Source organism: Glandiceps talaboti, chromosome 4 (genome assembly GCF_964340395.1).
Source record: "Glandiceps talaboti chromosome 4, keGlaTala1.1, whole genome shotgun sequence".
NCBI classification, from domain to species: domain Eukaryota; kingdom Metazoa; phylum Hemichordata; class Enteropneusta; family Spengelidae; genus Glandiceps; species Glandiceps talaboti.
In genome coordinates, this window is record NC_135552.1 from 26,499,681 (window position 1) to 26,557,180 (window position 57,500).

The 57,500-nt window shown below is 35.2% G+C and overlaps 1 protein-coding gene across 1 annotated transcript; it reads right to left on the reverse strand.

The window, feature by feature from the left end:
- Positions 1 to 24,834: 24,834 nt before the first annotated feature.
- On the reverse strand, positions 24,835 to 39,411 carry LOC144434504 (uncharacterized). The gene is made up of 6 exons (XM_078122962.1): positions 39,120 to 39,411; positions 36,553 to 36,676; positions 30,861 to 30,964; positions 29,962 to 29,993; positions 28,495 to 28,559; positions 24,835 to 26,407 (listed from the first exon to the last, which is right to left on the reverse strand). The coding sequence occupies exons 2-6, from the start codon at positions 36,661 to 36,663 to the stop codon at positions 26,321 to 26,323; spliced, it is 399 nt and encodes a 132-aa protein (XP_077979088.1). The 5' UTR covers positions 36,664 to 36,676; positions 39,120 to 39,411; the 3' UTR covers positions 24,835 to 26,320.
- Between the last annotated feature and the right edge of the window lie 18,089 nt (positions 39,412 to 57,500).

A 57,500-nucleotide genomic window follows, 5' to 3' on the forward strand; every position in this document is an offset into this window, starting at 1 on the left:
GTAACTTCCTATGATAACCCATGTCTCCCATATATTTCAATCTATGAAGCGGTAACTTCCTGTGATAACCCATGCCTCCCATATATTTCAATCTATGAAGCGATAACTTCCTGTGATAATCCATGCCTCCCATATATTTCAATCTATGAAGCGATAACTTCCTGTGATAACACATGTCTCCCATATATTTCAATCTATGAAGCGGTAACTTCCTATGATAACACATGTCTCCCATATATTTCAATCTATGAAGCGGTAACTTCCTGTGATAATCCATGTCTCCCATATATTTCAATCTATGAAGCGATAACTTTCTGTGATAATCCATGCCTCCCATATATTTCAATCTATGAAGCGGTAACTTTCTGTGATAACACATGTCTCCCATATATTTCAATCTATGAAGCGGTAACATCCTATGATAACACATGTCTCCCATATATTTCAATCTATGAAGCGGTAACTTCCTGTGATAATCCATGTCTCCCATATGTTTCAATCCATGAAGCGGTAACTTCCTCTGATAACACATGTCTCCCATATATTTCAATCTATGAAGCGATAACTTCCTATGATAACACATGTCTCCCATATATTTCAATCTATGAAGCGATAACTTCCTATGATAACACATGTCTCCCATATATTTCAATCTATGAAGCGATAACTTCCTATGATAACACATGTCTCCCATATATTTCAATCTATGAAGCGGTAACATCCTATGATAACACATGTCTCCCATATATTTCAATCTATGAAGCGATAACTTCCTATGATAACACATGTCTCCCATATATTTCAATCTATGAAGCGATAACTTCCTATGATAACACATGTCTCCCATATATTTCAATCTATGAAGCGATAACTTCCTGTGATAACACATGTCTCTCATATAGAGCTGAATTACGATAGTCTCATTAACAATTGTTTTCATGCCCAGACTGTCAATCCACCATAATGTAGTTCTTTTGACTATGACTGTCGAATTATTTTCAAAATGTATATTTTCTCTTAACCCTACCATTTTCTTATTATATTTCTTAGCAATGATGGCCTACAATATTCGTGATAAAGCATAATTTCAAAAATTATTATTAGATATTATGTTAATTGTTGGTATACCACATCATTTCATACAGCCATCAGTGATTGTCTGAGATGGAATAAATTGACCCATAGTGTCATTACTTTGCATGTAGCAGGCGTTGTTATATCAGTGATTGCTTTGACTATGAAAAGAATGTGTGCCTGAAAATGCGACGTCATTGACGTGTTATAAAACACTTATTACCTTACCTTATTCGGGCACTAGCGGACATATTACCCCTCGTATTTCCCCGGTAAATAATTGAGGCATAACAGCCTTCGAAGTAATAGACGTCTACTAGTACCCTCATAGTCAGGCAATAAGTGTATAATATAACATCTACTAGTACCCTCATAGCTAGGCAATAAGTGTATAATATAACATCTACTAGTACCCTCATAGCTAGGCAATAAGTGTATAACATAACATCTACTAGTACCTTCATAGCCTGGCAAAAAGTGTATAAAATAACATCTACTAGTACCTCATAGCCAGGCAATAAGTGTATAATATAACATCTACTAGTACCCTCATAGGCAGGCAATAAGTGTATAATATAACATCTACTAGTACCCTCATAGGCAGGCAATAAGTGTATAATATAACATCTGCTAGTACCCTCATAGCCAGGCAATAAGTGTATAATAGTTTATATGCCCTGACAATCCATAGAAGAAACATTCGTGTACTTTAAATAATCCTTAAACCCTTAGGACAAAAATGTAAAAAGTTAGGTACATGTCATCCTCTTCATAAATAATACATATTATTCTGATAAATGTAACTATCAATCTTCGTTTTACTACACAGACTTGTTCTTTTATCAACACATAAGTATTTGCATATCATTTATGTATGGTAAAACTACAAGCTTATCTAGAAAACCAATGCATACAATAAGTGATTTACGAGAAACCTGGCAAAACACATTCGATTGTGCATTCAACCAAAGCCCCTCAACGTATTGTTGAAGGTTGGTGATAATTTATACATGATATCCACAGTCAAACTCACTTCAATAAAAGATAGTACACTATAAACGGAAACTTGAATTGACTTGGAATATAACTTATTTGTATAGCAATCAGGCTATAGCTAAACTAAGATAGATATACAAAATAAAATGCATGTGTATCTGGTAAATTATACAAGTGGGTGATAGTAGTGCCTTGGTTATGTTGATTAATAATACATAGTTTTCATACATCCTTCAGTGAATGGCTTAGAACATATCACGTTTAATGGAATAGCGACCAGCGGTGAGTTCAATTTGCATACAGAGCACAATTTACGTTTTCTATTTACCATAGGGCACTATTACAGTAGCACTGGAGTTCTACCAGTGATTTGCTTTGACTCATGAAAGAATACCTACCATGTGATGTGTTAGACTACACTTATTGTATGGCCTTATTCGGGCACGAGGAGACATCATATTACCCCTCATGCTTTTATATAGCTCGTATTTCCTTCGGCTTTCAGCCTCATGAAATATATGCTAAATAACAACCCTTTGAAAATAGACGTGTTTTAGTGCCCTCGTAACAAGGCAATAAGTGTATAACAATCACCATGTGATCAAGATAGTGTAAAAACTGAATGAGGTTGAATGTGCCACCACTTGTGGAAACGTTTCTATGAAAGACGCCACCCTACTGTGAGTGTAATTGCATTATGCCCATTGCTCGTTTTTATATCAACATGTTGCAACTGTAGTTTTAGTTTGAGTGCATATTTTTCTGCTTATATATAATAGCTTAGTTTCCATAGTAATAACAAGTTTCTAATACTTTTAACTTATTCTGTTAAGGTAGCACATTGAAATGAGATACGAAATGACACTCCTTGTCTGTGATATCGATCACAAAAATCTGTTATTGAATGATTATTACTATAAATATCCAATGCAGTTTATTTTCGTGTAGGAAATCCCATTACATGAGTTTCTTATGGAGCATATTCAAATACTATAATATTGACTGCAAACATTGTGTCTAGTGTCTATCCCTCACCATATTAGAGTAGATTATTTAACGGTTCTTATTACATAAGGGTCAGTAGTCTGGTCATTATCATAATATTATATGAATAAAGGATGTAGATCATGTTACAATATTCATTTCCTGTCTTCCTTCGACTACCTACATTTTAATGAATACTGGTATGTTATACACAATATCATGGTTAATTAAGCTGGATGTGTCATAGAAAGGATGTCTTGTTTGCGTGTTCTATTCCTGCAACTTGTGGTTCTTGTAAGTTAAAAGTACCAATGTTGTCCTCCTAAAGTAAGTGACACCAATGTGAGTGATCTCAATGTAGTAGATAATATTTTTTAAAAAAACACCTTTTATATGAGACTTGTTTTAGATGTCTACCTATATATATATATATATATATATATATATATATATATATATATATATATATATATATATATATATATATATATATATATATATATATATATATAGAGAGAGAGAGAGAGAGAGAGAGAGAAAGAGAGAGAGCGATATATATATATATATATATAGCCGTATAGAATGAAAAACCTTAAAAACAGAACTTGCTATTACATACAACGCCTTCAGTATAATTCTGAAATGGTACACCAAGTCTTCTGATACCTGATACCACGTAAAATGTTCCTATATGATTTCTTTTGTATCCCACAAAGCCTAATTAAAATGTTCTATGATCTTGACAGAGAGACCGCTTTGCTTTGGGCAAGCAACAGAAATGACAATAATTTTAACCAAGCATACAATGGATATATCTTAATATATCAGTAAGACGGTGTTTAAGAGCGTTCAGTGTTTAAGCTGGTTGACGGGATGGTGCCAATCGACTAACATTCAAATATTCTTAGAGTATAGTATGCTTCGATTTATTTCATAGTGAAACGAAACAAGCTTCCATGCAGTGTTGCGGTAGCAAGCTAAAGAGCGACAATTTCACTCGACTGGTGCAAAGGTGGGACTAAACAAAAAAAAACAGTATTTTAATGACCAAATACCTACAATTTCGGTATAATTCAAGTTAATACTAAGCAAATGTAGTGGTTAGCTTTGCTCGTTCAACTCAAAACCCGATGTAAGAGCTAGATGATATGTAAAGAATTGATATATAATATTTTTTGGCCGGATGAGGAGGTTGTAGTATATATTTTCATCCCAAGGGGGTACGACTACTTTCAAAAGATTTATATACTGAATGAATAGTTCAGCACACATATTAAGGGCTGATAACAGTGATGATTTGCTTGAGCACATTTGTGAAACGGGAATGTGACATTGAAATTGATCAGAGTGCAAGAGAGCATTATGAATTCTTTGAGAATGAGAAGAGTACAAGTACAACGTTAACACATCGTGGCCTCTTGTCTTGAGAGCTACAAATAAAATGGATTTAAGATATTCCTGGTTAAAAGAACACGAAGACAGTACGCAATCCTATTGACGACATTACACACACTCATGTTTAGATGAGTTTCATCATCCTATGGCAAACGTAAAAGGTTGCTGTGAAACGTTCTTCAATATTGGATGACGCTCAGGGAATGACCATTGTCTTTAATATTTAACCTTCCGACCGTTTTCATTACTCAACACGTCTCTGAGATAACACCTAAAGTACACGAAGGACTTGGTCTTAATGACATGGGTTGATATTACTTTCCAGTTCAGCAGAAGGAGGGACATGACATTTGTCTCAGTATAAAGAATTAATGTTCTCATTGAAGAAGAAGAAGAAGAAGAAGAAGAAGAAGAAGAAGAAGAAGAAGAAGAAGAAGAAGAAGAAGAAGAAGTGTATGAAGTAATTACATATTTGTTGCACAAACAGGGTATATTAGTATGTTACCAATTTATAAATTGTATTTTACATCTGCTATCAAAACTATTAGAGTACTGGTCATCATCATTGCATCATAGTCTACAAAAGAAAAGAATCACACTTATTGCTTACATTTCTTCTGGAGTTTTCATTTGTTATTGCCATGAAAAATTAACAACATTCTGATATAAGCTAGACAGTCATTCCATCAAAGATTTATGATTTCAAGTTTCATTACTTTTGTAAGATTTATTGTTTTAGAAGTAAATAATACATAATCATGTCCCTCTTCAAGATTACACTTTGCAATTTTTAGTAGTTCGAGGAGAAGTATTTGGAGAGCCACACAGTAGGCTTGTTAGTTATATGAGTATTTAGATTGAGATTGTCTTTACATAGCAATAAACTATTAATGAGCAAGCAAGGAGATACTTACAGTGTGTCATGCTTATTATCTGAAGACAGCATTTGGAGATTAAAAACAATAAATACGTGATAACTCAAGTGTCCCTTGGGAAAGCAAAACCCCTGAGTCCGATAATCGTTATTCTCGAAGACCTACGTGTGCCCAATAGAACTGAAAGGCAGGCAGTAAAAGTAGGAAGTAAAAGGAAAGTGACGTATTTACATTGTAGGCCAACGATGAATGTCTAGATAGAAATCCTGTAAAGAGCATGTTGCTGAGAGACATTAGAAATATGACTATTTTACGTCTACACACAATTTGATATTCTTTCATGTTCAATCCGCATTGTATAGAATAGGGTAGTACTTTCATTTGAAAACCTTTTCTTCGATAATCAATGTTTAGCATTCCTCTGTAGCGCAAGTTCAGTACAGTCTTTCTATCGTAGGGCAAAATAACAAGAAAGCAGTGACATTATGACAGAGATTGAGGAGACTCGACTAACAAAGATTACTAGTAACAGAGAGATATAAAGACGACAGAGTATACATACATACTACGACTCTTGTCTTCTGAAATACTGTAAAACAAATGAAATAACGATACCTTCCTACTGTCTTACATCATGTATCGATTGTCATAGTCTGTATAATTGGTAGACAGGGAAAATGTAATTGGCAAGTAATATCTGATGTGTACATCTAAAATAAGAATGTCAGTTTCTCGATTTCAAAAACTGGCTTGTTAAGGCATAAAATAGAGTATCAAAAGGTAAGGATTCGTGAAATTTGAGCACTCATGGGGGAACAGAATGCTATGTTCTTTCAAGATTAAAGAGAATGTAACGAAAATATCTCAAATATACAGACGACGGAAAGTACAACAGAAACCCAAGCTAGGGATTTCACAAGACTGAGACAGACAGATACAGATACAGGTACAAGCCAGGCAAATATTGCAATTGTCAGTGCATGATGGATAGACAAAGTGATGTGATGGAAACATTTATTTTACCGGATGCAAATAACACGTTGTCGTAAAACCATCGTAGCACTTACATATATTGTTTGCAAGGTAATGCGTATCGACGGGATATTGCATATGCCTTTTAGGCATTTACTTAATAACGTATGCACTCAGAGGTATTCGAATAATTTTCAAAGGAATCAAAAATAGGAACGCGGAAATCCTAACGGATTATTATAATGTACGACCTTTTTAAAGGGTTATTTCGAGGTGCTTACCCCACTGTAAAGTACATTTATGGAGACTATTATTGTTTATAGCAGTTATATTGGTTAAGCATTGTCATTACCGTGTGGCCACTCTTGTGTAGTATTAAATACTGAAGTAGATTTTCATATAGTCAAACACACTACAGATCAGTTCAGAAGGGAAAGAGAAACATATTAAAATCGCAGACTTAAACGAAAGGCAAAAATTCAAAAATTAGCAAAGCAGAAGAAAAAGAGTGGATATTCATAGGATAAAATTAATGTTGTATGCAGGTGTTTTACTAGTGACTGTGTTCATTGTCAGTCATGAATTAAGTTTGTTTTCTGACGCAGAAAACCGATATTGTGAATTGTACGTTCATCAATGTCATAAACACATTTCATCTCATCCAAGCAAAGATAGTAATTTGAAAACGATTAACCCCATCCTCCACGCTTGCGCACTCGCACACACGCACACACACACACACACACACACACACACACACACTAAACCTTTATAACATGAGTATGCCATCTTTTTAATTGATAAACTGAATGTCTCTGATAATTGGTCAGACGTAGACTGGATTGAGTCCCTCAGGCAAATTATGTTATGATGAATAATTGAACTCAAATTTAGCTCAAATTGCTGGTGCAATTATCTGCCTATTTTTAGGGATGCTCCAAAGGACTGACACTGGTTGTTATCTCGCAAAAGACACACATTATACTAAGTTCATAAGACGCAAAAGTAAAGAAATCATACTCTTTCGTTAACAAATTAAATATTAATCACAAATTGAGTCAGGATTCATTTTGCAATTTGTGCGAATTTCCCAACCCGTACGACATTCATTTGAGAAACGTATGAAAAGGGCCATCGTGGATTCGAATAACAATGTATTCTAATTGTAAAATATAAAACAAATACACAAGAAAAACGTATTTCCAGTATGACAGTAGCTTGAGTTCAGTATTCACAGTAGAAATATGATCAAGAAATAAATTATTTTGATTTGATTGTATACTTTGACAATAAAACAAAACAGTAATGATAAAATTAGCATATCATTCCTTATAGCAAATAATAGTTGCTGGGGTCAGTAATGAATAGATCTTACAATGTCGACATTCATAAAAGCGAAATTATTAAAGCCTTGATAGTTATTGGCATAGGTTAAAAGAAGAAGACGATAAGTTCAATTGGAAAATCAAAACAAGACACTCTCAGGAAACCCTTGTAAGATGTTCAGTCCCGTTAAGAAACGACTACACGACGACTTCCTGATGTTGACCGGTGCTTTTTAAACACTACTTGATGTGTGACATTTGATATTATCTTTTTGACACTTCTCTTAAAGCATTGTCCATCATTGTCTACGATTAATTGAAGTCAGGATGACGAACACAACAGCCTCGAGCACTGTACCCCAAAATGCAAAATGACAAGATAATAATATACTTTCAGTTACTCTCATTTGTTTAAGGTAATTTGAATGCGTAATAGATACATTATTCAATGCGTGCCATAGGCTGTATTCTTCTAGATTTCTATATTAACCGAATCACAATCCGCTACTGTCACTGAAAATCAAGCTGGGAGATAACTGCAAAGGAATAACAACACACCTCAAGGTTTGTACGTCTAATGCCTCAAGAATATTTCTTTTTAATGTAAATGTCACCCATCAAGTATATGTGCGATATCACCAAGTAATTAGCCATGAAATTGGAAGGACTGTTATCAGCTGATTGATCAAAGGACTATTTGAGTAACTTCCGCTACCGAGTACACCTATACATATCGATGATCTTGTTTATCCAAACAAAACAAAACAAGGTAAGTAAAACAAAATGTTGTGAGATTGGATGAATCATAACTTTAAACATAGACTTCTGTTTCATTATATACCTTTTCGATATTTCCTCCTTCCTGGCGTTATGTTCTCCCGCATTCTGCAAACAATCCTGTTGATTATGTAGAACGTGTGGGCGATTGGTTGAATTTTAGAAATAATTAACAGCAAAAAATTAATCTGCAATGTACTTCCGGATATTATAGTTTTGGAAATTAATATTAGAATTACTGAATACTATCGTAAGATTAAGTTACATGATATCCTAGTTAATTGTGAATTACTGGAAATCAAATACCTAAATTTTGACTACAGGCTGGAGGAATGGTTTTATCTAACAGACAATTCCCAGTCAAATTTTGTGTCTTCTTCAAACACTCATCATTTTTTATCGTAATTTTGGAACTAACAGTTGTGGCAGTTTTAATGTACAAATGTATAGAGGATTTGTCATATTAACAATGCTCATATTAATATTTCAATGATATGAGATTGAACATGAGGATTTCAATAAATTATAACGATCTTGAACTATCGATATGAGTTAACTGTCATATTAAAGTAACTTCAGCAGGTTTGTAGTTCACTGACTATTGAAGTATCCTCCTGTCCATGAATTGTTCTTAAAAGTTTGTGTTTTTATCCAATACATTGTGAATATTTATGTTCATATATGCCTACATGTATACATGCTTACAAACAAACAAACAAACAAACAAACAAACAAAAAAACAAACACACACACATAAACCAACCAACCAACCAACCAACCTACCAACCAACAAACAAACAAACAAACAGACAAACAAACAGACAGACAGACAGACAGACAGACAGACAGACAGACAGACAGACAGACAGACAGACAGACAGACAGACAGACAGACAAACAAACAAACAAACAAATGGACGAGCGGGTCGGTGGGTATGCTGGCAGGCAGACAGCAGGCAAGCATGCACGTGCAAAAGCACACACACACATACACATACACATACACATACACATACACATACACACACATACACATACATACATACATACATACATACATACATACATACACACATACACATACATACATACATACATACATACATACATACATACATACATACATACATACATACATACATACATACTACGACTCTTGTCTTCTGAAATACTGTGCAACCAATGAAATAACGATACCTTCCTACTGTCTTACACCATGTATCGATTGTCAAAGTCTGTATAATTGGTAGACAGGGAAAATGTAATTGGCAAGTAATATCTGATGTGTACATCTAAAATAAGAATGTCAGTTTCTAGATTTCAAAAACTGGCTTGTTAAGGCATAAAATAGAGTATCAAAAGGTAAGGATTCGTGAAATTTGAGGACTCATTGGGGAACAGAAGGCTATGTTCATTCAAGATTGAAGAGAATGTAACGAAAATACCTCAAAAGTAAAGTAAAACATTGATGTTATTCCATTTAATCAATTCTTTTCCCCTTCGTTACTGTAACATAGAGTTATCAGATATCGTTTACGGTCGTACACTATCAACGTTGTCTGATACTGTTTTTTTAAATATGCCTTTACAGAAAAAGTCAAGCGGGGAGGCCTCCAAAAAACACGAGGTTCTTTTCATTACAACGATTGAACTTTATAATTATATTCCTAAGCCAGGCATTTACTGTTATCGGGAAAACTTACTTCAAAGTCATCTTAATCCATTGATAATTAATGCTATGAATACAGAAAGGTGTGGATGAGACGAACGCATAATTACATCGACAACATCAAATGAATGCATATGTTTGACTTTTCTGAAAACAAATTACATGTGTTTAAACATTAATAGGCGGTCTCTAGATCCTATTTATTTACACGGTGGAATGATTCAAACTAGGCACAATGATGAAATTCCGTGTAGGACATATGCATATCACTTGTCAGATTTAACTGAATAGCGGTCAAGTTTGCCATACAAATCCGCTATTTATATACAATATCGTTGATATATAGTTGATACATGCAAGATTTTATTCTAACTTTCTCCACCGGTTCCATATTGCCTAGGTTTAAATTGAAAATACGCAACTTGCAACTTGGCATTAGAGGCAAAACGTCAACATCGTGCAACCTCAAAAACTTTGTTAAAGGTAAGGACAACCTTTTTTGTCGTAGAATACAAACTATGTAAAATAACACAGAAACTACATACTTGTGAATTTTGTTCAAGTGTCTAAATCTATTTTATCTCCGTTGAAACTTTTATGAGAGTAGGAAACCTAACCTTGAACTTTAAGGGCATTTGTCAATATCAGGAAGCGAGATGTACGTTGTCATGTATGTACATGTATTTTATCAACTCACGAGTTTTACTCATAGTGGCTAGTTTTGGTGAAAATGGTTATGATGTGTACCTTCTTTTCATATCATACTACCTATCTCACCGCGAAAATCACAAACCCTGAGACAAAACGTAGTCTGGTTCGAAAAATATCTTACCAACATTTCTGCATTTTATCATCTATCCGGACAAACATCTCAAAGACATTGCTAAATGTCATCGTTTGGCTCAAGTGCAGTTGTTACATTTTAGTCACTTGACTGTCTCAAAAATATCAGAATGAATTAACAAACATTAGTTTTACCTTTAGTGTTGCATTCGTACATTCAACCGATAATGGTTCAGTGTCGGTGAAATTAAAGTTGGGTTGAGATGATTTTTGTTGCGCCAGACGATAAAATATAGCAATGTTAGTAAGAATTTTGTCCAAACAGACAAACTTTTGTTTCATGTTTCATGATTTTCGTTGAATTTGCTGACATAATGCAAACTAATCTACTAAAAGGGAACTCCTTTCTATTGCAAAATGAGAGTACACAATATGTCAATAGGAGTACATTTAATAACAATATTCATGTTATATCAAAAGGAAAAGGGAATACTGGTTTACACAAAGTCAATTAGCTTTCTGTGTTTTTGCTGGAGGCCATTGGTTTTAATTCATCTAAAATAACTATTTGCCTATATCCTCTCAGATTTGTTTCTATCGATATATGGAGTATTCGTCCTTCTCCTACTCAGCTATAATGATACATATAATGTGTTTGTATATCTACCTATAATGTAGATGGCTTTGAGGTGAATTCATCTCAGCAAACACTGTTCGTTTGTTCTTCCTGTATAAGAAAAACAAATATATTGACCGGAATTATAACATCCGTTCTTATTACCAACGAAAGGCATTCATATAGCTGTCCTACTAAATAATAGCTATGTTTACTGTAAATACTGCACGACAATGACGTCACAACTTTAAATGTTAAATCGTTTCTTCTCATATTAAGCAACTAAATAACGTATAAGACTAGGTGCAATTTAAGTATGTAGATGCGTTAATTGTTACTTTAAAGTTACAACTTCTTAACCACCAGTTGCAGATGATACAGAACATATGAAGATGGTATAGAACAGATGACCACATAATATATCTTATGAGAGAGACAGCGAGCGAGAGAGAGAGAGAGAGAGAGAGAGAGAGAGAGAGAGAGAGAGAGAGAGAGAGAGAGAGAGAGAGAGAGAGAGAGAGAGAGAGAGAGAGAGAGAGAGAGAAGGGGAGGGGGAGAGAGAGAGAGATAGAGGGAGGGATATATATATATATATATATATATATATATATATATATATATATATATATATATATATATATATATATATATATATATATATATATATATATATTGTTGGAAGCCCGCTATGTGCAGACGTCTGTAAAATATGAAATTGTGACAGTTAATGGGAGTAAAGAAATACAACTTTCAAGGAAAAGGTTGTTTAATTATGTATTGAATAACAATAGAAAAGCTCTCCTCTTCTTCATGGATGGCCTAGATGAAAATACAAACAATATTATATATGAAATTATGAAACGTGTGGAATTTGAGGCTATTTCTCTTAGTACTATCACATCAGCAGCATGAGAATATATTTAGAATGTTAACACAATAAAGGGCTTACGTTGGAAGATGGAATAGAATGTACGAAATTGCGAGATGCCCACTTCCCCAAAAGCGTAGTGTCTTTACATCATTTTATCCATATTAGCTATGACTATGAAGCAATAACCAAATCTTTAATGGTTCTAAAGTCTCTCTACCGTGATCATTTAGATTAATTTACGCTTATAATGCATTATCGAGTTCATTACCATTTCCCATATGTTGTATCTCTCGACATGGTCGACTTAATGATCGTTATAATATACAATATGTTAATATTGTATCCTTTGCATGAAAATGAACTGGACAGTAAATATTATGCCCATTCAACTGGAAATTTCAATAATTACTTATTTGAAATGTTTTTGGATCTACTCAAACAACCTCCTCAACATGTTCATGAGTTAATGGACTTCCAAGACATACCTAGCAATGCCTTTAAGTTAGTTACTAATAATCTTGGAAAGTGCTTGGAAACTAATCTTCCTTTGTGTAAAATTGATCTGAATTGTGATATTTATGAATTAGAAAGAGAGTTGGTTTGTCCTCATACTGAGTTATTGAAACTTGCTACAGCTGTAATGGATAATAATGAAATGAAAGAAATACATGTTTTCTACAAGTTTGACATAAATGATCTTCTTGGTGATCTAAGAAATAATGGTATTGCGTATTTGGAGTGCGAGATAACACTGTTCAACATCCATAAACTCTGTTCATCCCTTAACGAAAATAAGTCGATACACAAGAGAAAGATTTTATGGTACTCGACAGAACAGAATCCGAAGACAAAACTCATTCTTCGTAGCAAATAAACAGATTAGTAGAGAGGAACAAATGCAAGACAATCTCTGTTCAATGAATGACATGCTGCTTCATTTTACTTTTACTTTGCCCAAACTCAAATTTCCGATAACTTTCTCTTAAGAAAGAGTAAATAGACATCCCTATTTTGTGCCGCTGAAATAACTTACTGTATCACTCTTGTCATACCCAACAGTTTAACTAATTCTATGTGTACGTGACTCGACTGATCATGTGCTTTGTACGATGACAGAAGGTTAATTGTGGGAAGTTGTTCCGACGATCGAATCCTAAATTAAGGACACCATATTGAAAGTCATACACCGTGTTGCAATTACTATCTGACTCATTGCACTCATGTTGTTCATGTCGTTGTAGGGTAAGACTGTTCATTTCCGATCATCGTTTACACATCAACCGATCATGTCTAAAGAAAATCCATTTTAAAATGGTTGTGAAAATGTCAGGAAGAGATAAAAATAAAGATGCAAACCTCGTTTTTTGTTTAGCGATAGCGTCAATTGTAACCTATATTCCTTGCAGGAATATCGCGATATTGATTGAAAGATTTCGATCGGTGCAATGCTATTTCCTTTGTATACGAAAGGCTTTTCTTGCTGCTTTACAGTGTTTGCACACCTACGGGATACAGGTCACAAGAGAGTGGATTTTACGAGCTAGTATTTTAAAATGATCGAAAGGGCAGTGATGACGACTTTTATATATAATACAAGTATATAGTTTTAAGGTGTTAGATATGTTATTGCAATTATGTTATCGCAAACCATTCATTTCTCAGTCATTGGTGTGTTGAATTCAGGACTTTCATAATGTTTATTAAGCCCGACATGTTTCATTTCCTGTCTTGAATGTAAGTCCACTAAAACTACCAGCATTCTATTCCAAATGTGACGCGTAAACGTACTACAGTTGTACGCTCAGACAACCGCACTTTGACTATAGTGATCTGATGAATGTGTAAAGAATATTTGGTCCGTTGGCATGCCCAGTTAGGATATTTGAAGTAGCTTCTTACTTTTAGACTAGCAAATTAAGCGAATTTAGTATAATTTTGATGTTAATGCATGCCTTCTAAGACTTTTGTAATTGTCTTCTGGCATTGTAGTTGAATGCATAGTAGGGAGTTCCACGACATATTTAAACGTTTAACAAATGACGTCATCAGATCGCTCATAAGTTATATGTACCCTGTTTGAGTAAAATCAATTGCAAGTAATGGTTATAGGTATGCTTCAGTAAGTGGAATACTGTGAGTACCTTCAGTAAGTAGAATACTGCGAGTACCTTCAGTAAGTAGAATACTGCGAGTACCTTCAGTAAGTGGAATACCGCGAGTACCTTCAGTAAGTAGAATACTGCGAGTACCTTCAGTAAGTAGAATTCTGCGAGTACCTTCAGTAAGTACAATACTGCGAGTACCTTCACTAAGTAGAATTCTGCGAGTACCTTCAGTAAGTAGAATTCTGCGAGTACCTTCAGTAAGTAGAATTCTGCGAGTACTTTCAGTAAGTAGTGAGTAAGTGAGTGTTTGCAGTTTAATCCCAGCTTACTATCTCTGCACTTGAGTGAAGTTGGGTGACTACCCCGAAATATTCCCACCATACTACTTTTACATTTTTTCCAACATAATGATATTGCAGTGGAGTTGACTGTAATTTAATGGCGTGACAAATGTTATGTGATTGCATGAGAATATTTGTCAATTTCGCGTAACTAACATTGGTAATACTAAAATAAGTATACGTATAAACCCAGTCTCTTGATAATGTCAGACGAGTTCTTGCAAGCTGTGTGGAAAACGTCGATATCCAACCTTACTGCTTTTGCAGTCAATGGGATATGGTCGTCATATGCTACGTGAAACATTTTTTGTAAAGAGTAGTCAGAAGATAAATATAATTATAGATTAATTTTATCTTATTAGATATTATAATTTATTGATCTATTGTCTCATTTGCTGCTCTTAACAATTCTTTCAGTTGATTGTATATGTTACCTCGGCTCTACTTTCTTACCATATTGTGTAGTTTATAGCAACGGTCGACCAGAAAGCTTACCAATCAAAAACAATAAGATATTATAGCAATTTTCACAACCGTTTTCCCAAGTTTGAATTAGTGGGTTAGTGGCTTGTCGGTGGCCGAGTGGTTAAACCACTTTCCTCTTACCACTGCGGTTAGGGTTCGAACCCCATTCAAGGTTTGATTAAATTTACCACGCTGTAAGTAAGAAGACTGTCGTCCAGTTTGATTCTACCGAACAACGCAGGTTTTTCCCGGGTAATCCGGTTTCCTCCTGCATTAACACTGAACCCATGAGGGATGGCCCTCACTGGACTTCTTGGGAGACAAGTGTTTATATGCTTAAAGAACTATCCAGTATAAATAAAGATTATTATTATTATTATTATTATTATTATTATTATTATTATTATTATTATTATTTATAGCTAATTGCCACAACCCTTAATGATAACAAATGGGAAATACGTGTCTTACAAGAAGTTTTGTGCATTGGTCTCTTTTAATACAACAATAAAACAATTAAAATAATAGCACATGCCAGTGAGAGCAATATCACAATTTAGTGCCTGCTCAAGGGTTGGCACTCTTTACCAAAATTAGTGCCGGGCATTAGACTCAGCACGCGCGTGCAATATCACCGCGCAGGCAAAGGTCTATTTAAAGAAGGTCATGTGATTCGATTCAGACCAATGACAGCTTGTGTAAGAACGTCGATGTGTAATGAAGTTAAATGCTGTTCTTCCGGAATCAATCTATTAGTAATCTATTAATATTTTTTTAAACGTAGATTAGTCAAAACATTGACAAAAAACTAAAAAAACAAATTACATAACATGATTAAGTTTCATATTAAGACAATTTCCATTCAGTTCATAAAGACGAGCGTCCCGAGAAGTAAAGTATGTAAATTGAAAGAAACTTAAATTCGAAACGCATCGGCGTAATAGTGATAGAGCCTTTCCTCTCAATATCATATTACGTTCGTGCGATAACGAACAGCTTTGGTTTAGAATTTCTGTCACACTCGTTCTGTTTACATACCGCAATGTGCAATAAAATGGAAGGAAACGGAACATATAAGTGTATACGTACATATTTCTTTATCTTATAGATGTTTTTGTTCGTAAGAGCAGCCACGGTGTGTGTGAGTGTGTGTTTAAAATACACAGTAGCAGTAACAATTATCATATACGCCTACATTTCTCAAACACTAATTACATCACTTTACTCCATTGAATTACTAAAAGTTACGTCGATTGTTGGTCATTGAACTGTACAAGGAAAGGAAATGTAATTTCAAGCTAATGGGAAAATTTGTATGATATTTCTCATTATTAGTTTTTTTCCTGGCAATTAGCTATCATTATTTACTTTGAAAGTTAACATTACTACATTGTACATAATAACGTTTTGGTTTGTTATCCTAATATATGTATATATAAGGAAAACACGTCGTCCTTTTAAAGTACATTCGGTACATTGGTCGGTTTTACAACCCTTGCAGCAATTCTCTAGAGATGCCTCTGATCAGAAAGTTGTTTTACCGGTGGTAGACAATTAAAACTGGCTTTGAAGGTGCCGAAAAGTCTTCTCCTTATCACTTGATGAAACTGGCATACTAGAACATTGATGCAAAACAACAGTGGGTCCCTCTGATGTAGGTTCTTATCAGTTTGATAATATCTGTGGCAGTAAGTTATATCATTGAATACCATATGACTAACTTTCACAAACATAAACAAAGTTATAAAAGCATCGCGTGAATCTATATCAGAGCTATTGTTCTTTATCAATATTTGTTAGTTTGAAAGTGTGATAAGGAGAAGACTTTTAGGAACATTCAAAGCCACTTTGAATTGTTTAACTACTACGTGGGTTGTAAATCTAAAATCTATAACAAAACTGAATATTGTACCTCTCTGTTTCAGACGTAGGCGGTTCAATGCTTTCATGTATTACTGTATGTGACGCACTCTTTGCGCAAACAAGCCTACTTGGCATGTAACATATATGAAGTACAGCCATACTTATTATGCTACTTCACGCTAGTTATGGCGGCTCTCGCCGCTAACGTTTCAAGACAATCTAAATTTAAAGATGCAAGGAATTCAACACCTCTAGCAAATTAAATTTCTGTGATTGCTTTCTGTATTTCGTGTAAATAAAAAATAACAATTTCCTTCTGAGTATGGTCATGTCAAGATATACAAACAGAATAGTAATGTCTGCTTTTGTTGAACTCTATGTAGCTACTTTAGCATGGGACGGTATCTTCGTCTTAAAGACCCTATATACCCGTAGGTGTCAAAATTCCCTCCCAAACTGTCTGTTCTTGATGTCGGTGACCAAAGTTCGTGTCTAGAACACGGAAATACATTTTCACAAACCCGATAGCAACCTCTTATTCAAAGTGATGTTCATTTCCGACGTCTCATGCGGTCTAAAATCAAAGTATGTGAAACTATGAAACTGAAGACTGACTAACGCAACACTATCAATCCTTGGTTAGTAAACAACGACATTTTCTCAAAATCGCCATTTTAGTCTTCGTTTATGCTTGCATTGTATCATAAATCGTCACACCCAAGTAAATTGTTGCGTTGCTGTTTAATTATATGAATGCATTATTTTGCTTGCTTTCTCGGTTGTTTTGATTGGTTGCTGGTGTGCTGTTTTTGTAACTTATTAGTTATTGAGTGTTTATGGCTTAGCAACTGATATAAAACGTAATAATTATTGACAAAATCGTTATCAGTACAGCTTGCACTATTTTCAATCCTAACAACGTACAAAAAACACGATTTACGCTAGCAAGTAATAGAAATGGCCGATGGAAGTATGACGTACGCATGTTTGTTTAAAACAGCTACCATTGTGGAGTCTTTCAATTTCCTGGTCTTTCTTTCCAACAGTTCTGATATTATAAACTCTTGACACGGAGTGACTGTTATCGTCCTCAGTGGTTGAAGGTGCGAGCACTTAAAGCAGAATCTCTACAAGTTTTCAAGACTAAATTCCTGACTCTGGAGTAGAAATCAGACAGAATTGACGGCTGGCTAGCGTTTGAAAAGATCAATTGGGTGAATATAAACGATTAAAAAAATTGAAGGTAGGTGATTTTTTTTGGTCTACATTAGGTTGCAATATTTCATTGCGGTTTCAGCTATGATTGTGATCACAGCATCTTGTTTACAATGGAATATTGGTTAAACAAGTTGAGACCTCAGCGTGGATGTTTAAGTGCCCGCAATTTATAAAAGTTACAATGAATAGAAACCGATTTCTGCACAATTTTAAAGGATACATACTATCCGTTTGTTTCTGATCTGGCACTTAATGACAGGCTGTTCTGATAGCATTGTAGGATGCCGACACGACTACTCTTCATTGTTGACAACGGCGTTTAAACTGTCCCCTGGTATTAAGCATATATGAAGCTTTTGTCAAAGCTAGGCTTTTTTAAGTGATTCGAGACAATTTATTTTCCCGTTGTTTTCCTGATGTTAGACACCAGTCCTGCAGGTAACTGTTCATTATAATGCATTACGATCGCAAGTAGTCTTGTAAATTAGGAATGCGGAGTGAGGACCTTCGAATTCTAAAATTCGTGAGGACCTTATAAACGACAGACTCTCGTTGCGACCTTTCTTATGTAATGGTTTATTTAAAGTCAAAGCACGAACAAATGATAGACTTCGTGCAGAGAATATTACTGGGCGGGAAGAGTATAAAACATTCCGGTCATCCAAATGTTACATGTTATAGATGAAAAACTAATTTGACATTTACATCACAACATTCCCACAAGACTGACACATAAAGTGGTATTCTCACGTGACCAATGACATTATAACGTTTATTTCAACAAGACATGTGGTAAATCAAGGATGAAATAATGATCATGGAAATTGTTCGGTCCGTTCATTGAATCGAAACACGTGTTTGCTCAGCCACGTCGCTTGCAAACAACAACGATTTCGATAAATCTACTTTCACGTATATATTTATCAAATTTTAGACTCATGTCAGGTTTTAAATTATTTATGTGTGTGTGTGTGTTTGTTTGTTTGTTTGTTTGTGTGTGTGTGTGTGTGTGTGTCTGTCTGTCTGTGTCTATGTTTGTGTCTGTGTCTGTGTGTCTGTGTGTGTGTTTATGTTTATGAATACTAGTAGTTTGAAGGCAATCGCTCACTAAATTATGCACCGAATCCCGGTACTGCAAATGGCACACAATTTACGAGACGTCCCACCGATAATGTTTCTAAAAGATCAATTAAATACGATGTCTGTCGTTATTTGAGAGGTTTTAAATTATTAAAAGTGTAGTAACGGTGGCCCTTGCTACAACTTAACGACTTGCAGCATCATCAATATTTATGATTAGAAAGAAAGTCAGCTAAAATATAACTGTGGATTATGTAAAAAAGATAACTGATTTGATCATATCATAAATAATTGATAAATGGCGGTCTATTTCAAAACACATATCTGATGTGTTTTTTCGATTACCAATAATGATGTTACCTGAAAGATGTATCAGTTTATCAAATATTCATTTACGAGGTAATGTTTGTTTCCTGTGTCGACATTTCCTTCAAAAGCCTGTTATCTCATAATTAAGAATTTATATATTTGAGCATAAAGTTGACAAGAAATGAATATATATTTTTTACAAGTATCCCCGTACTCGTCATTATGATAATAAAAAAAATAATGGTTATCACTGTTTAATATGCATAACAAATAATTAAGTCGACTTTAATAGTTTCATGACAGTTATAACGGGCTGTGTCTTTATTTCCCACTCATACATTATTTTCTTTATACTAATTAATTTTCTTAACTGTGTTTTGATTCTGACCCTGGCCTCTTCTGTTACAAAACCAATTTTAGTTAGATTCACGGCTACGTTGTTGTTTAAGAACTAGCAATATCATGACTATGTCGTGAATAATTTGGAAACATTCTGCTCGTGACCATGGCATTTAATAATATTTTTTTTCCAATCTCCTTTTAAAGGTCAGAAGACATTGCCATGGCAAGAGTATATTTCATAGAGTGCTTCCTTATAGTGTCTTTTTGTATTGTCATGGTAACAACAGACTGCCAACGTCGTTTGGCCAGATACACTGTATCTCACGAAGGCTGCATACCCAGAATCCTCCCCGCCTACGGATGTCGCGGCTCCTGTACATCATATACTCGGATTTCACCTAAAAACATGTTTGAATTGGAACATGCCTGCCAGTGCTGTGAAGCTTTTGAAGAAAGAACGGTCACTATCGGGTTGCGATGCCCTCGCCTACGTAATAAGATATTAAAGTTTGAAGCGAAGTCCGCCAAGGAGTGTATGTGCCGACCATGTAGTCACTCTGTTACTTCTTTGGCTGGAGAAGACGTAAATAAGAAATATCCGTAAAGAAGATACAAGATTTTATGACAAATATCCCAGCTTTGCTATATTGTAAGGAATTATCTAGCAAATTAACACACAATATCAATCAAGTGTTTCTTTAGCTTTTGGCTAGTTAACCCCACCCTTCCCAACCCAATGGGTTCCGTTCGTCCGTAAAATACGCCATTTTCTGACATGTAATATCTATTTTCATTCAAACCTGGCCTAAAGGTGACATGATGATGCATATACTGTAGGGGCCATTGTTTCACGACATTATCAATCTTGACGGAATGACTGCCGTGTTCGAGCAAAAGTGAATTTTACGGTCGAAAGCTCCATTCAAGTGGTTACCCCATATTATCAAGTGCAATTTCTTTTCAAGACTTAACCTTGACCTTGATCTTCAGGGTCAATTATCAAAATCAAGTCATTTCCAAGGCATTTTATCGCAGACGCTTTGTGGTATATTGATTAGGTCAATTCTTTTAATATGTGTGCACTGATAATACAGAATAGGGGAGATACACACATGCATTATGTTTGGTGCTCTTATCACATTTCACCGAATGGCAGCCATATTTGGTGTAAAGATCAACTTTTTGTACAATAGCTCAGGAACCATAAGAGATAGAGACTTAAATCAAGTGTCTACCCTTATGTTATCATACTTGGCCTTGACCTTCAAAAATTACTTCATGGCATATTTGTTGTAACGTGAAAAGCATTAGTACATAGAAACTCCATTTAAGCATCTACTACTGTATCAAAAGGAACTAAAGTTCTATTAAAACCTTGACCTTTTTCAAACATTGACCAGCGGGATTAGTTAACACAATCGAGCCATTTCTAGACTCTGTAGGTGATACAGAAAAACGGACATGACTTTTACCTTTGGATTAGAATTTCAAACAACATTACTTTCATCTATTTGGTACACAGAAATAAGATATGGAACTGTGTCTTATATGTGGTTGCTGTTTATTTTTATGAATTTATTTTCAAAAGAAGAAGAATTTCACGCTATTACATGTAGCTCATTTTTAAAAGAGATAACGGTGTAAATTGTAATTTATCTTAAAAAGTTTTTTCTCAGTATAAGTAAGTTCATAGATTTATCTGGGAAAACGTTCACGGACATTACAAACATCGGGGCGTTTGTGGGATGGCGATCGGTCTTACTGTTAATATACCATAATCAGTTGCTTAAACTTTAGTGTAACTTTTACATAATTATTGTCTTATCTTTTCTTTTCCAAACCACTACTAGTCTATTGAAAACATGCAGTTTACCTGCTGCATAAATTTTTTTAAACGAAATCAATGTCGGCACACCCAAATGGAACATGGCATCTAACATATATAAGCGACAATTATTGTCATAAATTTAATGTGTTAACAATAAAGTTGGTGTGTATAGCTTCGATCAGCCAATACAAATCACTGGTTATATGTGTAACTATCTGCCGTATACGTACATGTTATATCTTTATGCATGTCAAATATTGATTGGCAAACCTACAAATCGTGAACTGTGTAAATCTTGATGTTTTTCATGCATTATTTGATAACAATGACAAATTTAAAGAGCAGTGTGTCATGACAACAACTCAAAAATAGTCGACCATTGTGGTTTCAATTAGATGTACTCCTTATCTTCACTGAATGACTCAACGAGATGCATTATGGTTGCATTTAGGCAAATAGCTAGTGCATAGATGAGTAGTAACAATTGCTCTCAGCAAAGGGTTCATTTGTACATGTATTGCTGTATTCATATATAGTAGAACTTATACGTCTTGATCTCCACACACACACACACACACACACACACACACACACACACACACACACACAGACATACACACACACACACACACACACAGAGACAGACATACACACACACACACACACACAGGGACAGAGCAAACAAACAAACAAACAAACAAACAAAAAAACACAACAAAACGGGTCAAAATATGTATATATTGTATTCTGATGTAGTTCTAAACCCCAACTATCCACAGACTGTGAGATGACGTCATAACTGATGTAAATCATAACGTGATTGATCGTTATGTTGTCATGGTATTCTATATATATATTTGTAGTCAATGATGCTAATGCCAGCACCACGGTGATGGATGATCAGGACACTAATGTGGAAGACTTTGAGTTTTACTTTTATTCGTGATATGAAGAGACAAATCTACTATCTTTTAAGTGAATAATCTGCTGTGTTTGTCAATTTATCTAATTCATATACTAACGTTATTGTTTTAATGTGCATCGTCGGATGAATATGTATTTTAAAATAATACGAAAGACTTTTATCGTAAATACACAATTAATATATGTCGGAGGTATTAACAGGATAATGACTTTCAGTTATCTCTCGAGATGTATCAAAGTTTGATACGTTATTGAGTAAAACCCAGCTTTATATCAATGTACAAGAATTTCAAATTTGCAAATGATATCAAAATTTAAATAAGGGATCGATTACTTGGAGGCTAATGCCTTTGGTATTGGCAAGATGTGTATGTTAACATTTATTGATTGCAATCACTAGATTGAAAATGTAGAACGATAGACTTCATTACCATTGTTATTACTAGTTCAAGGCTAAATCCGTATCGTTCCAGGTGTTTTCAATTACAAGGATAACTAATATGGGGACTCAGATGGGCCAACATCAGTCATTCTTTTAAGGCTAGGTGTTTGATAGACATTTTGCAGTTGTGAGCTATTGCTAAGCCTCCAATACACAGCTACAGACAATCTGTAAATGGTTTGTTTTGTTTGTTTCACTTTATGTTGAGAAAATAAAGCATAAATTCTTCGAAAAATCGATTCATTTTTTCTCGTTTTATTTGTGTATATAGCAATCAGTAATACTTGAGTATTGTTGATGATATAGGCATTGTATATGAGGTCTTACTTGAATCAATACAAAAAACAACATTAAACTCACAGCACGTGTGTGCCTTCGCTGTTGTTGGGTTATGTGCTCCAATCTCGTTGGTTTCTAGTAACGGAAATTGACAATAAATTGACACGAGATCCATACAAGTCAGTACAGCGTTTGACGTCACTTGTCTTCCGGGACCAAAGTACTCAAAGTTTCTGCTTTCTTAGCGGATTTTAAAATGTTGCAATTTTGACCCAATTTTCCCTATCCACATACAATTGTCGAATGTAATTATAGTGGTACTAATAGAAGCAAACACAACCCTCTCCCACCCGTTGCTTGATAGTGCCTTATTATACTCGCATATTCATTTAATAAAATATCAGTATTTCACACCTATAACGTATGGCAGTTTTTACGACAATGGCAGTTGAACTATCGGCAAGAAAACACAGACACAGACACAGACACAGACACAGACACAGACACAGACACAGACACAGACACAGACACGGACACAGACACAGACACAGACACAGACACAGACACAGACACAGATAAGACTAAGATTATTGTTATTTATATAAGCTATCACTGGATGTATAGTAGCTCTCACTACACTTTACATCAGTAGGACGGGATCTCTGATAGTGAGATTTCTCAAGTGGCTGCACGTTCAATGTCATTCAAATCTTACACTATCTTGACTACAGGGTGATTATATCCATATAACAATTGTGCTATACATCAACAATGAAAGTTAAACACTATAAAGTCTGACTGAGTTCTTGTTGAAAATGTACTTAATTCTAGAATGAATAGATTTAGGAGCACTTTCAATACACAGTATCAATAAGCATCATTAACACAAGTAACATTTCTAGTTAACGAGTTGGCATATCTTATGGTCAATACTAGATACTCGTGCCAACTGTCTCTGAGGAGATGTCTTCAAGTGTGTGCAACACAATGTATCAAGCAAGGTAACTACGGCAATGGGTTAAGATGAAAGTTTAAGCTGACAAGCTTGGACATATTTAGTTCCACAAGTTTCCGTTTCTGATGCGAAATATACGACATAAAGTGCCAGTGTCTCTTTTAACCAGATATTTTGTTGCAATGATTCCCCAACTCTGAATGTAAAAAGAACTTCATCTTCCATACAATGCAACGACACGTATGTATAGGCCTGAAAGATTAACCATTTTTATTGCTTAATTTTGATAAAAGTTGAAAATTACTACAGTGCAAAATCTATATATGGTTGAAAATTATTGAATGATTACAAAACATGACGCACAATTTGGATTGCCGTATTAAAGTTGAACATACAGCTGGGTAAATTTGTGAGGATTAATTACAGTATAAGTTTATGGCGGTATCTTGGCACGTTCATTCGTAGTATAACAGTTCACGTTGTCTTGTCACACGATCACTCATCTATAGCGATACTTACTAACACGTCATCAACAACACCGTACCTAGCAGTGCATCCGGCTGTGAACAATATATCTCCGATTACAGATCCCTTTCTCGTCATCGAATATATACCTCTCTCAATTTAAATATAAACATCGCAGTTTTATTTCTGGAATCCTTGCGATTCATGATAGAAAGAACGAGTGAAGGTTATCTTATTTAGAAATGTATTCGTGTACATACGTAAAGATTCGATGATCAATGCAAGTTGTGCGTTGTGTTCTTTCCGTTATAAACACATACATCAACCGAAATCAATTTTCGACAACCACAAGGATTTTATATTTGGTGTAAAATTACATTCTTGCTAAGTAAGGTGTTTACACTTACAATGCAATTGCTTGTTATATCAAGAATGATGAGGGGTACTCAATTTTCAGCACTTTTAAAACTGTTCGTACCTTGCACTATTTCGTGTCACAGTTATGAGCAATATTGCGAAAGCTGTCTCAAATACCGTGACATACACAGTAAAAGAAGCTCCACAGGTGCTGTATTCTTGAAATTGTACACGTTGAATAAAGTGAAAATGCTCACACCAATCACAGCCAAGTGTATGTGCACAAATCATTGATATCTATGTGCTAGTCCGAAATTCAACAATTCCACTTCCCTCTTGATTGTACTCGCTGTATAACTGGAATGTAAAGACGTTCATACTACAGCTATCGTCATGAATGTTAGAAAATTGAATATGTTCTACGAAGATATAGCAAAATGTCAACAAAACTCGAGAGAGAACAGAATCAAGATCACGAGTAGCTGTAAATTTCACTTGATCTTTTTTTTTATCAAGGTGTGCTTTCACCTGATTTCATCGTGGAATCTGAAAATTTCATGAAATACGTGCATTATTTCTATTAGTGATCCCCACGTTTGTTGAGATACCTTTTTATAACTGGTACATCATTTTGTGAATTTGGTAAGGGAATCTGTGAACTGCAGCAGAACAGGTAAATGTTAGGAAAATATGACATAACTGTGTAGGTGGTTTAACCAACTGCTTATCCTTAAAATGTACTCGTTAATTTGCTAATTGTGAAAAGTTATAATCTCCGCAAATTGCTTTTGATTTATGAAATTGTAAGCTTACATTATGAGAGAAAGAGTACAGAATAATTAATAAGCCTGTACAAGAAATTATGACGTCAACTTGTTACAAATCGATACTTTTTATTTTGCTGCGAATAATACCATCAATTACGTATAATATCAACTTTAAAGAATGAATTAAGAAAACATCGGAACGCTTGTTTTTATTACACCACGCATTTCCTTCAGACAAGAAGCCTACATTTCAAGCATGTCCAGAATATCATTCGCTGTCGGTCTTTTCGTCGGATCCGGCTCGGTACACACTTCCACTACTTTCCGCAACTATTGGAGGAAACAGAACATAATGACAGATTTGAAGCCACTTACTTATATGACGTCATTGGCACAACAGGAAAAACCTAAACCTTTTAATTTTCTAAATTTTCAAGCTCTATAAAAACTACACCGGAATAGGTCTGACCTGTATTTCAAAAACGATCAATCAAGTTCCACATGCAGTATTGTATAAGAAAAGAAAAGAGTGAACGAAATGAAATAAACCTAACGAAAACATAGCGATTACTTAACTTTAATACGTGTTTCCCTGGATAAAATAAATAGTTGTAGGCGTTATGTGTTGTGCTTTGTTGATTTCGGCTAACAATGTTCCTGATGACTGATACTACTATGTCCTATCCATCAAGCATTGAGAACACTTTAAATTCAGTCAACATGCAAGAAGGCGTCTGATTGAGACTGCAGTTTTCATAAGGTATACTGTCAGACATTGATAACACACCTTTCGTGTGAAGTGATAATTGTGTTTTCAGCTTTGGGTGTCGTTAATATTACTATTCCTAACTATGTGTTTACGTTTTACGTCAAAATCCGTTTCCTTGCAGAATGACAAGTACTATGTACACAGTTTTATTACTTCATTGTCTACAAAAAGTGTTAGACGAACAGTCTACTTAGTAATTAGAAACGGATACTTTCTACAAGCATTGTTGTCTCGATCACGGCAACCCACTTTTCGACTGTGGGCGTGTATACAAAGCGACGAATTCAAAATGAATGTTAGCACCCACTTTGCTCCTAACTATCATGTTTTATAATGAGCTGCATTGCTCTATTGCTAAAATAGAATGGCCCTGTTTACCATTGCTTTGGTTCGTGGAAACAAATTAGTAATACTAGTACTTGGCAACACGCTGATCATGTTGTTTTCAGATAACGTATACCGCGTATAGATTATCCAAAATCCATACAAAGATGTGCAGAATAGCAACACAATCTCGTAAATGATCGAGTAAAGTCACTTCTTCAACATGATTGCAAATAACACTATTGATTTTTGCTGTCAGTCCCTGTATGTTTACCACAGGGGAAATCATGTCAAGAGGTTGTCAATACCTCGCATTGGTTTCACATACTAATAACATATGACTGACTAAACTCGTATCGCCATTCTGTTCAGTTGTTGACAGACACATGCAACAAGTGTATTACAATGTACATAAATCACCCTCTGCAAGAAACAGACACAAGCAGCAATTGAATCCATTCTGACTTTTGTTCCTGCACAGTTTGCTTTCTAATGCTGTATTGTGACAAGGTTGGGGCTAACGTGATACAAAATAGTTAACGTAGCTTTGCTGGCTTCGTAAATGAATACACCTGTATAGTAAACCTCGGTTATCAACATGCTCTCTGTCTACTATTGCGTCTTTTATAAATACTGTTTTGATTCGCACTATACCGTCGGAAAATCAATACGGACATCTTTAATCGTTGATACACTGGAGTAGAGATTGTTATTTTCACCAACTAACAAAGTCATTGCACTCATATAACCTAACCTAGTACATCACTGTTATATATTCCCAACCCAACTGTTTGCATATTTGACCAAAAAACACATGTCAAAATTCCACCAGTAAGCTAACTGTGCGTGTAGCGTATGAACAAGAAAGTGGCTATGTCATTGGGTATAAATGTGACAATATATATAGCACAATACAAAGTTCTATTCCAACAAAATACCTGAAACCTTTTTGTTAGTAGTAAGTTCTACTGATAATCAGGGGGGGGGGCGTATTCATATCACAATATTTTTTTAATCATAAGTTTAAAGTTAATCGAGCCACTGTGATAAAAAAAATAGATCGTTGGAAGACTCAACCACGTATTATTAATATTATACTTGTGGGGATTGGAGTAGATATCTCTATGTTGCTTCTATTACTTAGATATATAACACGTTATAAAATATTGAACATATACCCCTAACACTTTTATATTACACCTCACACATTGAAAAAGAAATTAACGTAGCCCTAGGTTGATGACTGATTTAGATTGGGTAGGAGGTGAGACTACTCTTTGAATAATCAAAACTCCGTCAATAACGACATGTTTTGACTTCTCACCTTCTCAAGCATTATCTTTTCATCTTCAGTGAGGGTCAATTGCCTTTCTGTAACATCATAGCCATCTGAAACAAAGCGAGGAAAGGACACGTTATGGTTTGAATGAAATGTGCACGTTACTGACAATGTGTCTTCACTCTAATTAATATATACAATTTATGTTATTAATATAAGTAATTAAATTGTCACGCTTCAATATTTATGAAAATGTGAACCACTGGTCTTATTGATTGTGTCACTTAAAAGTCAGTAGTTTTATCCTCAAACTTTACTGCTCGTTGTTGTCAATATTCGATCGCACTAAATCCAACCATCATCTCATTTTATCGCTTCAGGCTTTCCTTACCAAGGTTACCCCAACCTAGGTTATTCCCCCCCCCTCAAAAAAATAAAGAAAAAACAACAACAAATGTAACGATACCAATTGTATCGGTAAATGTTAAGGGTATTTTAAGATTTGAATAGTAATGCTTTGTAACGTGTCTAAATGTAGTTGACTTTAATATACAGGTTACAAGCAGTTCAAAGGTGTAAGTCATATGATCTACCAAAATGTGATGAATAATTTTGGTTAAATATTAGTCATCAAATTTGAAATGGTTTTACTTGCCACATTTCTGTGATTATTATAGTTACTGTGCTGTAACTAAAATACGCTAAAAATTGTCAAATTTACCCAAAGTCCAATTCGTTATATATCCAATTGTGTGTGTTTTCCTACTGGCGGTATACAGGATGCAGTCCAGTGCTTATTTTATGCTGACAGTCTTACTGATAAGATAAATGCTATCACGACTGATTGACGTTGATCTTAATAGAGCCGATAGCTATAAGATTACATGTAATTGGGTACACTTCTTTTTAAGTGCTTACAAATTAGATTGTCAAATTTCTAATTATTGATTTTGCCCAAATCTTTCATTTGAGCCTACGGAGGAGCATGAACATGACCTGATGACAGTTTGAAGTCTCATGAATGTCATGAATGTAGTGATCAATATATTCGTGTGGGTGTGTGTGTGTGTGTGTGTGTGCGTTCGTGCGTGTGCGTGTTTATGTGTGTACATGCGTATGTATGTATGTATGTATGTATGTATGTATGTATGTATGTATGTATGTATGTATTTACGTACGTACGTATGTATGTGTGTGTGTGCACGTGTGAATTCTGTGCAAGCTTTAATATTATATAGGAATGTATCTGTCTATGTCTTGTAAAACTCATTAATCAGATGGGTACGTACACATGCACAGACAGACAGACAGGCACACACACACACACACACACACACACACACACACACACACACACACACGCATGCATGCATGCATGCATGCAAAAACTATACATCTAATTAAATTATTCATAACAATTCTAGTTGATTAGTAGTTAGATGATTGATTATTCTTTTGCATTCTCTATTAATTCTATTATGAAGCAAATATTTCCGTCAAACGTGCCATTACCTTTGTCAATATCACATTTCTCACCTATTTCCCTGTAAAACAAATGGTACACATTATTATATACACAGCACAGCTAGGATGTGGATAAGTAACAACTTGTAGTCAGGGCCAACTAAAATGAATACACGTGTTGTGTTAATAAAGCAGCCTAGATTCATAGAGTGGATATTCACAAATAACATTACCTATCCTTTATTTTATATACTTCGTATCGTATATGCTGTTCAGTAAACTGGTGAAAAAGCAATCGATTTCACAATCCCACCATAGAAGAATGGTTGATTGGATTGCATTGTGGGGCGAAACGTACAGGATACGTTATTTCTAAGAGTAATAGAAAGTGTGGGGGCAAAACGATGAAGAAGAACAGACAGGGTTGAAAGCGTTTAGAAAATATTCATTGGAGTAAAGAAATACCACTCTTGGTTGTTCCTTTTGTGATGACGTCATAACAGCATAACGGTGGTAGAACTAGAAGTAGTTCGATAAATATCAAAGCTGTACTAACTACAAGTGAAACGTGTTTTTTTTAAAAGTCTTTTAGATTTTGTTAGATATAATGCCGTACGCGTACACTGTGAACAGTATTGGATTATATGTGGCTAAATGCATTTATTTAGGATATATAGGATATGTTACAATGAATCTAATCAATTTGATTTTGGGCTCTTCTCCCACCAATCAATGCCCTTGATTTGATCACGTGTTCAACCTGTTGCTTTAGATCTACCCATTATAACATGTAAAATGCCTAATTACTGGTATTTTAAGTGAGTGTATTGTTGGTTGGTTGGTTGGTTGGTTGGTTGGTTGGTTGGCTGGCTGATGAAAAAATAATGTTCCAGTTACAGCTGGTGCAGCTTTAATTTGAGTCGAGAAAAAGTGTTTTAAGTTGTTACCTCTTTAATGATGCCATAACAGCATTTTGGAATTGCAGCATTCCCTCGGTCTCTTTCTCCATATCTTTCAAACGTGCTTGTTTTTCATCATCCAAATCAACGTCCTATCAACAAAAACGTAAAAGATTGGGAGATTAATTACTGTAGAAACTATGCTATGTTGAAAATTATATAATTAATAAGTCATTACAAAACCTGGTAAGAATTAAGAACACTGATGCCTTCATACAAGGCACTCCTGATGTGTGTCCTACATTCCATTTTGTAATCCAGACAAGATGAAGGCGACAACAAGCAACATGAGAGCACAGACCACTGAGAGAATGTTGGAGTTAGATGGGGAAAAAACCTTCCAAATTATATAGTGATAGGGCTTTTAGTGTATATGGACCAAAACTGTGCAATCACCTTCCATCTAATCTTCGGTTGATAGAGAAATTCGAATTATTCGCGGGAATTCTTAAAACGTTCATATTTCACCAATGGTATTGTTGAAGTGGTTGTGTCTTAATTTTTATGGGTTTCTAATGTCTCCTGTATTATTATTTTTTTTAATCAAACTGTTATGATTTTATGATGTGATGTGTTTATCAGTTTTTTGTGTATTTTTTCTCTCTCTGAATCATGTTTTTAAAATTTGTTATGTGCAGACCGTTGAGACACGTGTTGTGTAATGGTTTAAACAATAATTTTTTTTATTATTATTATCATCATTATTCACTCAAAGGTTTATGATTGACTAATGAATCTTTATAGGCTATGCTGAAAAACCCCAAACATTAACCTTTAACCATGAATGAAACTGTCAGTATTTCTTGTTAACCATTTCTATGAAACTGTCCCCATTGTCAACTGTTACCTGTAAAGACATGTGCTTCCATGCCTAAGGCCGTATACATATGTGATTGTAACTTTGTTACATGTTAATGGATTTCAAACTGAATCTTTGGGGAAATTATTTGACCGAGATGTGTGGGATGGGATTAATTTCTATTTTGAATTTTGTTATTGACATGACGATGGGTAAGAATACTGGGTTAGTAACAAGGCTGTAGATTACAAAGTTGATTTTCTGGGGAAAAACCTAAAAGCTGGTCGAATTCGAAGTATAACGTCGTTATAGTAAAGGTTCTCGTCGATTTACTGTGTTAGCAGAACACTTTTGGGTAACCAATCAATTAGTTTGTCTAAGGCGCAAAGGCCGGTTTGCCCAAAAGTGTCCTATTCAAAACAGTAAATGACCTCTCACCCATACTATAACTATCGGTTATCATATGTTGGTATATTGTTTTCAGGTGTCACAAACGTTGTTAATTAAGTATCTGCACATGTAGTTGCTGCTGGTGTAATCAAGTTGTAAGACTACACATCAGAACGTCGCTGAATAAGGCTAAAGGAAGATGGCATTGCCTAGCCGCGACTACTATGCAAACCCCTTCTATGGGATACATCTTACATCAATGCCATTTGCAAAGGTTTTGTGGCAAGGAGCGAAAATAGTGTATATTGAAGTCTGATCTTACTTCATGTATACAAGATATATCTAACAGTTGAGAAATAAAAAGGACAGAACAAACATTATTTGGACAGTACAGTACTGAGGCCAACAAAATCAGAAGACTTCATCGAGAAGCACGTAATACTAGGCTTTGAAATTTAGAAAGGGTGTCATAGGTGCTTCATTAATATTCTGACACCTTTCCTGTGTAGAACAAGAGTCGTTAATATCGACAGTTATAGTTTATTGGACGGATTCTTAATATCAAAGCAGTACAGCATGAATTACTTCCATCGAAATTCGATACGGTGTCTTCCTATAATCCTAAAGGTCACCCTTTCTGAAATATTTAATAGAAATGTACTTGCAATGCAATTAAGTTTGGGTTAATTTCCTTACTTATATATAGTTATTACTTGAATAAGGAACATTATAAAGTAAGAATTAATTTCTATAAAAAATATTTAACATCTTTGAAGCGGCACTTGTTGCAAGTGGAACTTTAAAAAAAAATGATTTGTTAGATATACTGACTTACTCATAATATCGTACAGGCAGAACAGTTTGGAATCACCTATGTGTATATGTATTTGTACAGCTGCACACATAATATGGTACAGTAACAAGAAATAATCAAATTGATTTTTGTGGGTTCGCATCCACAAATCAGCACCCCTAGTGCGATCATGATCTACTTCTAGATACAATCGACCTCTAACAATGTCTAATTATTCGTATTTTTATATTTTTGTCAGAATAGATTACTGATTGTCTGATCTAATTACAGCTAGTGAAGCTCTGAGGACCTAGACCCTGCTTCTAGATTTTATTACTCACGGCTTTTTAAAAATCATGCCGTATATTCAATATTGAACGTTTTCATACACAGTACACGTCTACTATTGCATGCTGGATTTCTCGTGAGTACTTTATTTTGTCATATAATTTCACAACAATCTTTTGAAATGTCTTCTGAATGCATATTTAATAAGTTAATATTATAGAAAAGTCTTCAAAATGGAACCAGGTATTAACATAGTCATATTGATAAGAGATTAGACATTTCTGAAGAAGGCTTTTCGAGAACTGGTTGTGCCTTCAGGCTCCCCTTCTGCACGTACTGCTTTATAGAATTTCAGATCACATTCAGGTGATAGGTGTTATTCTATGTATACTCTCTACTTTATAGGTCTCTCTCTCTCTCTCTCTCTCTCTCTCTTTCTCTCTCTCTCTCTCTCACACACACACACACACACACACACACACACACACACACACACACACATATATATATATATATATATATATATATATATATATATATATATATATATATATATATATATATATATATATATATATATATATATATATATATATATATATATAATGAGTGAATTTGAAAATAAAATGGACCAGGTCTATTTTTTGATAGCGAAAATGCTATGATTCTATATTACGGAGTAAAACATGAAGTCAAAATACAGTAACTATATAAAAGGTTGCTGTCTCCATTTGATTTCTCCTGACCCAGTAACATTTAGAAAGAGTAATTTGTTTCAAACGTCTGTTTCTAAATATTCCTACAAGGACGCTCTTTACGAGTTATCACTTCATCGTTTGACAATACTTATTATCCGTTTCCAAGGCCGTATATTTCTCGATTTAGGCCTAAAAAATTGTTTGGTACGGTTACCTGACCTAGGTTATCACTGCCGACTCTAAACCTTTTTTACGTATCAGAGAAAAACAAATAAAATCGCGAAAATTGTCAAATCTCGCGAAAAAAAGTGGATGCGGAACTGACATAAATTAAAAAGATAATATAAAATTCTTCCTCCAATCTACAATGGCTGTACATCTGATGGGAAGAAACCAATAACACAGAGACCATATGGAAAACATAATTGCCTGAATTAGACACTCACACATGAAATTTTTTTCTAAATCTACCTACCCCACCTACTCTAAAATTGAGTGTAATTGGAACCACACAGTTTTTTGTAGGCCTTATTCGTGTTTCGCAAACAGCGTCAAAGCCACAATACCCACATGAAATCTATATTCTCCAGATAAATCTACTGTTTTTTTTTCTATTTGTAGGTACTCTTAGTAGAGCTGAACTTGAGTCAACACAGCACTCGGTATGTTTTAGTGCAAGCGAAATATTCATGGTTGGGTCACCTAGTATATAATTGTTTCTCACCTAGTTACCTAACCCAAATAGCACGACACGTCAATTGGCTATTCTACTTTGTGCTGAGACAGTATTTAGATACATTTGGCATTGCCAATTTGAAAAATCCGATGACATGATATCTATACTATCAATTAAAAGTTGAATATATTTTTTCAATGATGGAACACTCTGTTATACATTATTTCTATACTTAATATCCCCAAGGACACCAACAATGATAAATTCATTGTTCTTTTAGTTTATCACACATATTGAACTTTGTAAAGGTTCACCACCTCTGCTCATTAAAGTCTGAAGTAAACAGGATATGTAAATTATAGCTAATTCCCCCAATTAATCTTTCGTAGCCCTTCAATCCTTGGGTACTGGAATCCCCTAAGTCAATTGACGTAACCAATGCGACATAAGGTACTTGTGTCCTTAGTCAATTAAGAAAGGTCGATATGTAACATTGAAAGTAATGAGAATTTGATCAAATGTGATTTTTTTGCAAAACACATTTATTATACTCATAGAAATTGGAAAGAAAATATGGGGTCGCCACGCTTGTTTTTTTCGGGGGTTTGTTTTTTAGAAATGCTGAAAGCACAACATGCACTCGTGAAATTATTTAATGCAAATTATGAAAATTAAAATGTTTTCTTTATATTTCAATACAAATATAATTTGAATGTGTATTTTCCACATTAATAGTTTTGCACTTCGTCCAATCTCTTTCCTATGTAGGAAAAGTGGTATTTCAACTTAAAACTAAGTTTTAAAGATGTCTAGGGTATTTACCATAAGCCTGATCAAATGATCTAATTCCAAAAATGTTACTGAAATATCTCTAGTCTTGTAGTGTTAGTTTTTTGACTATGTGGCAAGATGTAGACATTATCATGTACTTCTTGAAAACAGAACAGAAATTTGTTGGATGCCACATTTGTTTTTGCGCTTATCAATGAATTGTGTATCAGCTCTGTCATCATATGTGGACTATTTTGTACTCTCTCAATCTCACCATGTGGAGCGCCATACCACTGTAAATCAATGTTACAGTAAAGTTAGTAATAACTCATGCACTTTTATCTATGGCTATTGTGGCAAATATTATGTCACACTCACTGTATTCGGGAGTCTGCATAAAAGAATGGTCCAGTTGAACACATTCACTAGCTTGGTTGGAGGTTGCCTATTGCTTTATCTTTAAACTTTTAACTTTTCCTGTCTCACACTCTCTTGCTTTGTTTTAAAAAGAATACTATTTTACGAGCAGACGACATTTCGAAGAATGTAGTACAAAATCTCTATGGCAGTGTAAGTCGATGTACAGCATACAACATTCACCGCGACTATTGGGCTCCACATGACTGGCACTTGCTTTTTAATTCACTTAATATTTTAATAATCTTCTAGCCAAACTTCACCAAGGTTGTCTTAAAATTAACAGGTATATATCATTAAGGGTGTCAGCTTTCAAAACATCGATTAACGAATATTTCAATCAATTTGAGCCTCCGCCTTACAAGACTTAGTATCGCTATTGGTCATGCATATTGGCATTGTTCAAATTAACAACAACAACAACAACAACAACAACAACCCCACCCCCCACCCCCCGCCGGGATCTTACTACCTGTTAGTAGCCCATGGAATTATGATCAAGATGTCACACTTTCAACAGAGTGAATACAGAAACTACTACACTGTTATTCACTCTTTTTCGATATTTCATTCAATCATATTTTTATTTGATTTTCAACCGAAAATATCAAGATTGGCAGTTATTTTTGTGAAGGTAGTCGAGTTAGATTAAATTTACCTACACGGCTATTTTACCGAGTTTCCCAACCAACATTAGAGTAATCAGTATAAATATTGGATACTATGCAAGCTTTACCTTATTTTCCCGTGTTACCATGGTTACCAAACTTTAGCAACAACAGTTGGAGAATGAAACTATACATGGAGAATTAAGCTATAGATGAAGTCAATATTTTCCCCCTACATACCTGTGCATACACATTGTAGGTTGGGTTATAAGTCTGCTTCTTCAGCTCCAAAGACTCACTACTTTCATCTTCAACAGCTAAATAAACGTTGTCAACTCTTGCATCAACCATATTCGTAGTATTACTGAAAAGGAAATTGTAATTTAGATATATAAAGCGCCTGACAGAGCCACGGTGCTGCTCTATTTCCAGCCAGCACAATTTGTTATAAAATGTAGACACAAACAAACAAATAAACAATGCGGTTGTCCGATTTTCTAAACCTAATGCGATTTTTTTGAAGTGAATATGCAAATAATATCATTAATATTCATTGAAAGACTACCTAGTGCATTATTCATATATGAAATTGTATTATGTATGCAATTTTTAGTACGCTTTGTTGCCTTTAGTCACATGCCTATAGCAATATACAGTAATACATATGAAATAATCAGCCACAGAACACAGAGGAAAGATATATGCAATATCTAGGCTATTAATTTTTCAAATTGTCAGGTGAAATTCTTGATTATAGACTGCCTAACCATTAATAATGCAAATTACTCATACATCATGCTAGTTCCTGAGTAATCTGATTAAAATCCGATGTAGATGTTGGCTAGTCATTCATTGCTATTTTACCTTCGTTATTTTGCCTGAATTGACCTTCGTGGTATAGTTGAAACATTTAGAACATTGTCAGCTACATGTGCTTATGCACACGGAGAACGTGATTTTGTAGTGTCCGTGTCCGTTTGTAGTTTCATTCGATCCTAATGTAAGGTCGCTTTTGATTGGCTACCGGCACGGGCTAGCTAGAACGGCGTGGGCATGGGCGCCAGTTCAGATGTAGAGGAGGCGATCAGGATAAAAACGTAAACATGTATCAATTCAGGCAAAATAACAAAGATAAAATAGCAATGAACGATTAGCCGACATCTACATCGGATTTTAATCAGATTGGTTCCTGGGTGACAATCGGTAAATTTCATTGATTATGCAAATTATAAATGTAAGCAACACCACTCATATCAATGCCACATTTTGAGAAAGTATCACATACATATCTTAGCTACATATCATATCACGATATATCCCTTCATTTGTAAATATCTTTAATTATGCAAAGTAGGGAGATATATGCAAGTCGTATTTAGTATATCCTTGGGCATATGTGCATATGACATCACCAAGATATCCTCCATGTGAGATAGAATCCTAAACTACCATATTTGGCAGAGTACGGTATATCTCTAAATTGATTTAAGCAATTGACTCAATGGAATTACAAGTTACATCAACAAGGTTTATAGGATACATGTATTTTTAACTAAAGTGTGTAACAAATCACGTTAAACTTGAAGCGTAAACTTGAAGCATATACATTCTTAAGATATTACCTAATTATCTAAAATTATTATTTATGCAAATATCTCATCACTATCTATGTAATTTTTACCAAAGCTTAATCAGTTTTTACGAATTTCATATAGGTGTGTAAACTGTGTATTAAGTTTCATTAGAATTGACGCAGTCGTTTCAGAGATATGGTGTCCACACAGATAGACAGACAAACAGACAGACAGACAGACAGACAGACAGACAGACAGACAGACAGACAGACAGACACACACACACACACACACACACACACACACACACACACACACACACACACACACAAACGTACAACATTATCCTTCCTTACACACTGTGGGAACTATTGAACATATTGCTACTTTAAAAAATCCGACATGGTATTTACAAATGAGGTTTTGTGCGACAGGACAATTTTCATAGGCATATCCATTCGACGGCCATCTGAAAACATATAATATCGATGCACGTCTTTTCAAAACCACAAACGATAAGACATTCATGCGCATATATATATATATTCATTTTGTAATATTATAATATTATTGTAACCGTTCTGAAGTATACAAATAGAAAGAGTAGGCGCTCATTTGAAGGTCTCGTGTAAACAAGGAAATGTATGCTAATTAGGTTAAAGTAATACTAGTTGCCTAGCAACGCTGGTGCTGTATTGTTTCAATCTGACAACATCACTGAGCATTCGAAGGTACATTTGTTATTTTGAGGAAATTTAGAATACAGATTTCCTCCTTCGCATCAACCTGTATTCGGGAAATAGCCGATAAAATGCTGCTATTTTTTCTCAAAAAGGAGTGTTCTTTTTATTTATTGATGATGTAAAGAAATGTACATGGTGACATCGAAGCAATCGCATTTATTCCGAGTGTTATTTGGATGTTTTCTCCATGTCAAGATATCTGCGGTGGACATGACATCCAGCGAAAAACAAACCCTTCATAACACCAAGTAATCCAATCCAATAATCGTAATCGACAAGCTGGTATTCAATGCGATATCCAATGAACGCATTGTTAAGGTGATTCATAGCAACGATGTGCGGTGTACGGTGATCAGGTTTCGCTTCTGTCATCAGATAAATAGACACGAGGACTGTTCGTTGTAATATGACGCGTTTCTTGCATTTCCAACTTGATAATCACGTAATAATTCTAAACTAAGGCTTCCCAGTGTACAATTAATTACCTTACCTTGTTCACGGTTTACTTCAGATGTAGTCTCTTTCTTATCTCGGTAGATACTCAGAGGCTGAAGGAACCTGTTCCAAAATGGCCGACTAAGCTTACTGTAGGTGACGTCAAGTCGCTTATCAAAATGCAAGCGTGTTGATGCCAACGTCGGTTGATGACTGTAGTTATATCTTTTTACTGAATTGCATTATTGAATTATTGATTCAGAGATACGAAACAAGCCTGCAGTGTGATGTATCGAAAGATGAAATCTAGACAAATACGGCGTATTCACTGTTTAATACTGTAACAATAGAACGCTGTCATAATACTCCGTAACAATGCCTTTATGGAGTTGACCGGCTATATACATATATGATTAACATAATCAAACATCGTGAGCTTAAAGCTTCATTGAATAATGAAAAACGTGCAGATTGTTAAAATTTAATGAAATTATTAACACACTGGCACAATATTATGGTGTTCGTAAAATTACGCGATAAGGGTCATCATCAGTCAGACAAACATATTTAAACAATAACGCCTCTTCTGGGAGTGGTTATTGTCATAAATATGTCAGGTTGAAATATTTTAGCGAGAAGGACTGTACATTATAAATATAGTGGCTGATATGCTGGTTTTTGTGTATTTCTTACGAAACAGATTATGTATGTATGTATGTATGTATGTATGTATGTATGTATGTATGTATGTATGTATGTATGTATGTATGTATGTATGTATGTATGTATGTATGTATGTATGTATGTAACTCGGTGAGTATCAATCTGCTAAGAAAGTGTTCTATACCGCAGTGGCAGAGCGGAATAGTTTTGGTAGTACTGGAACTCTTTCTTGGTTGTAACTCGTAGTTCCACGCATAGTGCGATCATCAGACAACTGGTTTCTACTCTCTGGGTGTGCTGTTTATATAGAGTGCAGACAATAGAAATATCATCACTATTGTCTGTGTTGGTGGGTTGGTGCTGTGTGTGTGGAGTTGTTTGTTGTTATTGTGTGAGTTATTGGGTGCGGACCAGTAGGTCTATGTATGGATGTATGTATGTATGTATGTATGTATGTATGTATGTATGTATGTATGTATGTGTGTGTGTATGTATGTATGTATGTATGTATGTATGTATGAATGTATGTATGTATAGGTGTATGTATGTATGTATGTATGTATGTATGTATGTATGTATGTATGTATGTATGTATGTATGTATGTATGTATGTATAGGTGTATGTATGTATAGGTGTATGTATGTATGTATGTATGTATGGATGTATGTATGTATGTATGTATGTATGTATGTATGTATGTATGTATGTATGTATGTATGTATGTATAACAGTGATATATAACAAATCAGTTACATATCACTGTTACATACACACATACATACATACATACATACATACATACATACATACATACATACATACATACATACATACATACATACATACATAGGTGTATGTATGTATGTATGTATGTATGTATGTATGTATGTATGTATGTATGTATGTATGTATGTGTTTGTGTGTTTGTGAATGTATGTGTGTGTGTGTGTGTGTGTGTGTGTGTGTGTCCAAAATGGAAACAGATTAGTTAATTATGAAAGTAACGATAATCCATAATTCCAAGGCACTACATGTTATTATGACGTTCAATATAAACAGGTGTACCGACAGCCTTACAGCATTATAAACCTGATGTCATTATTCGATATGATGTTAATCGATTGTCACCTATAAATCAATGTACATTGTTTTCTAAATATAGATATTGGTATGAAAACATTCTCCTATAGATTACGAGGAGTAGATTAAAGAACAGAGGAGGAGCATGATCGTGACTTTTATATTTCCAATATAAAGACAGCACGAAAGTGCTAATTATACAAGTGAGTTATTATGTAGAGTAATATATATGCAACGGTTTAGAATTTAGATCATCAACTGACATACTAACAAAAGCCGACGACCTTTGATGAGAGAATTGTCTTACTGACTAATAATTCATGGCATCATTAGTATTTCCACAACATTTGGCGAAATCCATGGTCATGTGGTACATGTTGCATGATATTCTGAGCTAACAATGGAACGTATATTCTCCAATGGTAAATGTGGTTAATTGTGCACGTCTAATATCTAACAAAAGGGGGATATACATAAATGACATTGATCAAATTAGGTGTATTCTGAGCAACAGTTGATAAGGTCTAACCGTATTGGTCGATCACATTTATTATGCAAATTATTGATGACATATGCGAGCTACACCAATCGGCATAATGAGTTATGGTATCCAACATGTTATGAAATTCTTAGCTTTCAACGATGATTAATCCTGTAATTAGTACATGGCTATAATTATGCAAATTAGTCAGATCACAAGTTATGCAAATTAATCAGATCCCATATCTATCTGTAGGACATATCTGCCAAGATGTCATCACTATATCCACCATGTTAGCTAAAAGTTTGAATTACCATACATGATTATATCCCATAATTATAACATATCATTAATTATGCGAATGTATCAAAAAATCTAGCTATTTACCTAATTGATGATTTTAAGAACGTACTTACAAAATTATATGAAAAGAAAGAAAGAAAGAAAGAAAGAAAGGGCATGCACACACACACATACATACATACATACATACACACACACATACATACATACATACATACATACATACATACGCACGCACGCGCGCACACACACACACACACACATACATACATACATACATACATACATACATACATACATACATACATACATACATACATATATGCATGCATGCATTCCCCCAAATTAGTTGTTTTTGGTTTTTGAAGTATATTCATAAGTGACCCGTGTGAAAACTCACCATGGAAATTTGATTTGCAAAACAGAACGACAGTTGTCATTATTATCCACTTAAAAGACCAGATGGTCAAATAAATTAAATAAAATTATCTATCATTGGCCTCGCCGAGTTTTATAGTGACAATTTTGAGTATCTACTTTGTTTTTGAATTATATTGACGTGGTTGGGTGTCTACATCTACATCACCGTATACATATCACTGTTAGAGTAATTTTGACCCTAACAGATTGTGTGATGTACATGGTATAAACGAACTACCTTGATTTGTGTACGTAGTATTCGAAATATATATCAAGTACAATATATGTACATCACGTTTGTACATCAGCTGTCATATGCTGCATACGTACAATCAACAGACATTGCTGCATTTTATCATCTGACTCAACAACAATTTCCTTCATGTACTACTGTATATAATTTTTAAACACGTACCTCATAAGATATCTTTATATTAAAATCGAGAAAATGAACACATACGCTGGGAAAGATAATTTTATTGGTAACACTCGAAAAGCACGGTCCATGACAGAAAACCAAAAAAGAGTATTTATCGAACTTAGAAGTGTTAATAAAGTTATCCTTTTTATCTGTGTCAAGCTTTCTTCAGGGAATTGGACTATAACTAGATCTACCATAACATATCGAGAAGACTGCATTTGACCAAGAAGGTTTGGCACATCCTGTCCAGTTAGAGTGTTGATTGACATGCTCTAGGTGAGCACGCACAGTCTCTGATCCTCGCAATTTGCTTTTCCACCGGACCACTACGACACTTCAGTTCAATTGATACCATTTCGTAAGAAACTGCGGTTGCACACGTGCACATTTGATTTCCACTTCGGGTGTAGTCGTCGTCGTCGGTACTAATAGGGTTGTGATAGGAGTTGCATGTACACAGACAACCTATGGTAGGTACCCTTACGGGTTTACAACCACGGCGCCGAATTGCAAGAAACGTCGGACGAAGAGTACATGAGTTCACATTCTTGTACGTACCTGATGCATTGTATCGACGTGTAAAAATATCTGGTGCTTTTCCATTATTACTTCGTTTCCGTGTATCGATGCCGTTCCACGAGCTATCGTGTAATGCTGGGTGGCCATCCCAGGCTCCTTTCCTCCCCCGAGTGTCCCCGTTATTGACTTGGTTTCCCACACGTCCATCGTATTCGCTTTCTTTAAACCAAATATCTTCCTCGCCGACAAGTTGACCATCATTGTCTTCCATTGCTTGTATATCGCCATTGGGTTCATGTGGAGTAACTTCCAAATTTGCCAAACTGTTGAACACATACAAAGATGGCGAAATCGGTAATGCCCCGTCATCACTGCCTGGATCCTGAGGTCCCTTTCGATTGCTTTCCACTATATTATATGCACCACTGCTTGTTCCCATCACACACACTAAGACCCATATCACAATCCAAACGTTCTTGTCCATTTTCTGCAACAGTTCCTAAAAAATAATAACAGTATGGATTGTTAGACAACGAAATGAAAACTATATTCATTATATACATAATATATTGTGACAGTGGAATTGGTTATATAACTAGACGGTGGAATATAACATATATGTAATATATACCTGACGCTTATAATGTGGAAAATGTGCATGTAGGCCTACCGCACCAAAACTTGTATTCTAGACCACGTCTCCTGCGATCGCAATCAGAACATGTTAACTTCTTCCGGTAAGGAAAAGGGAATATAGGATTGGTTAAGCCGACTATTGAATCAACCCACCACTGCACTGTCGGCGATGGAAGGTACCATTTAAATGACAGATTATTGAAGCTCCTGTTTTGCTTAGTTGTAGTTCGCTGTACTTTCCTTACGAACATGAGAGACGCAAACAGACAGACAAACAGACAGACAGACAGACAGACAGACAGACAGACAGACAGACAGACAGACAGACAGACAGACAGACTAAGATTATGTAGACACGTATGGTGAAATCGACTAGTAGCGTACAACAGAAACTATTATTTTCAAACTATTTAATCTTAGATTGAAAACTATTGACTACAACTTTCTACTATATTGACAAAGTATATATATATATGATAGACTACTATGATAATATATTCTTTTCATATTCTTTTCGCTATGAATGGAAAGATTTATCAATCGATAACAAAATATACAGAAAAGGGATACTATCGCGAGGAAATTTTGACCACGAAAGTATCTCAATCACCAGTTTATATCGCGTTCATCGAAGTAAGCTTCATAATAAGACGCATGCCCTTAATAATGTTACTTTCATTTGAAAACCCCATCACCGGTGATGCATTCTAATTTATATAAGCCCTAGGCCAATTTATCCTGACTTTACTTCGCTTTCCTCATCATTCTTTATAAATGATTTAAACGTAATGCTCAGTTGGTTTCTTTTATACTTCATGTATTAATTTGGTATCAATTGTTCAGAACAAACTTCGCGAATACTTAGTTCCGTATTCTTTGATCACTCATATGTGTACTGCTGTCTCCAATAACTCCAAAATATCAAATATGAACAGCTTGTATATTGGTTATAATGTTAACTAAACTACCGTGAGAGTAATTACTGATATATTTTGAAAGATAGCCCAGCGTCCATTATAATGTTGATCACATTTGTAATGTGATATCGAGGAAACATTCTCGTTTTGCTTCTGTTGGGGTTCAGATTATTTCTGTAACACTAAACTTGTTGAATGAATTATGCATGTATGTGTAACCTGAGCTCCGAATCATTACATTCGTTAAACTAATGAAGCATAGAAAATTAGACATGAGAGGAAATACGTTTACTCCACCGAGCTTAAAATTAAGAGAAACACTAACAATAAATAATTCTTTTTATGTTCTCTCTGTCGACGGTTGTAAATGTAAATACGTGCATATTGAACATTGTTGAATCAGTAAAACACGTGTATATTGAATCCCCCAATTCATGGGCAATTATCGAGACGTACATGAAGGTTTTCTCACAAAGTTGCAATGAAAGATAATCAAAGAATGTAATTCCCGGAATTATAGTCACTCTTGTATTATCCATTTGACATATGCAGCGGTAATTAAACAAGATGCGTGTATTAAGTTCGTGTACTCAAGTCACACAATATACTGTAATGATATACATTGTAAATTCTATGGACGGTGACGGTGAGTACTTGACTTGGCAACGGGTACAGGTGTTCCAAGCAAGCACAAACACAAAAATTCAAAAAGTACGGGTCAAAACATGTCTACATTCAACCAGAAAATGGCGGTCAAAATTCTCGGAAAAAATTGAAAACTGGCAACTTCGAACGTACGTTACCCCCCCCCCCCCAAAAAAAAAAATGTTGGAAATTTGGCAACTTGGAAAGTACGTTGTCCAAAATATAGGATCAAAAGTCGTATGTGCATTCAAAGAGGAGTCAAACCTCTACATGAGTCGAACAGGGGGACTCAAACCGCTATACATATGTTGCGTTTCTTTATTATAAATGTATATTCACATGTCTATCTACCCTCACTATGTGAGTACCCCCACGGGGAGGGTACCGTCTTTGCAACTAGTGTTGGTTTCGGTCTTCTCTTGCATATGCTTTCGTTTCCATACATTTGTATAACCATGTTACTGTAACCGAATCACAGATGTTTACACAAACGTGCATCGAGGCATTTATGCATACAATTGGTTTCGGGCAATGGAAACAAATGAAGTACAGTCCGTGTTATCTTTCCGAACAGAATACATTTGTGAAAACCTTTCAATGTTCATCCATCGATGCATACAGCAATATATACACACAGGCAATGATTTAGGCATGAATCCTTGAATCTGCGTAGTAGCACACCTGCATACAAAGCGATCGGCAATTTGTTGATGAGTATAGAAAGACGGGGCAATTTGGTCACAATAAATCTGTATTTCGCAGACTTAAAAGTATTCAAGATCATTTAAGCCTTTGCGGGATGGGATTGCAATTCTGATCAAAGATATCCCTTGCAGGTCTGTAAAATGAATCGATGGTGGTCTCACACTCTATTAAAACTGAAAGAATATTTCTGCTTTGGTTGGTTCAAAACTAGCAAACGATAATAAAGCCTGTGAGGTTTGGTAATACCAAGGAAGTGTACTTCATAGGGGGCGGAATGGTCACAAGAAAACGCCTACAATGTCCCTTTATTAATAATCACAAATAATGTACTATTCGCTCACAGGCTAACGATACATATGTTGTCTATAGGAAGTGGAAATGTTGCAATTGGTTTTTGAGTCTTTGTTTGGTGTTAGCCAATTGAAGAGTCTTTAAAGGTATGTGGGGTTTTTTTAGAAAAGACGAATAAGATAGTCCATTATATAGAAAGAGGGGATTTGGATAGTTGACAAAATAACCTCTAGCGTAGACGTTGAAGATTTCACACTTTGAATCTTCTACCTTCAATAACATTTCTGTGAACAACGACTGCTGAAACTGTATATATCAACTGTTTGGTGGTCGCCATTGTTGTGATGCTCCTCCTACCTACACCTGTAAAAGTCTTCCCTCCTTACAGAATAGAACTTGAACACAGACAACACGGTGTAGTAAGCCGGTTTTATTCAAAGAGTGGGTATTTTTCTGAATTCTTACCGAATTGATGGTATTTCTAATGAATTCACACCCGTACTTAAAAGTGATCAGAAGAATTTTCAGACTAGTTTAACTTTAAATACGCAATACAAACGATGTAAGGTTAAACCTATAAGGCCTGGAGTACGTTGTCATTTACTCCCAAATGTAAGCAGTAATTGAAATAGCGTACATGTAACTGTAGGGGATACATATATCCGAAGCAGTGAAATGTTCAAAACAAATAGTAGTCTGACGACCCATTTAGTAAAATAACTATATGTTCCACAGTGACTAACCTACTAGCAAGCAGAAATACCTATATATGCATGGACGATGACATCTTGGCAAAATAACAAATTGTGTGACAATAGTCGAACACGGGTGACGACGATGCAACCGAGATATCTTTGTTTGTTGTGAACAAACAGTTAAATAGTTTTCTTAAAATACAAGTATCAAAGTAAATCAAAAAGAAAGAAAAAGGTGAACTTTTTACCTTAAATGTTCAATGTCTGTCTTCAGCTCAGCCTAGCATTCTCCGATGACAAGTATTATAGATCGCAGGTGTTTACTTAATACGCTGTTACTTACATAAAGTTCTCAACGAACTACGTTTTATTGGCCTGTATGCTCAATATATGAATTGTTAATGATTGGCAGGCACACGACGTATGTACACTTTCACGAAAACATCACTGATTCATAGAGGCTGGGACCTCTACACAAAGGTTTACCTTTGGGCGTTGTTGATATGTAGGTGAAAATAATCTACATTTACCTTAGGTACGAGTGCCTTTGCCAACATAATATCAAGAAGTGACTTCACGTATACGGCTTCCGATTTCATACACTCAGTCAATGAAAATGGCACAATTATGTGTGCACGGATAAAGTACACTGTACCATACTTTACAACTGATATCTAATTTATACACGCCTTTATATATTTTTTCAGTTTTAAAATTCCTACTGAAATACTGAATCTTGACTATAGAATTGCGACGTAATTACTGTCTGACAGTAGCTGTATGTGTATATAGCCAACGTTGTAAAAGGTACACTTAGGGTAGTGAATGTGTGATTGTATATTCAGGTATAGGCGGGTACAGGAGCCACACAGACGTGATAATAGACGTGATTGACAATGCAGCCACCAATAATCAACCATTAAACACGCACTGATTAAGGTACGTGAAAACCCTGAAGTCGCACAACTAAAATGCATTTTTGATTTGCAAAGGCAAGATATATCAACAGTTTATTAATGAAAATCAATGAAGAACTCTCCGACACGTATTTCTGAAAAAAGTTCACAATAATATCGTCTATTTTTCATTCACCTCTACTTACATTTTTAGTGCAGTAACTCATACATACATACATACATACATACATACATACATACATACATACATACATACATACATACATACATACATACATACATACATACATGCTATTCTCGTGGCATAATAATGGTAAAATAACTAGAGTGCTATTTACACTGAGTATGAGAGCGTCGACTACTTTGAAGGCAAACCATGGGTATTAATTGTATTTTAGTTCACGCAAACCCTGATAACCCTAAGGGAATCAACTAAAACTACTATCATAGTTGCATTAAGAGGAAATTGAAAGGAACTGAGAAAGCAGACTTGCTATTAATCAACCATCTATGTAACTACACGGCTGAAAGTAATATCCATCGACATCAGCACTTGATCACATCAAGCCAACAGGAAGAATCTGACATCAATCAACGTATCGACTTCAATTTCATCGCTATCATAATACTGCATACATGTTTCGAAGGAAGAGAATATGATGTTCCAGTCTATAAGATATATATATATATATATATATATATATATATATATATATATATATATATATATATATATATATATATATATATATATATATATATATATATATATATATATATATATATATATATATATAGTTTTGATAGTTCTGGAACTCTTTCTTGGTTGTAACTCGGAGTTTCACGCATAGTGCGATCATCAGAAAATTATCGCACTATGCGTGAAACTCCGAGTTACAACCAAGAAAGAGTTCCAGAACTATCAAAACTATTGCGCTCTGCCACTGCGGTATAGAGCACTGTCTTAGCAGATTGATACTCACCGAGTTACATCATCAACAAAACTAAGCTACTTGAATACATTGTTCTATTTAAAACAAAGGCAGGGTTAACGAAAGAGATACTATAGAAAAATGCTCGTTCAAGAAATGTGTATATGATATACTTGCTATAAATACAGTTGTCTTTGAAAGTCAATCAGGACACACTTGCACATATTACAGGGTAATTGGGAATTAGCTTGGCGTTTCTCACTTGTGGGACATGACATTTCGTACACAATCAGATAACTTCAACTGCAAAAATAAACAATTCTAGAGGTGTCATGCACAGTCGGGGATGTAGATGCAGATAAGTAATCATGCTGCTTATCAGTAGGAAAGTAAACAGTTGAAACCATAAAAATAATCAAGTCCATGTGTAATCATTTCCACAATGGCCTGTTTCTACTGTACTCTAATAGAAAACATTGCTTATCACTTTTTAATGTGATTAGGCAAGGGATCATGGTGTGGGGGTAGCGTCTCTGTTAATTGTTAGTCTGGAATGAAGATGTGTCTATCTTTATGCAAAAAAAACGTCATGTGTCGTGAGTGAAACACCAAGGTAATCCAGACTGCACAGTAACTCGCTGTTAACATGATTATATGGTTGAATAAGTGGTTTGCGCTATCAGAGACTTTGTGAATCGTGTAGACAAGTGGTTGAGATAGATTCTAATATTTCATTTAGCCTAAATATCTACTAAGAATGCGATTGGGGACCAATTTCACTGAAATCAAAAGATGAAAGTTTGTTTCTGGTCCTTGTGATGAAAGTTTATTCCTGGTCCTTGTGATGAAAGTTTATTCCTGGTCCTTGTGATGAAAGTTTATTCCTGGTCCTTGTGATGAAAGTTTATTCCTGGTCCTTGTGATGAAAGTTTATTCCTGGTCCTTGTGATGAAAGTGTATTCCTGGTCCTTGTGATGAAAGTTTATTCCTGGTCCTTGTGATGAAAGTTTATTACTGGTCCTTGTGATGAAAGTTTATTCCTGGTCCTTGTGATGAAAGTTTATTCCTGGTCCTTGTGATGAAAGTTTATTCCTGGTCCTTGTGATGAAAGTTTATTCCTGGTCCTTGTGATGAAAGTTTGTTTCTGGTCCTTGTGATGAAAGTTTATTCCTGGTCCTTGTGATGAAAGTTTATTCCTGGTCCTTGTGATGAAAGTTTATTCCTGGTCCTTGTGATGAAAGTGTATTCCTGGTCCTTGTGATGAAAGTTTATTCCTGGTCCTTGTGATGAAAGTTTATTCCTGGTCCTTGTGATGAAAGTTTATTCCTGGTCCTTGTGATGAAAGTTTATTCCTGGTCCTTGTGATGAAAGTTTGTTTCTGGTCCTTGTGATGAAAGCTTATTCCTGGGCCTTTTATAAAAAATGGGGGTTTCACCGTCTTGTTTTCACACAAGGGAATCGACATTCTATTAAATGTCATATTGGATTCTAAAATGACATGTTGGTGTCATTTTGACCTCCATCTAAAATTATATTCTGTCGCTCCTGTTTTTTTCTGTATTGTCTGAGATAGTTTTCATGAACAGATTTAAAGTACAACAAAAGTTGAGTTGTTGTTGTTTTCAATTCCGAAGCACATACTACATCAAACGTTGATATTGCGACTGTCAACTGTTATGTGTGATTTATGTAATTTGATCAGCATTAATTTTTTGCTTTTTGGAAATTGAAAATCAATTACAATAGTTCTATGCATACAAAATATCAGGATCATATGTCTAGTTTGCAAACTCGATTTTTATTTCGGTTCGAACTGTTCGTAAAATATGTTGAATTCATTCCAGTATAACGCAACAGGGTGGACATCCTCATGTAACAGATACGAATCTAAATGGGATGTAAGCATTGTCGGTATATACACTTGTTTTTCCCTGACAATCAAAATTGATTTTTATAGTTAGTATGGCAAGAATGCCTGGAGAGATTATGTCAAGAAATGACGTCGATAACGAAAATATAGCATACATTCGACAATAATACTACATACACATCTCCTGGTAACTTCACCGGGCATGATAATTACATCGTAGGGTCTACGATTACATATATCTCGGCCGGTAAAGAGTTACCAATGAGACTCCCTAACATTAACAATGAGTGGGAAGGCAAATTTAAAGTTTCGGGTTCTAATTCTACCTATCGCTGCCTCGACTCCAATATTGAACCTATTTACGCTGCAAGCTATAACAGAATTCAAAAATAGCTTTCGATTACCAGCCTTCGAAAGAGGAAGTGGTTATCATATATTCTATTTTGTGAAGGTGAGCGAGGAGGGACAATCTATTGTACCGATTTATCCCTAGTGAGATTCTTTCCTGTTTTCCACCAGGCATACATAATGTTACACTAAAGCCATAAGAACCCATATACATGCACGAATGGACGTCAATATGAGTGTGTTATTCGGATGCAGCTCAGTTGAGTTATACGGCTTTGGTTCTATGAAACTTTTGGTCGTCCATTACAACAGCCTTTTCCTGTAAGACTACGAGACTCAAATGATGGCTCCTTATGCTGACCAGTTCTCTTACACGCTTATTTCTCAAGAAGTCCAGTGCGGATCGGACCGTCCATCATGGGTTAAGGTTTTCATGCAGGATCTTGTTACTGTAGCAAACCAGAGTACCCGGATAAAACCTATCTTGTTCGGTTGAGTCCAACTGAACGACGCTCTTCTAGCTTACATCGAGGCAAATTAAATGAAAACAGGTTCTCGAACCTTGACCAAAGTGGTAAAAGGCAGGTGGTTTAACCACTCGACCACCGACAATCACAAAATTAACTGCAGCTTGACGAGTTGCTGATAATTACATCTCTTTTCCCAGAAATGAGTCAATGCTATTAAATGAACTATCAAAATCAGTGAACCTGATCACAAGGTTTCATGTTGAGATAGACACCAGAGAGATTGGTAGAATGTATGGTAGAATGTATATTCCCATATTACATATGTACCTATAAATGCAGTCAATACACTGAAACAGGTATCCTGTATGTATTCCATAGGGACTCTGTATGTTAGTATGTGTTTAAACCTTAACAGATTATACCACCTACCACTGGATGCTGAGTGGATTTTGTTTGAACTTCAACCGATTACACTTTGTGTAGTAGTGTGCATGCTGTTACTGTTAACTAAATAAAGAGCCTAAACAGTGTACAGTGATGTTTGTGTGTTATCCTTATGGTGTCTATCTCAACATGAAACCTTGTGATAAGGCTCACTGATCTTGATATTTCATTTAATAGCTTTGACTCCCTTCTGGGAAAAGAATTGTATACTCGCAGTGTACAGAATGCTACGAAGGATCAGGAGGCAATGAAAAAGTTAATTGCTTACAATATCGTACTTAGATATCATAAACGTTAGTTGTGTTTACAACAACACTCAGTCCACACATCAAAAAGAAAGGCCTCTAAGAAGCACTGGCAATATACTATAGCAGACGTGAAGGGGAAAACTATACAATCAAGGGAATATCTTTGACATTATGTACTATTAGTCTATACTATAGTACTGACACAATAAACAAAAGTTCGGAAGACAGATGAGTAAAACTCAAATTAGACAGAGCACACATTAAAAAACAAACACTAGCACAACCCGCTCCAAACATCGAAATGTATGCTTACTTATTACATAATTTGAAGGAACGATGGAACAAAATTCTAAAGGAAAGATTCTACACAATAGCCTACGGCATGCATTTGTGGCGAACAAAAATAAAGGCAAACAACATAGTATCGGAAACGATACAAGAAAACTAATTAGCTAAAACAAATCATTGACCAAACAGCACAGTACAGCACGATATTACGCAACAACAAAACACAGCACAGCATAGCACAACATAACATAACACAACAGAGCACGGTACAGTACAGCACAACACAACACAACACAACACAACACAACACAACACAACACAACACAACACACAACACAACACAACACAACACAACACAACACAACACAACACAACACAACACAACACAACATCGATCAATAACACGTATACAACACTTAAGATAGAGAAATGTATCTAACAAAAGATTCGAAAAAACAAACATGAAATCGCACACATCAAGGTCAAGACTGATATCACCAATAATAGCTTTATTCCCGAATAAATACATTACATAATCCAACTCAAAAATATAAACACAATCTATACTAAAATCAGGGCCATAAGATTGTGTTGAACATCTTTCCCCTTTTAACTTCAGCTACATATATTTGACAATTCTGGGGAATACCTTACATGTGTCGTTTTTACAGAGATTCTGCTGTATGTTAATGTTCAGGTACGGTAATGGGTATTTATTTTGGATTGTGTTAATTTACAAAGCAACACGGTGCACGGCTATGTTTTCAAATTTATAAGCACTGTAAAAAAGTATACACCAAATCTGCGCTTGTAACTTGATAATAAAGCAAAACCCATCCATCCCAACTCCCAACCCCAGAAAATCCCTTAAAATGTATTAAAGTTGATAAAGCACTTCCTGTACGTACAATGACAAACTGTTAACACATTTTGTTTTGCAATTGGTCAATAATTGAATTGCTTATGTTGTTTCCCAAAGTTGTTGTTGTTGTTGTTGTTGTTGTTGTTGTTGTTGTTCATTGACAAGACATCAGTTAAAATCCAATCACCATCCATATAGGTGGCCACTTTAATGCGAACAGTTCAGTTTTAACACATGGACTCCATTTCCATGATATTGAACGCTATTACGAAGAATACTCCACAGTGGAACATATGTTATATAGCCACGGGGACTTGTAGATATTAAATGTCATTTGTAGGGATAAAGCATGAGTCTATATGTCAACATTTGATTCCTAAACCCCATGCAAGCTATCCATATAATCTTACAATGCTGAGTTCATTCACTTTCTTATCATTTATTATCGCCTTGCAAACAAAAACCACACAATCCTTGGAGCTATATACGTTATAATCATGTTAACGGCCACTGACTTGCCCTCCGACTATAGTTTTCTGTGGCCCTTGGTTTTATATCAGTTAGTTTCTCGCTTTCCGTCCAACTTTCCAGTTTGGTTCATCATAAACCTACTTGCGAAATTGATGTTTGATGTTAAATCACTGAAGGGGTTGATTTCTTTTATACAAAAGGGTATATTTGAAATCGAGGTTTAGAAGCTTACAGAGTATGTACTTTTATCTATGTGTTATGAGATCTAAATAAATCAACGAATGTCGCCATTGAGAACAGTCAAGCTTTTGAAATCGACGAAATAGCTTGAGGTTAGTAAAATTTGAACAAAGGGAACAGATTTCTATCGAAAGTGTAAACGTAATAAGCATACATTGTACGTGTGTCACGACCCAGAATTCTGAACTTAATTTTTTATAGAGATTATATGCCCTAGAGAGAGGTTCCATAAAGTGAATTTTGAAAACTTCAGGCTGAAAGTGTGAAGTGTTAGCAAATATGACACATTCAATTAAATCTATTATACAGTACACACTTGTCATAATGTCCTAATCATCTCTCACATACACGTAGAATTGTGTTACTTGAAGTCAAATTGTATTGATTAAAATATCACGTGACTCACAAAAGGCTGTATAATAATGGAATGACGTCATATGACGTCACATTCCTTTCTTATGGTCATATATGTGTATGGAATGTGTTTGGCAATTAAAATATTCGTTATATCAAGTTTCATTTAATAGCTTTGAAGTTGTTTAGGGGGCGGGGCTAAAAATGAATTTTACAATGACGCGTCATCAAGATCGAGTCTACAATATCACCTATGTGGAGAAGTCTTAGCATGTTCTCAATGGACTGACCGTCTGAAGTAAGACACTTGTCTGTGATTTGGGTGTCACCAGCTGACTACATATTGGATATACGTATGGACTGATTAAATGATTGACTACAGGCTGAAAAGTACGCATATCTATCCACTTGGACGCTGACTTTAATACAAATATTCTCTCTCCATCGCGCTCTCTCTCTCTCTCTCTCTCTCTCTCTCTCTCTCTCTCTCTCTCTCTCTCTCTCTCTCTCTCTCTCTCTCTCTCTCTCTCTGTCTATCTATCTCTCTCTCTCTCTCTCTCTCTCTCTCTGTCTATCTATCTCTCTCTCTCTCTCTCTCATCGATCATTGAATAGCATAACGACATGCTATCAGGTGCAGCACGTCACTTGAACTTTGAAATTACGTCGTTCTTGAATACTTTGAACTTTGCTATATTTTGTGTTTACTTAACTCTTCTGTTTATCAGAGAATAAATAAAGGAACAATACGAAAAACTCATTCATTAATCTATTCATTCATTCATTCATTCATTCACTCACTACTCACTCACTCACTCACTCACTCACTCACTCATGGATAGATATATACATATACCAGTAGAAGACAGAATATGCTGTGTGTGTGACTCCAATGAAGTGGAGTCTGAAATTCATTTTTTGATAAGTTGCTCAAGGTACAGTCAACAAAGGCAGAGTTTCTTTCAAACGATATCCACTATTTACTCTGATTGTATGGATAAGGATGACGAGACTAAGTTCATCGTAATTATGTCAAGTATAGATAAAACTATTGTAGTGACGACTGCAAAATTCATTATAGATTGTTTTAGGATCAGGGACAGTATTTGATCTCCTTTTTGTTTGCATTGTAGTCTTTTATATAAATCATATTTATTTCTCAGCTGTTTTGTGATTTTGGCTCACGTGACCTCCTTTATTCGTTCTTATGTATTTATGTAACCCTCCTCCGGGGATAAACGGAGGTATGTTCCGTTATTGGAATAAAGAAAGACTATACTATACTATACTATACTATACTATACTATACTATACTATACTATACTATACTATACTATACTATACTATACTATACTATACTATACTATACTATACTACTCATTCACTCACTCACTCACTCACTCACTCACTCACTCACTCACTCAATTATTATTTTATTATTTATGTGCAGACTTGTGTTGTGACGTGAACTCACTGGTTGAGGGGAAAACGTGCGTGTTGTTCATGTAGTAAGAATTGCGATGCTCGTTTAATACATGAATACAAGCGAGGTCGTCTTCATTTGCCAAATCAACTGGACCCTAAGCCAATGACGAACTGCAGGGTATATTCTGACATAAGCCAGACTTATCGTGAAATATTTACAACAGCATACACTGTGTTAAAAACTGTCGACGTATTCAATGTTAACTTACACATTTGCGCTGAACCGCGGCGAGCAGGAATATTTTTCTTACACTCTTAAAAAGCGTAATACATAAACTTCAGATCTACAGGGCTGATAATTACGTCTGAACTATCACAGTGTCCATTAAAATGTATGTTTATTAATCACTGCTTCCTAAAAACCAAAATGCAATGAAACGCGCTAAACACATTGTCTTCAGTTACACAAATCATAGTTCCTCGCACTTTTAAATAAACTTTCCCGGCGTCCTGTGATTTTTCTCGTTCTACATGCAAAGTTATGGGTCATGACCTTCCTCTTTTTTAGGTCATTCAAAATACACGTTAATCTCATCGATCACATGACATAGGTTAAAGAATTGATGTTTCCCTATCACTTATTTTGATTTTTATCCTGCAAAATATGTTGTTTTTGTTTATGCTTAAATCTCCATATCACTATGGCCAGGTATTGACCTTGGTGTATCACCAAGAAGTATGTCAGTCTTGCATGTTTGCTGTATGGATTTACCTGTTATTTTAAAAGCGTGATAAGCTCTAAGTAGACCTTGTCCAAATTTGAAATTGATTGACCACCCTCTGCATGATCTTAAAGTCTTCAGCTGACACAACGAGGGCAAGTTTGTGCTAGTGATAAATCGGCTAAAATAAACTTGTTGAGAAATCGTTTGACGCTACATCAGCCTTAACTCACCCCACTCCCACCCCCACCCCCACCAGCCGCCACCGTCGCCGCAAGTCATTCCAATACGAGTTTCAGTTACAACTTCTGTCCATGTACTATCCAATTCATAATCATTTAGACTTTCTACAATATCGAAATGACACATGGGTCTCGTAGGTAGTTCTTTAACATAGTTATTGACCAATTACTTGAAAATTATCATTGACGCATTTTTTCGAGATGGCTACAACCCTCGAAATGACACCTAGTCTAGTTCCTTTACAGCATCGTTACCATTTATACCTTCACTCACATAGTCTAGTTCCTATACAGTATCGTTACCATTTACACCACCACTCACTGTCTAGTTCCTTTACAGCATCGTTACCATTTATACCTTCACTCACATAGTCTAGTTCCTATACAGTATCGTTACCATTTACACCACCACTCACTGTCTAGTTCCTTTACAGCATCGTTACCATTTATACCTTCACTCACAGTCTAGTTCCTATACAGTATCGTTACCATTTATACCTTCACTCACAGTCTAGTTCCTATACAGTATCGTTACCATTTACACCACCACTCACTGTTTAGTTCCTATACAGTATCGTTACCATTTACACCACCACTCACTGTCTAGTTCCTATACAGTATTGTTACCATTTATACCTCCACTCACTGTCTAGTTCCTATACAGTATCGTTACCATTTACACCACCACTCACTGTCTAGTTCCTATACAGTATTGTTACCATTTACACCACCACTCACTGTCTAGTTCCTATACAGTATCGTTACCATTTATATCTTCACTCACAGTCTAGTTCCCATACAGTATCATTACGATTTATACCTTCACT

Coding starts and splice junctions, on each gene's coding strand:
- LOC144434504 (XM_078122962.1), bottom strand. CDS start 36,663: ATGGTTGATGCAAGAGTTGACAACGTTTATTTAGCTGTTGAAGATGAA. Junction 29,994..30,860: donor GTTATGGCATCATTAAAGAG/GTAACAACTTAA, acceptor TTTGTTTTACAG/GGAAATAGGTGAGAAATGTG. Junction 26,408..28,494: donor AAAAGATAATGCTTGAGAAG/GTGAGAAGTCAA, acceptor TTCCTCCAATAG/TTGCGGAAAGTAGTGGAAGT.